The sequence below is a fragment of the Anomaloglossus baeobatrachus genome, chromosome 11 (assembly GCF_048569485.1).
Source record: "Anomaloglossus baeobatrachus isolate aAnoBae1 chromosome 11, aAnoBae1.hap1, whole genome shotgun sequence".
Taxonomy (NCBI): domain Eukaryota; kingdom Metazoa; phylum Chordata; class Amphibia; order Anura; family Aromobatidae; genus Anomaloglossus; species Anomaloglossus baeobatrachus.
In genome coordinates this window covers 122,431,982-122,504,070 of record NC_134363.1, presented here as the reverse complement: position 1 = coordinate 122,504,070, position 72,089 = coordinate 122,431,982, and the positions used below count along the sequence as shown (strand labels likewise).

Sequence of the window (72,089 nt, the reverse complement as noted above, 5' to 3'; positions counted from 1 at the left end):
CCATCAGTGGGTGTAGCAAGACGGCTGCCACAGGAAGTTCCAGGCACCTGACTTCCGGGTGCAGCATCCATGTTGTGACTCCCTGGGTGTACTGGGAGTGTCTGGAACTACGTAGTAAACCAGGGATACTTTTAGTGCCTGTAAGTTTGCATTCCAGCATAGAAAGGAGAGATTTGATTAGCACCAGATATAATGACTTCTAAAAGAGAACAATGAGGCACCGCTAGAGAAAAACATTTAGTGATTTTACAAACAGCAACAGACAGTGAATGGGGTCTTTGTTCTCCAGTATACTCTCACTGGAGATTAATCTGAACTTCAATACATGGATTGCAGCCTGCCATCTAGTGGTAGTTCAACGATTTTACACAACTTTTTGCAATCTTTTATATTTTTTTCCGTTTTTTTTTGTAACTAGGGCGACAGCGTTCTCAGCTTTTACTAAAAACAACATATTTATCTTTTGAACAGAGTATACAGTGCTTAATTGGACCGGCCGTTTCAACGGAGTCCTTTCTCGCCTCGTCCGTGTTTGTAACACGCTGACAGTGACTCGCGTCTAATACGCAGGAGAATCCGCTAACTCCAGCACCCTTACCTCAACTAAAGTGAGTTCCTTTCCCGCCTCGTCTGCCACGCAGACAGTGACATGCGCCTGAACCGCAGGGGAATACGCTAAATCCACTTTAAGTTAACAGAACCCTTCCCGCCTCGTCTATTATCTATCCAATATTCAATATTCAACACTCAATATTTAATATTCAATATCTAATATTCAATATCTAACAAACAGTGGCTGTGTTATCCGCAACACAGGGGAATCGCTAGTTCTCATACTTCTGTTCAAAAACAAACAATTTAAAAAGACTGAAAAACGCATTAATTTCTCTCTAATCCAAACCAAAATAACACTTGTCAAAGGCTGCAGCCACCTCCTGTATATTACCCAACTGTCCCCTCCTCTCTCCTCACTCCAAAGAGCTGCGCTGTCTTGTCTCTGCCTGTTCACTCCTTGAACCCCCCCTTGCTTCTCAGATAAAAGACAGCAGGGACGTAGCTATGTAATGCGATCTCTGCTCTGTCTCAAGCAGCTGGTGGACATATGGCCCCCACCTTTTTGCTTCCTCTGAGTGTAAGAATGTAAGGATGTAGCTTCTTCTGTGGGCTTCTGCTCCCCCCTCTCGCATTCTTTGTTCTCAATAGAAAGACTGTCATGGATGTCCCTGGGCTCAACCAGACCCCCGCAGTCTGCCTCTTCGCTCTCAGTAAAGAAGAAAAAAAACTGCAGGCAGTGGGTGATTAACTTCCCCCCCTGCTTTCTTTGTGTAAGAGACTGCAGGCACAGCGCGTAATACAACTCCCGCTCTCTGTCCCCTCCATGAACAATAACAGACAATTAACTCTCCGAGAATCAAACAGAGAAATCACAAGCCTAATTAACCATACAGACACCCGGATACTTTAAAACCTACACCTAGCCCCTATAGAAGCTGGGTCCTTCTAGCTCACCGGCGAGTGACAGTCACACCGTTAGGTCTCCGGTGCACTACCATTCTCCGGACTAGTGACCACCCACTTTCGCCAGGTGTCTCTCGATCCACAGGTAAAACAGCACACACAATGTATATGATGTTCTTACCGTGAAACGGAGGGCGATCAAATCCTCGATATCGAGCAACACCTGGATACTTGTGGAGTAGCCCCAGACGTCCGGAAAGTGGAAGCTCTGACTCACTCTTCTCGGTGGCCCCACACTTGGCGCGCCAACTGTCAAAGTCAGAATGACGATGATGATGAGACTCAAAGGATCTCTCGATATCCGGCTGCTGTTTCTAATTAAAAATGTCATGAGTGCACTTAGAGATTAAATAACTAGACAGCAAGTCAGTTAGATCTATCTCCATGACTGGCTCTTAACCAAGTGTGTTTTTTATTGTTTGAAAGAAACTCTAGACCGAGCAGTAAGGGGGTGTAAACAAAAGTTTTAGTCCAATCAAGTATCGCAGGGCAGGGCTTCATGACGTAGAGAGATCTACACATCCTTCTTGGATTGGTCGGTCCAGACTCCAGGAATTTTCCTTTGTCCATCTGTCTTGGGTGTAGAACAGGAAATAGCAGCCATCTTCAAGCTATACATATATATATATATATATATATCCTAGTATATACTGAGTCTAAGGAAAATACACTGAATATGCAATATACATATATACATGTTAGTAAGAAACAAAAGCATTCACAAATATGTGAGTTAGTTCACATCTACTGAACTATATAACTGAGTCTATGAAATGGCTGAATTAAGTATTTTTGGATACTCAATTCTTTATCCTCAACACTAGGACTACAACAAGTAGATGAGGCAGCATTGAAAACTATAGTACATTTGACATGATGAGGGACCAGATTTTTTTATTTACAACTGTGCCAGCCTGATGCTCCTCAACAATCAGAGATTAATTAGTTGAAAAGCCAATTTCAGTCATACCTGGACTGTGTCCTTTCTCTAGTACAGTGTTTCTCAACTCCAGTCCTCAAGACCCACCAACAGATCATGTTTTTATGTTTTCCTCAATATTAGACAGGGAATAATTCCATCACCTGTGCAAAATTAAGGAAATCCTAGAAACCTGATTGAGGAAAACCTGAAAACATGATCTGTTGGTGGGTCTTGAGGACTGGAGTTGAGAAACACTGCTCTAATAGATACCTTGAGTCCTGTTACCATGGACTTGTTAACCAGTGAGAAGAATTAGCCCAGTTTGCTATAGGTGTACTGTCATGTCCAGATTCCAGTGTATTGTTAAAAAGGGTATTCAGCACCGTTGGTGGCTTTTTCACACCCAAACGGATCAAGTTATCCTCCACCAGGGTGAAAAACCTTACATTTGTCAAAATGGATCAGTGCAGACTGTCATTGATCTCCGACTGTTGCCAATGAATATGTGACGCCCCTGAGGTAACCAGGTGTCACAAAAACATTTGTTGCAGGACACTTGCACGTATGAGACACTTGGTGGTGATCCCACATTGAGATACCAACGAGACCTCCATGAGTTATTGAAAAGGGGCAATAATTTAGGTGTATTATCTGAGAAATGAATGGAGGAATTGTATGTGGATTTTCCTATTAGACCCATATTCCATTCTCTCCCCAAGGCTCACAAGAATATTTTTCCACCGCCAATGAGACCCATTGTGGCTGGCATAGGTAGCCTTGGGGAGAGATTGAGTATGTGGTTGGATTCACTCCTTCAACCCCTGATTGTGGATACCCCAAGTTATTTATGAGATACTAAACACGTGATTTCTTCATTGGATGGTTTGCAGACTGGGGATAATTTATTGTTGATAACGTGTGATATAGTGGCCTTGTATTCTTCAATGATTCACCATGTTGTTATTGATTGTTTGCAGTCTTTGCTGGTTAAGTATAGTAATTTTGAACATACTTTTTGTGAATTTGTGTGCTCCGCTACTGAATATTTGCTTAGTCGAAATTATTTCAGTTATGATGGTCTATTTTATAGACAGAGCCTTGGAGCACCAATGGGAGCTAGTTTCTCCCCAGTTATCGCTAATATCTATATGTTCCTTTGGGAGGAAAAATCTATTTTTTCAATGGAAAATCCATTAAAAACAAAGATCAAATGGTATGGGATATTTTTGGATGATATTTTAATTATCTGGGAAGGGACGAAGGAGAATGTGTCTGTTTTTCAGAATTACATCAACCATAATACCATGAATCTCAGGTTTATTATGAATATTCAGGAATCCCAAATCGATTTTTTAGATATTACTTTAAAAAGAAAGGAGAATAACCAGTTGGAAATTGCCCCCTTCAGAAAGGAAATTTCTTGTAATAATATTCTGAGGTTTGACTCCTGTCATCAAAGCCATACTATCAGAAATATCCCCATAGGAGAATGAACTAGAATTAAACGAAATACTAATAATCCAGAGACGTGGCAAATTGAAAAACAAAAAACAATTCAGAGATTGAGAGAAAGAAAATATCCAGAATGGGCATTAATTAGGGCCGATAGAGTTGTGGAACAGAAAAATAGAGAGGATTTATTAAAAGAAAAACCGAAGGGGAGGGGAAGTAAGGAGAATAAATGTTATAATGACAAAAATAAAACAATTTCATTTGTTACCACTTATAGTCCCCAATTTAACAATATTAAAAACATCATAAATAAATATATCCCCGTTCTACGAGTATATGATTCAGAACCACTAAAAAAGATATTACAGGATCGAATTAGATTTATAGCTCGTAAGGCTCTTACCCTAAAAAATAGTCTGTCACCTTCCTATTTTTCATCTGATTGTAATGCAAAAAAGGATAATTGGTTACAAACTAAAGGCTTTTATCGATGCGGTCATAACATTTGTACATGTTGTAGTGTGGCAAGTCCATCAAAAATTTTTGAATCATTTGTTACATCTAAAATATATCCCATTACTCGTTACAGCAATTGCAATAGTACTAATGTTGTTTATTTGATCTCATGTACAAGCTGTCGGGTTCAGTATGTGGGATGCACGTTGGGTGCGTTAAAAATTCGAATCCGCAGACATTTGTCTGACGCTAGGAATAAATTAAACTTTAAATGTTCAGTGGCTTCGAAACATTTTTCGGAGGTACATCAGGGTGATCTTACCTACTGTTCCATTCAGGGTATAGAAAGAGTTAACCCCCCGAGGAGAGGGGGAGATCTCAGGAGACTATTTTTGGGCCAAGAAACAGGATGGATTCATTTGCTTAATACAAGATCACCCAATGAATATCAGACATGATATGAATTCTTTTTATAATTGACTATGTTTAGTTAATTGTTTTAATGTTAATTGTTTGACAATACCTGAGGGGTGATAAGCGTAAAATTGTAATTCTATGTGTCAGTGGCAGTTTGTGGTGGGTGGAATCAATTCCCTGCCTTCATTCCTGGTGCAGGTGTAGGTGTTGCAATTAGATTATAAGATGCCTGGATTAGTTGTTTAGTTACACACATCGAGGAAGGACGCATGTCCGAAACATGTCTGTGTGTACACAGACTTCAGGCATCCCGGGGATGATTGTGTCATGAGTTTGTTTTTATCCTTCATGCACCAGTGATTGTACATCTTTTTAAAAGAATTTTGGAATAAAATTGATTTTAGAAGAGCGAACGCTGGAGAATTTTTCCTTATATCACAAAAACAAGGTAACAGCTCGGGTCCAGCATGACTGTGCCAGTCACAACACACACACTAGCGCACCAGGACATTTATACTCACTGTACCCGGCTGGGATCCTCACCTAGCCAGATGACAGGGCTGGGCATTGTTAGATGACAGGCAGCCAACTGGAAGGAAGAGACCAGACCTGGGGGAGGAGAAAGTGACCTGGGGAATGTGGCTAGTGAGCAGTCAGAGAAAGGAAGTGAAAGAGGAAGGTTGTGAGGAGAGAAGAGTTTAGGAGGAAGTAGTAAATTGGAGAGGAGTAGTAAGAGAGGTATCAAGACAGACCACAGACTCTTGAGAGACATTGAAAGGAGAAAAGAATCCACAAAGACCTGAGTTTGAAAGAACAGCCACTCAGAGGAGGAAAGTAGCTGGAGAGCGAAAGAGCAAGCTCCAAGGACAGAGGGATCCTGTGGGGTGGACATCCAGGGCTTACAGTACTTTGCACGCCACAGGGTGCAGATCCCAGCACAGACCAGGACTTCAAGCCATCCGGAAACTCTGCCAGGCGGGTGGGTTTCCAAGACTCATGTGCCACCACTAACGTCCGAGGCATCAGCAGCAAAGAGGGGACTGGGAGAAATTCCCTTAAATAGTCCAAGCTGCCTGTGGCAGGACCCAGACACCAGGAGGACCTCCAAGTGCTCCACGCCAGGGAGGACCCACATACACCAGAGTGCATCGGAGGTAGAGTGGCACCAGGTTGCTTGGCACAGCCATCAGGGATACAGGCGCACCTGGGATCCAGTATGTCCCCAGGGCGTGAAGCCAGTAAGTAAAGACAATTAAACTGCACTCTCTGTCTGGACTGCTTCATTGCGCTGCGCCTCCACGTTAACCCTTCACCTACCGCTGGGGAAAAGCCCTGCTCCCGGAGGGCTCCACCATCCATGCTGCCCCATCTATCATCCCCAGTGGGAACCCGCATCGGCGGCCCTACTATCCCTGGCCACAAACCACGAGTGGCGTAGTCAGACTTTATTTTTATTTTCCATTTTAATTTAAAACTGTTCGACGGTGCCCCCGAGTCCGGGACCCCTCAAGCCTCGGACCGCCCGACTGCCCCGGGGCGTGACAAATAGATTGGCTGTAAAATCTGCTTGCCGCTTCATTGTCTGTCTTCTACATTCATCTATTGCCGATGACCAATGCTCAGCATGGTGTCTACTCCTGGTCCATCATACCATCTATATTCTAGTGCTACTGCCATGGCTGACTCTACTGACCTTAAACTGCCAGACAACTACTGACCTGACACTAAACAGTCATGACAGCCACACATCTCCTGGTGGCATACTGTGTTTTTTTAGTGCAACACTATACTGCTTGCAGGGCTGCCATTGGCCCTACACTCCCTTTCATTTTGTTGCCTGCTCCTACACTGTCAGGATCTCCTTGCCTGCCTTTATTCCATATGGATTTTGCTTCTGACTATTCCCCTACATAGCCATGCCAGGCACACATACATTTCAAAGTTGCACGCCATGTTTTATAGTACTAGAGTTTTCTGCTGCTGCTAGGGTAGCCATTGCTGGACCTACACTCATTGCTTGACCCATAATATTTTAAAATCTTGCTTTCGCTGCAGCCACTGCTGCTCGTTGCCTGCACACATCTCCTGCGCCTTTCCAATGTGATGTACAGTACTTTTTTCAGTGTACACAAATATAAATCAGCTCCAAAAATATAGATATTTTTTTTGACCAGCTTCTTAACAAGCCATTACTTCTTTTTGAAAACAGCAAGTCTATTCCTGCTTCCTAAAAAAAGGATAATTTTTGGACAGCTTGATAAAATGTTATTGTGATTGTTAAATCATTTGATAATACCAAAAAGGATGCAGACCATTAAAAAGGAATAATTTGTGTACACACACACACTTGAAGAGCAATTCGTTTTTCACTATCAAAACAGCTAACCTGTTTCTGCTCACTTAATAAAGTCAAACAGTAATTTTTGGACAGTTTGTGAAAAAGCAATTGCTTTCTTATTAATCAAGGAACAAAGCTCTTAATATTCTCCAAACAGGAAGCATTTTTTTGCACCATACCATGTGAAAAATCCACAGCTTCTTTCTTTTGCTCAGTGTGCAAACACCAGTAAAGCCTGCTTTACATGTTACGATTCTGCATACGATATCGTATGCGATTGTAACCGCCCCCATCGTATGTAAGGCATGTTCAATTTTGTTGAATGTGCCACACAGACGATTCACCCCCATCACACGTACTTACCCGTCCATACGACCTCAATGTGGGCGGCGAACGTCCTGGAGTGGGAGGGACGTTCGGCGTCACATCGACGTCACGCGGCAGCCGGCCAATAGAAGCGGAGGGGCGGAGATGAGCGGGACGTAAACATCCCGCCCACCTCTTTCCTTCCGCATAGCCGGCTGGAGCCGCGGGAGGCAGGTAAGATCTGTTTAATGTTCTCGGGGTGTCACACACTGCGATGTGTGCTGCCTCGGGAACATTGAACAACCCGACGTGCAATTCGTCAGGATTCAACGGCGTGTATGCGATGAACGTTTTAACGTTCAATCGAAATCGCACGTACCTGTCACACACTACAATGTACCTTACGATGCCGGAAGTGCGTCACTTAAGTAGCTTATTTGAGTAGCTTATTAAGTTTGCAGTGCAGTGTGTTGTTTAATAGGCTTTTGCTTGACACTGCCTACCATCCTTTTTCCCTTCGCCAGATAGGTTGAGTATGGTTTGACAATTCTAAGATTATGTTTCCATTGAAGGCTAGAAAGATGTTTAATACAGTCTTAGGCCTCTGCCACATTCACGTGAAATTCACGCACGTGCCGAGAAACACGTATTTCCCCTGCGTGTTGCGTGCAGGTAAGTACGTGTCTCTGGTACGTGCGGGCCACGTGTGTTCTACGTGTGCTATCCGCGATAGCACACGTAGAACCGGTAATTATCATACTCACCTGGTCCTTCCTGCTGTCCGCGCTGCTGTCCGTGGTGCTGATCCTCGGTCTCCAGCCCTCCCGTCTCCCGCTGCTGCTGCTGCCAGGCAGTGAAGTGAATATTCTATGAGATTAATGAGCGGCGGTCGGCAGCAAGAGGCAGCAGCGGCAGAGACAGGAGGGCAGGAGAAGGTGAGTTAATGTTTTTTTTTTTTTTCACTGACACGTGTGTTTTCTCCGGCGCGTGTCACACGGGACCGCATCCACACTACACCCGTGTAGTACGGGTGCGGGCCGTGTGTTACACCTGTGCTGCCGGAGAAAAAACGGCCATGTCAGCGCTTTGAAAAACGCACACACGTACAAACGCACACACGTACATACGGACACACGTTCCGTGTGGTTTTACGTGTGTGTGCCTGCTACCATAGGGTAGCATTGCTGTACGTGTCTCCGCGCCGCCGGTACGTGTAAAAAATGACAAACACGTGCTGGCGGCACGGATGTGTGGCGGAGGCCTTAGGAGACCTAAGAGTGTTTTCTGAGCAATTTTAAGTTGAGCAGCACTCGAGATTTGTGTTGAATCTATTCATCACTATTCTAATTCTTTGGAAAAATTTGTCGAGGCTGGCTAATCTGAATTTGTAAAGATTCGATCATCTCTACAAATAATCATTTTTTTCTGTTTGCAGAAACATTCATTTACACATGGCCCTTTGTATGAGCTGCCCACTTTTCTTAATAACCTACAGACATTAGATGCTGATGAAGTATGGATGTATTCATGTGATATAAGTTTTAACTGGATACCTCCTATATAAAATATGGGTATAGGTATGCCAGCCCAATAAATGTTTTAGCCTCTGTCAAGTACATAGTGGGACCTATGGATACAGTGTTATATATTTATATATATATACTAGAAGGTGGCCCGATTCTACGCATCGGGTATTCTAGAATTTACGTATTGTGTAGTTCATGTATGATTTTTGTTATATATATATATATATAGATGTTGTTGTGTGTAGTTACCAAGTGTTTGTGTAGGGCGCTGTACATGTTCTGGGTGTTGTCTGGGTGTGATGGGGGGTGAGAGCGGTGTTGTTTGTGTGTTGCGTTGTTTGTGGAGCGCTGTGTGTCTGTAGCGTTGTGTGTGTGTTGCGCAGTTTGTGTGTGTGTGGTGTGTTTTGGGGGGAGGTATGTTTTGTGCAATGTGCGTGTTGTGCGGTATGTGCGTATATTTGTGTGTGCAGCGTTGTCTGTGTGTGTGGGTGTCTGTGTAGGGCAGTTGTTTGTGGTTCCCAGTGTGTGTGTGTGGTGTGGTGTGTTGTGCAGTGCGCGTGTGTGTGTGTGTGTTGGGGGGAGGTGTGCACTTCCCATCGTGCTCCATCCCCCATGCAGCGCACTCCCCATCGTGCTCCATCCCGTATGCTGCGCACCCCCCATCGTGCTCCATCTCCCATCCTGCGCACTCCCAAACGTGCTCCATCCGCCATGCTGCGCACTCCCAAACGTGCTCCATCCGCCATGCTGCGCACTCCCCATCGTGCTCCATCCCCCATGCTGCGCAGTCCCAAACGTGCTCCATCCGCCATGCTGCGCACTCCCCATCGTGCTCCATCTCCCATGCTGCGCACTCCCAAACGTGCTCCATCCGCCATGCTGCGCACTCCCAAACGTGGTCCATCCGCCATGCTGCGCACTCCCAAACGTGCTCCATCCGCCATACTCCGCACTCCCCATCGTGCTGCATCCTCCATGCTGCGCACTCCCAAACGTGCTCCATCCGCCATACTCCGCACTCCCCATCGTGCTGCATCCCCCATGCTGCGCACTCCCAAACGTGCTCCATCCGCCATGCTGCGCATTTCCAAACGTGCTCCATCCGCCATGCTGCGCACTCCCAAACGTGCTCCATCCGCCATGCTGCGCACTCCCAAACGTGCTCCATCCACCATGCTGCGCACTCCCAAACGTGCTCCATCCGCCATGCTGCGCACTCCCAAACGTGCTCCATCCGCCATGCTGCGCACTCCCAAAGGTGCTCCATCCGCCATGCTACGCCAGCATCAGCCTCTCTACCTGCAGCATCAGCCTCTCTCCTCCCAGCATCAGCCTCTCTGTCCCCAGCATCAGCCTCTCTGTCCCCAGCATCAGCCTCTCTGTCCCCAGCATCAGCCTCTCTGTCCCCAGCATCAGCCTCTCTGTCTCCAGCATCAGCCTCTCTGTCCCCAGCATCAGCCTCTCTGTCCCCAGCATCAGCCTCTCTGTCCCCAGCATCAGCTTCTCTGTCCCCAGCATCAGCCTCTCTGTCTCCAGCATCAGCCTCTCTGTCCCCAGCATCAGCCTCTCTGTCCCCAGCATCAGCTTCTCTGTCCCCAGCATCAGCCTCTCTGTCTCCAGCATCAGCCTCTCTGTCCCCAGCATCAGCCTCCCGCAGCATCAGCCTCTCTGTCCCCAGCATCAGCTTCTCTGTCCCCAGCATCAGCCTCTCTGTCCCCAGCATCAGCTTCTCTGTCCTCAGCATCAGCTTCTCTGTCCCCAGCATCAGCCTCTCCGTGTCCAGCATCAGCCTCCCCATCCCAGCCTTCCCCAGGATCAGCCTCTGTCCTCTCAGCCTCCTCCAGCACGCCGTGCTCCTCTGCCGACACTCACAGATCCGATCGCATACACTCACACACACCCACACACACCCACCCGATCGCATACACTCACACACACCCGATCGCATACACTCACACACACCCGATCGCATACACTCACACACACCCGATCGCATACACTCACACACACCCACACACCCCCACCCGATCGCATACACTCACACCCACCCGATCGCATACACTCACACACACCCGATCGCATACACCCACACACCCCCACTCGATCGCATACACTCTACACTCACACACACCCGATCGCATACACTCACACACAAAGACACACACACTGACGATATTGCACATACGCGCTGATACTCACAACATCCGGGGATATCACATGCTTCTGGCCATGTGATCCCCCGGCAGGTCCTGGAAGCTCACAACAGCACAGTATCGCCGCCGAGAAGCAAGCGATATCCCAGGATGTTGTGAGTATTTGGATGTGATGTGATGTGTGTGTGAGGGTGAGTGTGATCTGATTTGTGTGTGTATGTGTGTGTGTGTGTGCTGTTATGTGTGTGTATGTTCCGCAGCTGCAGGACCTTGATGTGTGGATGCGATGTGATGTGTGTGTGATGTGTGTGTGAGAGTGAGTGTGAGCCGGTGTACACTGGTAACTATGATACACATCGGGTAACTAAGGGACCTTAGTTACCCGATGTTTATAATGGTTACCAGCTTTCACGGCCTCCGTCAAGATCCCAGCATCGCAAGGTTATGTCTGGCGCTGCTGGGATCCTGACGGAGCCGGTGTAGAAGCAAGCGATATCCCAGCATGTTGTGATGTGTGAGGTGTGTGTGAGAGTGAGTGTGAGAGTGAGTGTGATCTGATGTGTGTGTGTACTCACCTGGGAATCGGAGCTCCGTGTCAGTTGGGCCAGAGCGAGCGTGCATTGCGTGAGGGGGGCGGGGCCTGCAGAGAGCCGGGGCGAGAGGCCAATCCGTGTGGGGGGGCGGGGCCATGGCGAGCCCAGCGGCCAATCAGCTTTGTGTCACCGTAAGGACACAATTTCGGAGCATGACAGACAGACAGACAGACAGACAGACAGAATAAGGCAATTATATATATAGATATATATATATATATATATATATATATATATACCCAGAAATTTTCACTGCAAATTATGTGTATACAGTGTAACACTTGACTGAAGGATCGGACTACATATAGTTTTCTTTTTTGTAATCAGGAATCCACATAAACCTATATACCGCATTTTTTTGTTTTTAAGACATTGGATTATAAAATGCACCCCAAATTCAGAGCAAAAAAAGGTGAAAAAAATGGGGTCCGTTTTATAATCTGGTGGTGTCTTACCGGAGGGGGCAGCAGCGGTGGTGGAGTGGAGTCACAGGAGGCAGAAGCAGTGGGTGTTCCAGAAACTGTAGGCTGTGCTGGGGCTGCGGCAGAGGCTGGGGCTGCGGCAGAGGCTGGGGCTGCGGCAGAGGCTGGGGCTTGGGCAGTTGTGCTGGTGCTGGGGCGGTGACGACTGGAGGCAGTGAGGATTTCAAAGAAATGGCCCCCGGAGTCAGCACAGATTGAGTTCTCGTGCTAGTGGCAGCCCATTGCAGCAGCAATAGTTTTCATCAAGGTGAATGTCTACTTTATTTCTTCTACTTTCAGTTCACCCGCTGTGTATGTCCTAATCTAATGTATAATGTTCTTCTGTCAACTCTACTGTCTTGTCAATTAAGTAATTCATGTTATGATTTAAGTTGTGCTGCTGTGATACCATAATTTCCCACGGGATCAATAAAGTGTATCGTATCGTATCAGTGGCAAGCTGAGATCTCAAGCAAGCGCCACCTCCGGGTGCCATTTTCTTTAAGTCCGCTGCTGGGAGATCAATGGGGTGGAGGCGGTGCGTGCACAGATGAGAGCTTGAGCCGAGAGCTCCACTGCACATGCACCGACACCAAGTGGCATTATTTGAAGTCCTCACCGCCTGCTTCGCAGAGCCAGTCCAGCTGCAGGAGACCCCACACAGCCGCCCCAGCACCAGCCGCCGGAGACCCAGCACAGCCGTCCCAGCACCAGTCGCCGGAGATCCTGCACCAGCCGCTGGAGACCCCACCCAGCCTCCGCAGCCTCAGTCGAGCCACCACATCCCCTGCACAGCTGCCGCAGCATTCCTCTTGCGACCCCCTCTCCACCACCCCGGTAAGATACATTCAGATTAGAAGATGCACCCATCACTTTCCTCCCAAATGTTTTGTAGGAAAATTGCATCTTATATTCCTAAAAATACGGTATACGATAAATACATGAAGAAAATTTACAGCTAAAATAATTTACATTATTTTTTGTTCTATTTGTATTTAAACTAAAAAATAATTACAAGTAGATTTTCATCTTTATGCACTCTTATGCAGTTTGTATTTACTACATATGTTACCATTAAAACACTATTTTGAGTGGATTTATATTTTCAGTTTATTTTATCTCTTTGACTTTGTTGAATGTCAGAATTTATCAGTATACTATAATCCATATACATTGGCCCGATCCATCAAGGCCAGTTATTTTCTCACTAGGCTTGATGAGGGGGAGTGGGATGCTCCTGATTCATAAAGTGTCGTTGGACACTTCAGAAATCTTATACCAGTCCCTGTCTGGAGAAAGAATTCTGGAGTAAAGAATGTCCCAGTCATAATTTAGACATGCCATGGCCACTTCATCTTCAGATCAACGTGTTCTAATCTCTAATTCACTTCTATAGATTCTTGTGTACATTGCGAAGGGAGGACCATCACTCTAAAAGACCATTTTGCTGCTTTTTAGGTGGTAGACATGATAAAGTTTTTTTGGGATAAAACATAAGTGCTACTGTGATTTTTAGACTAATAAGTAATTTAGCTGTTTTGATCTTGTAGTTTTTTTATTTATTCATCTGAACAGACACATTTATTGGCATCTGAAGAACTTTTTTCAAGGCTCTCTTCACTTCTTTATTTCTCAGGCTGTATATCAGAGGATTCAATAAAGGAGGGACAATACTATATAGAAGAGATGACACGCGGACAACGATGAAGGAATCTCCAGAAATAGGTCCATTGTAGTTTAACATAGAAGTTAAGTAGAATACACTAACAACTATGAGATGTGAAGAACATGTGGAGAAGACCTTCTGTCTTCCTTCAGAAGAGCGGATTTTTATGATAGTAGCAATGATATGTATGTAGGAATTTATCACAAGAAGGAAAGGAGACATCCCAAGAAATACGGTTACCACATGTAACAACACTAGGCTGCTCTGAATGTCGCTACAAGCTGCTTCCAACATTGGAAGGACATCACAGAAGAAATGATTGATCTGATGATTTCCACAAAAAGTCAGCTTGAAGGTCATCAAAGTGTGAAACACAGCATTCAACAATCCACAAATACAGCATCCAGCAACGAAGCCTGAGCAAAATTTCCTATTCATAACTGCATTATAACGAAGAGGATTACATATGGCTACATATCGGTCATAAGCCATCGCAGCCAGGAGAAGACACTCAGATCCGCCGAAACAGACAAAGAAATAGAGCTGTATGAAGCATCTATAGAAGGATATTCTCCTGTTACCTGTTACAGCATTGACTAGCATAGCTGGGAGGGTAACCGTAGAGTAACAGACATCTAATAAGGATAAACCACTCAAGAAGAAATACATTGGCATCTTGAGATGGCTATCCACCTGGATGATGCTAAATACAGCAAAATTCCCAATAATGGTTATGGTGTAGGTCACTCCAATTAAAAATGAGAAAACTATGTGTCCTTCTGAAAATCCTAGGAGAATGAAATCATCCAAAGAATTATTATTACCCGTAGCCATTGGGTCAATCATCTCAAACCTGTGGAAAATTACAATCAGTTGGTTAGAAGCCACATGCAATTGGGTGGGGTCAATAGTAGCTGTGTATTCCTGGCCACAAAAAGTAGTCAAGTATCGGCGAATGGGGAAAAATATTGAACAATAACCCTTAGGCAGATTTTCCTATTTATTGAACTAGTGATCTATTGCTACTTCAACTTTTAGAACCCAAGTTCATCAATAAAGAATTTTTGGTCATCTATTTTAGTAACAAAAAAAAAAAAGAAAATTTTATTAGGTGGCATCAGGTTTGTCAAAATTAAGTCTTTACATACATTAGGCAAGGATCTCCTCAAAAGTCTTCATTTACCATCCATGCTGTATAGTTCTGTACAATTCTTATATTATACCTCTATGTGCCTCCCAGCTAATATTGAGGCATTGCTGATATGAAAAACCATAGGTTGGTATAAAGTGACTATGATTCCAAACTAATACCAACTACTTGTGCTGTAATTAAAGTTTCTCCTTTTGTAGTAAACATTTTTTGTGCTTGGAAATTTTCACCACATCCGTCCTTGGACTTGAGGTGTATGAAAAAGCAAAAAATAAGTAAATGCATTAAAAATACTTTAATTAAACAAAACATTTTCTTTGTGCAACTTGCTTCATAAAGTGGGAGGTTTAATTGTATTGTTTTATGTTATATTTGATAAAGTTAATAAAAAAAGTCAGTTATTTCTAGCTGGATTTTTGCAAATGTTTTAACCAAGTAGGAAAAAAAAATATATAAAAAAAAATGTATATTTCACTGAGGCATTTTATCAATGACATTTACTTTACCTCTGTTGTTTCTTCCTTAAATTATTTTTTGATAGTTGATGCTTTTTCCCATATGAATAGGTAAAACAAATAGGGGAAATCCATTTTAAGCAAAATTACTATTTTTATTTTCAATGAAATATGACTGATTCTGGTAGACTGTGTTTTCTGCTTATAAAGCTTTCTCTTATGTGAATTTTGCTATATTTAACGAGTTACAAAATAGCTCATGGAGCGACTCATTGGGGAGTTACGTAGACGACATCCAGAGAGACTCCATGTCCCAAAGAAGCCAGAAATCATTAAGATCAATTATTTCTATAACACAGGTCTACTTTTATATTAATTGGTTTAATATATGTCTGAAATTAGGGAATAGATGTTTACATCAATTAAAATAAAATACATTTTACAACCTCTATTTACATTGTCTTTAAATGGGTCATTATGATGGGGCAATCCATTAAAAAAATTAAATAGAATTCTGTATTATTAGCTATTGTACCATAAGCATATTGGCATGTTAAGGGGTTTCCCTAGCTTGGTTTCTCTTTCTATCAACCAGTTTAGAGAATTGCATTGGTAGACTCAAGCCATCCATATTTCTTGTGTACTGGTTGCAGCATGGAAAATTCTATATTTTTGCAATTCCCCCTGAACTTCTTAGAAAAATCAAGAAGAATATAGAGTGTGACTGATGACACTATTTTTAAAATAACTTGGATTAAATAGAATGTCATTTTTGGGGAGGGGGGCAGATGTGGTGAAAAAGGGAGTGTAGACATGATATAGCTTAGTTGTAACACCAAATGCCTCTATAGGCTTGTGCCTTGTGAAATATAGCATGTACAATGTAAATACCCATTGGCAAAATGTTTTTCAGTTTAACAGTATACTGCTGTATTAGGCGGTGTAGCTGCAAACCAGCCAGAGTGCCCAAGATGACCTTTATCCACTTCCAAACTACAGGGCAAATAAAGCAAGTGGCATGGTCTCATGAATAAAACGTTCTTTTAAATCTTATGGAAGGCTAGGTGACATTGGACTGCTTACCTGGGAGAGCAGAGTAATCTTTGGCTTCTTCAGCATGTGGACTCTGCAGCAGCTGGTTACAGGCTTTACTTCTGGTTGTGTGATACACAACCCAATAAAGTGAGGACATTTCCTTTTTATTTTTAATCCTTGTTACTGGGTAAGACCCTATTGCGCTCTTTTCCCTCCAGCATTTTACACTGCAGGTAGACACAAACTTTACTATATCTCTATGCAACCTAGGCCACCAAAACCGAAGAGAAATAAGGTCACAGGTTGCTTTAATACCTGGGTGTCCTGCTAGGACTGCACTATGATGGTCCTTCAAGATTTTGAGGTGCAACAGCAATGGAGCAAACAATTTATCTGAGGAACAAGAAGCAGGGGTGTTCTCCTGAGCCTCTAGAACCTCACCCTCAAGCTCAGACCCAGACCATAGCCTACTGTAAAATATGAGTGGAATCATCCAAGCTCCCTCCCCCAGGAAAACTCTGGGACAAAGTGTCAGCTTTGACATTTTTCACCCCAGGGCAATAGGTAACCACAAAACTAAACATGAAAAAAACCAAGGACCACCTAGCTTGTCTAGGGTTAAAATGCTTAGCCAACTCGAGGTACATCAGGTTCTTATGATCAGTATTGACAGTGACAGGGTGAATTGCCCCATCCAAAAAGTGGCGCCATTCCTCAAATGCCAGTTTAATAGCCAACAGTTCCGTATTGCCTATGTCATACTTTTTTCAGCCGATGACAATTTCCTGGAAAAAAAGCACATGGATGCCACTTACTGGAAGACGGACCTTATGACAACACTGCACCAACCCCCACTTCAGACATCAACCTCAACAATAAATGGTTGTGAGACATCAGGTTGAATGAGCACAGGTGCTGTTGCAAACCATCTCTTCAGGGAAGACAAAGTCTGGCGGGCGAGATCGGACCATTTAGAGAAATCTGTACCTTTCTTAGTCGTATCCGTGAGGGGTTTGACAACAGATGAGAAGTTTCGGATAAACTTCCTGTAATAGTTGGCAAACCCCAGAATGCATTGCAGTGGTTTCAGATTTTTGGGGGAATCCAACTCCAGAACAGCACGGACCTTGACTGGATCCATCCGGAAACCAGCAGATGACACCAAGAACCCTAAAAATTGTACCTCCTGCATAGCGAACACACGTTTATCAAGCTTGGCACACAGTTTGTAAAACCTACCTGACATGTACCTGATGTGTCTTCATGTTGGACAAATAAACCAAAATAACATCCAAATTTATAACCACAAATCTTCCCACCAGATGATGAAAAATGTCATTGACAAAATGTTGGAAAATGGCGGGAGCATTTGTTAAACCAAAATGCCTGACCAGGTTTTCGTAATGCCCTTCAGGCGTGTTAAAGGCCATTTTACACTCATCCCCTTCTCTGATCCTAATCAGATTAGAAGCCCCCTTGAGATCCAACTTGGAGAACCATTTGTTCCCAACAATCTAATTTAATAAATCAGGGATGAGTGTAAGGGGATCAGGGTCACAAATGGTGATTTGTTTTAACTCACAAAAGTCTAAACAAGGATGTAAACCTCCATTTCTTTTAACAAAAAAAAACAGCTGCCACTGGAGAAGAGGAGGGTCAGATATGTCCTATAGTAAGTCTTTCCGTGATATAATCCTTCATAGCTTGTTTTTCCTGACCAGAAAGATTATACAGCCTAGTCTTGGGAAGCTTTCCCCAGAGATTAAGTTAACTGGGCAATCATACGCACGATGGTGAGGCAGATCCTGGTACCCCTTTTCTTAGAATACATCCTCAAAATCAGACAAAAGGAGGGTACTACTTTAGTGGAGACAGAGTAGATAATTGTATTTAGGCAATTATTTTTGCAGAAATCACTCCATCTGACCATCTCTCTAGACTGCTAGTCCACCATTGGATTATTCATAACCAACCAGGGATGGCCCAAAATGATGGGAGTGGGGAGACCTTCCAAGACATAACATGAAAGGAGCTCCTTGTGAAAACCCTCAATGCATAGATCTATATTATGCACCATTTACGTAAAACTACCCCGACCAAAATTCAATGGTAAATATGAGGATGGACTTAGCCAGAGTATTTCAGGAGAGGCCATGGGACCATATAAACCAAGAGTCCATCATATTGGCTCCCACCCCACTATCCAAAAATACAGAGATGGTCTCAGTTTTGTTGCCTATGACAACCTCAGCAGGTAGAATAAATGGAGACACACACACGGAGGATATATACACCCAGCTTGAAATCCTCTACACTGTCACGCTGTACAAAGGGCTGGAAAGATGTAGTAAAGCATATTCCCCACTAGGTGGCAGCAGAGTAAAGAAGGAGAGTCAAAGTAACACTGTAACAGAAAGGAGACTTAAGTACAGCAGAGTACATTCAGCAGGAAGTTCACAGGTGAACCACCAGGGGGCAATAGAGTAGTCAAGCAGTCAGTGTCAAGCTGGGAAGTCAAGACACTGCTGAGGGAGGATCAAGATCAGGAAAGAAAACAGAATCGAGGTTGGTGCAGAGGGAAACACAAAGGACACAGGGAACAGAAGACAAGACCGGAGGGTGAGGGGACACAAACACGGGAAGGAGGATGAACTAGGATGGGTAAACAACTAACAGGAATGGGAAGTCAGGGACTGGGACAGACAGACAAATGGGGGAGGGTACAGGTCAGGGCACAGTAACAAGGAATCAGATCAAACAGAACTATCACCAGAGCCAGTCATAAGCTGCAGAGCAAAACTATAATCAACACTGGAACACTGGTGCAGGAACCAGATATAGGGTCTCCTAAAACCAGAATGAGGCCGATGGAAGTTAACCCCTAACATGACCAGGTCTGGTCTGGGAAACTCTGGAGCAGGATAATACCGGTCCTGGATCATGACACACACAACCTGGAGTCAGAAGTTTTCCGATTATTTATTTTGTTTAGGACGCGATGGACAGGCCCCGGCAGGCTTCCCAGGACCCATAGAAGCAGTGTGAAACAGACGTCATCTTCCAGAGTGCCAACATCTGGTCTCGGACCCGCTCACCTTTTATGCATCTATAATAAAATAAGGACTTTTATACAACAGCGTGTGCCACAATTCTAGCTTCTTTTACGTTCATCTTGGCTGGACTAGTTCCCTTCTGGTGAGCACATCTACACAAAGCCTTTGTGGTTATTGGTTTTCTTGTTAAGTCCCAATAAAATGCCACCTATGACCACAGAAAAAACACACCCGTGACTTGCGGTGTACCGCACGGGATCCAGACTGAGAGGAAGCCCCACTAACTGAATGGGTTCCACAGAACTTATGGGAAAGACTTCAGCCTTAGGCATCACTTCATGGGGTGGAGTCACAACTGGTCTTTCACTGAGGCGTCTAACAATACATATGGCCAGAGCCATGGCGACCTCTAATGTATCCGGTGTATTATATAACACCAATGCATTCTTGAGCCTTTCTGACAGACTCTGGCAAAAATAGCTCCTAAGGGAAAGGTCATTCCACCTTGTGTCAATAGCCCATCTCCGGAATTCAGAGCAGAATTCCGCCATTGGCCAGTCTCCCTGCTGGAGCTTGCATAGCTGAGACTCAGTAAGAGAAAAACCATCAGGGTCGTTATAGACGAGACCTAGGGAAGCAAAAAACTCCTCAACCAACCGAAGCAACAGGGAATCGGTCGGTAGAGAAAATGCCCAAGACTGGGAGTTTCTCTGAAGGAGGGATAAAACCATTCCCACTCATTGCTCCTTACTCTCGGAAGAGTGTGGGCAGAGCATAAAGTATAGCTTGAAGGTCTCTTGAAAAACAAAACATTTACCTGTCCTCACGAAAATCTATCAGGGAACACCACCTTGGGTTCAGATATATTATAACTTTTAAGCAGACATGTGGCCCACTGCGATAGTTGCATAACCCTGGATCACAGGTCTGCCAGACTAAGGGGCAACCTGCTCTGTGAGGGCCTCAAGGTGAGCCTGTGATAATTTCATGCACGTGACTAGCAGGGTTTACCTAGTGCCTGGTAAACACCCAGAAGATGTTACCACACACAGGGAACACATGGGTCACGATACAATGGAGGCCCCTTCCACTTTGGACAGCGGTGAGGGAACACCTCCTGACCTCACCTCAAGATGACTCCTGAGCTCCCTAGCGTCCCTATACAGGTTCATGCAACCTTTCGGTGAGCCGGATACCTTAGGCCCTCAACTAGTCCTCCACTCATCCTGTCTTGTACGTAAGCCGACGAGATCACTAGACTTACCACTACAACACAGAAACACAAGAGAAGTAATACAAAGAGGGGAAATAGACATGCAAAGAACAAACACTCCAGGCAGCTTCAGTGCAGCAAACATCACTGCTGCACCCAATACAGCAGGCTCCTTCCAAAGTGGCCCACATAGAAATGAGGATTCAGTTTCTATCACAGGCATCACCTGATTAGATCACATGACTTAAATAGGGAAGGGGAGTGATCCCAAAGACCCACACCTGAGTATTGGCAGCTACAGCAGGCAACCAGGCAGGAAAGGGTGCTTAACCCCTACAGCACCACAAGCAAGGAAATGTTATCAAATAACAGTAGTGAACCTGCCAGCAGCATGAACCTGTGACCTTCTGACACCCGATTAATTTGGGGTCTCCCCCGAGTGAGATACACTCATGACAGAAGTTGGTTATTTCCAGCTGTCTGTCATGCCTCAGGATTTGATCCAGTGCTGTGTGGTTGGCTTCCTTTCTTGCTGAGCCACAGCCTGGTCAGTCCTTGTCAAACTGCTGATGGTCTTTTTCCTTTTAATTTTACATATAGTGGTCATCACCTGTTTTCTATTTACCATTATATCTGTTCAATCATATCCTGGGTGGTGTTATTTATTGCTCTCCTATTCCAGCCATTCGCTACTGGTTATATTCATTACTAAGTGCATTCTACTAAATAGTACCAGCCCTGCCTCAAGGGATTAATCAGTTGACAGAAACCACTTCATATTAGCTCTGTATTTTCTCTTTGGTCTAACCTGCGCCTATGTCGCGGGCGGAGAAGGGCGCTGCGCTCACCACGCTCGGGTCCGGCTCTGCTGCTGCTCGGTGGCTCGAGCAGTGGGCCGGATCCGGGGACTCAAGCGGCACTCCTCGCCTGTGAGTGAAAGGGGGGGGTTAGTGTGGTTTTGGGGATTTGGTCCGTGACGCCACCCATGATTTGTGGTGAGGTTGGGGCACCACCGCTGCTGTTGACGGGGATCCCGGGAGCGATGGCAGGGAGCAGCTGGGATGTTTCTCTCCCCTCCGTGGGTAGGGAGGTTGGTGGTCCCGGGGCCCGGTGAGGTGACGGGGAGGCAGGGTTGGCAAGGTGCAGGGTCGCTTGGGCTGCGCAGCGCGGTGCCGGACGGCACTGTAGTACTCACTCAGCCACAAATGGATGCAAAGTCTCTGGTAAAACAAACGGCTGTATGGACGGGTCCCGCAGCCGGCTGCTGTGGTTTCTCCCGTACGGTTGGTGGTGGCTGCCTTTCCCTGCACCTTTTGTGTATCTTCGGTCCCGATGGCTTCCCACCGGTAACCCGCTCCCCAGTGTGTATATGGGCCGGAGGAGCCCTTTTGCCCGCAGGCTCTGGCCCTGGGAACTCTAGCTGTGGCGGTAGCTGTATTTCCCTTGTGCTGGTTGGACGGTTGCCTTCAATCGGGTCTTGGCTGTTTGGAAACCCCTGGGGTTCCGGTCACTAACGGATTTGACCTGTATAACGGCGACTCCGAGCCTGGTCGGGGTCTGCAGGCCCTGCCGGTTTGTGCTGGCTTCACTTCGCTCCCCGGTTCGGTACCGGCGGGCCACCGCCCATCCCCGGTCCTACAGTTCCGCGTTGATCTGCCTCTCCTGCAGACGGCCACCATCGTCTGCCAACCTTGCTCAAGGTGCCCGGGCCACGTACCCGGACATAGTCAGTTTGCTCCACTACTACCACTTCCCTAACTGCTCTCGAGCTCTGACCGAGCTGAACTTCACTAACTTCCTTTCCCGCCTCCAGGACTGTGAACTCCTGAGTGGGTGGGGCCAACCACCTTGCTCCACCCCACCTGGTGTGGACATCAGCCCCTGGAGGGGGGCAACAAGGATTTGTGTCTGACTGATGTGCCTATCTCGGGGTGGGGGTGTCGTGTTGTAGTCCCTGTGACGACCTGGCTAGTCCAGGGCACCACATTCCCCCTTGGTTAAATGCAGACCGTCCACGGGCTGCCCGTCCATCACCGGTTTTATTTTTAACTGAAAAAGGTAAAAACATATGAAAACATTCAACAAAAGCATGTTTATGAATCTTACCTTAACGGGAGGCACGGTACTTTAACGTTACAAACACATTTTTATTAATAACGGTCGGCTTCCGCTCTCCCACCCAAACAACCTGGCCCTGATACTGCCCCTAAGAAGTGGGCAGCACCCCTTGACCCCAGTCCAGATCCAGGCTGCCCGAGTGGGAACGGGTACGATGTCTCGTACCCTACTGTCACTTCAGGGGACCTCACGTCCATGGGGGACCCCTGACCCCCGGAGGATTGCCACCGGTTGTGGTAGTGGCGGGCCTGGGCCATCACTTCCCTCCAGGCCCATCCTCCAAATCAGCCTCTCCGGAGGCGGCAACGGAATTACGCCCAACATATTTACATTTCCACTAGTTTGTGGGTGCCCTGCTAGTTCTCAGGCATGTTCATAAGCAGTTTCTTATGCAACGGTACAAAGGGTCCCTACGGGGACTACTTGCCGGCAACGGCCGGGTCAATCACAGTCGACAATCAGGTAAACTTCGGTTTGATTACTTTTCATTTAACAGGTTAACGGTGCTGGTGGTCCCAACGGGGACAACGGTGCAACGGAGGGACCGCTGCCTTACTTTAGGTCCACAACGCAGGCCGGATGAGGGGGCTGGGCCAGTTCTTGGGCCTCCTGGCCTTCTCTCAACTTGGTATCCAGGGCAAACCAGCCCCTCTCTCCACAGTGCCGCGTGTACGTGACTAAGTCGCCTGGGAGCAAGTTGTGGCCCGGGTGGCCCTCTGGCAGATGGGCATTAACGTCCCGGCGGGCCACAAACACTTCGGCCTCCAAGCCCGGCTCAAAAATAAATCCATACGTCGACGGATATCAAACCTTCTTACTTGCCCCTCATGGATCGGGCCCCGTACCCGAAAGGTGGCTCTGCGGAGGCTCTCCTTTTCCTGTATGCAGGGCCGTATTTGCCACTAGGCACCCGTGGTCCCGTGCCTAGGGCGGCACGTTGCGGGGGGCGGCACTTTCTGGCAGCAAAAAAAAAAAAAAAAAATTTATATAAATTTTTTTTTTTTTTTTTTTTTTTTTTTTACATCCCCGCCCCCCGTCCCTCCCTCCGCTACACTCGGCTGTGTTCGGGGGGGGGGGGGGGTGAGAGGGAGGGGAGGCGCACTTCTGTCTATTTAAATACATGGCGGGCGCCAGGCATGGTGAGCTGATTAACCCCGGAAGTTCCATCGCCTGCACTTTCGGGGTCAGAGGCGCGCGGGGCGCGACAATCAGCTGACTGCCCCATGCTGCAGCGTCCAATGCTGCAGACGACACACGCCACGGAGGAGGACGCGTCTGAAGCTGGAGCCAGCCAGAAGAAGAGCCAGCCAGAGCAGGGCGGCGGGCACCGGAGCAGGTAAGGCAGAGGCAGAGCCTAGAATGTATGGGCTCCTTACAGGTTAGTTGATGATCGTTGCGATGCCTCTTTTTGTCCACTATAATCATGCAAGGGGAGGCTGGGGGGAAAGAGGCTGAGGCTGAGGGAGGCTGGGAAGAGAGAGGCTGGGCAGAGAAAGAGGCTGAGGCTGGGGGGAGGCTGGGAAGAGAGAGAGAGGCTGAGGCTGGGAAGAGAGAGAGGCTTAGGCTGGGGGGAGGCTGGGAAGAGAGAGAGGCTGAGGCTGGGGGGAGGCTGGGAAGAGAGGTTGAGTCTGGGGGGAGAGAGGCTGAGGCTGGGGGGAGGCTGGGAAGAGAGGCTGAGTCTGGGGGGAGAGAGGCTGAGGCTGGGGGAGAGGGAGGCTGGGGGGAAAGAGATGCTGAGGCTGGGGGGAGAGAGAGGCTGAGGCTGGGGGGAGAGAGAGGCTGGGGGGAGAGAGAGGCTGAGGCTGGGGGGAGAGAGGCTGAGGCTGGGGGGAGAGAGAGGCTAAGGCTGGGGGGGAGGCTGGGGGGAGAGAGGCTGAGGCTGGGGGGAGAGAGAGGCTCAAGCTGGGGGGGAGGCTGGGGGGAGAGAGGCTGAGGCTGGGGGGAGAGAGAGGCTGAAGCTGGGGGGGAGGCTGGGGGGAGAGGCTGAGAGGAGAGAGGCTGATGCTGGGGGAGGCTGGGGGGAGAGGGAGGCTGGGGGGAGAGAGAGGCTGAGGCTGGGGGGGAGGCTGGTGGGGGAGAGAGGCTGAGGCTGGGGGGAGAGAGAGGCTGAGGCTGGGGGGAGGCTGGGTAGAGAGAGAGAGGCTGAGGCTGGGGAGGAGAGAGGCAGATGCTGGGGGAGGCTGGGAGGAGAGAGACTGATTCTGGGGGAGGCTGATGCTGATGCTGGGGGAGGCTGGGAGGGGGAGGGTTGGAGGAGGGAAGCTGATGCTGAGGGAGACTTGGAGGAGGGAGGCTAATGCTGGGGGAGGCTGGGAGGAGGGAGGCTAATGCTGGGGGAGGCTAGGAGGAGGGAGGCTGATGCTGGGGGAGGCTGGGAGGAGGGAGGCTGATGCTGGGGGAGGTTGGGAGGAGGGAGGCTGATGTTGGGGGAGGTTGGGAGGAGGGAGGCTGATGCTGGGGGAGGTTGGGAGGAGGGAGGCTGATGCTGAGGGAGGCTGGGAGGAGGGAGGCTGATGCTGGGGGAGGCTGGGAGGAGGGAGGCTGAGGCTGGGGGAGGCTGGGAGGAGGGAGGCTGAGGCTGGGGGAGGCTGATGCTGGGGGAGGCTGGGAGGAGGGAGGCTGATGCTGAGGGAGGCTGATGCTGGGGGAGGCTGGGAGGGGGAGGGTGAGGCTTGGAGGAGGAAAGCTGAGGGAGGAGGGAGGCTGATGCTGGGGGAGGCTAGGAGGAGGGAGGCTGATGCTGGGGGAGGCTAGGAGGAGGGAGGCTGATGCTGGGAGGAGGGAGGCTGATGCTGGGGGAGGCTAGGAGGAGGGAGGCTGATGCTGGGAGGAGGGAGGCTGATGCTGGGGGAGGCTGGGAGGAGGGAGGCTGATGCTGGGGGAGGTTGGGAGGAGGGAGGCTGATGCTGGGGTAGGTTGGGAGGAGGGAGGCTGATGCTGGGGGAGGTTGGGAGGAGGGAGGCTGATGCTGAGGGAGGCTGGGAGGAGGGAGGCTGATGCTGAGGGAGGCTGATGCTGGGGGAGGCTGGGAGGAGGCAGGCTGAGGCTGGGGGAGGCTGGGAGGAGGGAGGCTGAGGCTGGCTGATGCTGGGGGAGGCTGGGAGGAGGGAGGCTGATGCTGAGGGAGGCTGGGAGGGGGAGGGGGAGGCTTGGAGGAGGGAAGCTGAGGGAGGAGGGAGGCTGATGCTGGGAGGAGGGAGGCTGATGCTGGGGGAGGCTAGGAGGAGGGAGGCTGATGCTGGGAGGAGGGAGGCTGATGCTGGGGGAGGCTAGGAGGAGGGAGGCTGATGCTGGGAGGAGGGAGGCTGATGCTGGGGGAGGCTAGGAGGAGGGAGGCTGATGCTGGGAGGAGGGAGGCTGATGCTGGGGGAGGCTGGGAGGAGGGAGGCTGATGCTGAGGGAGGCTGATGCTGAGGGAGGCTGATGCTGGGGGAGGCTGGGAGGAGGGAGGCTGATGCTGGGGGAGCCTGGGAGGAGGGAGGCTGATGCTGGGGGAGTCTGGAAAGAGGGAGGCTGATGCTGGGGGAGGCTGGGAAGAGGGAGGCTGTCGCTGGGGGAGGCTGGGAAGAGGGAGGCTGATGCTGGGGGAGGCTGGGAGGAGGGAGGCTGATGCTGGGGGAGGCTGGGAGGAGGGAAGCTGATGCTGGGGGAGGCTGGGAAGAGGGAGGCTGATGCTGGGGGAGGCTGGGAAGAGGGAGGCTGATGCTGGGGGAGGCTGGGAGGAGGGAGGCTGATGCTGGGGGAGGCTGGGAGGAGAGAGGCTGATGCTGGAGGAGGCTCATGCTGGGGGAGGCTGGGAGGAGAGAGGCTGATGCTGGAGGAGGCTCATGCTGGGGGAAGATGGGAGGAGAGAGGCTGATGCTGGGGTAAGCTGGGAGCAGGGAGGCTGATGCTGAGGGAGGCTGGGGGGACAGAGGCTGATGCTGAGGGAGGCTGAGGGAGGAGGGAGGCTGATGCTGGGAGGAGGGAAGCTGATGCTGGGGGAGGCTGGGAGGAGGGAGGCTGATGCTGAGGGAGGCTGGGAGGAGAAAGGCTGATGCTGGGGGAGGCTGATGCTGAGGGAGGCTGATGCTGGGGGAGGCTGGGAGGGGGAGGGTGAGGCTTGGAGGAGGGAAGCTGAGGGAGGAGGGAGGCTGATGCTGGGAGGAGGGAGGCTGATGCTGGGGGAGGCTAGGAGGAGGGAGGCTGATGCTGGGATGAGGGAGGCTGATGCTGGGGGAGGCTAGGAGGAGGGAGGCTGATGCTGGGAGGAGGGAGGCTGATGCTGGGGGAGGCTGATGCTGAGGGAGGCTGATGCTGAGGGAGGCTGATGATGGGGGAGGCTGGGAGGAGGGAGGCTGATGCTGGGGGAGCCTGGGAGGAGGGAGGCTGATGCTGGGGGAGGCTGGGAGGAGGGAGGCTGGGAGGAGGGAGGCTGAGGCTGGGGGAGGCTGGGAGGAGGGAGGCTGAGGCTGGGGGAGGCTGGGAGGAGGGAGGCTGGGGGAGGCTGGGAGGAGGGAGGCTGAGGCTGGGGGAGGCTGGGAGGGGGAGGCTTGGAGGAGGGAGGCTGATGAGGAGGGAGGCTGATGAGGAGGGAGGCTGGGAGAAGGGAGGCTGATGCTGGGGGAGGCTGGGAGGAGGGAGGCTGATGCTGTGGGAGGCTGGGAGGAGAAAGGCTGATGCTGGGGAAGGCTGGGAGGCTGATGCTGGGGGAGGCTGGGAGGCTGATGCTGGGGGAGGCTGGGAGGCTGATGCTGGGGGAGGCTGGGAGGAGGATGGGGGAGGCTAGGAGGAGGGTAGCTGATGCTGTGGGAGGCTGGGAAGAGGGTGGCTGATGCTGGGGGAGGCTGGGAAGAGGGAGGCTGATGCTGGGGGAGGCTGGGAAGAGGGTGGCTGATGCTGGGGGAGGCTGGGAAGAGGGAGGCTGATGCTGGGGGAGGCTGGGAAGAGGGAGGCTGATGCTGGGAAGAGGGAGGCTGATGCTGGGGGAGGCTGGGAGGAGGGAGGCTGATACTGGGGGAAGCTGGGAGCAGGGAGGCTGATGCTGGGGGAGGCTGGGAGGAGAGAGGCTGATGCTGGGGGAGGCTGGGAGGGGGAGGAGGGAGGCTGATGCTCTGGGAGGCTGATGCTGAGGGAGGCTTGGAGGAGGGGGGCTGGGAGGAGGGAGGCTGATGCTGGGGGAGGCTGGGAGGAGGGAGGCTGATGCTGGGGGAGGCTGGGAGGAAGAAGGCTGATGCTGGGGGGAAGCTGGGAGCAGGGAGGCTGATGCTGGGGGAGGCTGGGAGGAGAGAGGCTGATGCTGGAGGAGGCTCATGCTGGGGGAGGCTGGGAGGAGAGGCTGATGCTGGAGGAGGCTCATGCTGGGGGAGGATGGGAGGAGAGAGGCTGATGCTGGGGTAAGCTGGGACCAGGGAGGCTGATGCTGAGGGAGGCTGGGGGGAGAGAGGCTGATGCTGGGGGGAGAGAGGCTGATGCTGGGGGAGAGGCTGCTGCTGGAGGCAGGGGGAGAGAGGCTGCTGCTGGGGGAATGGAAGAGAGGGGCCAATGCTAGAGACAGATGACAAGGGTTAAGGGATAGAGCAATGACAATATCGATGGGGGGGGAGTGTAAGGACTCAGAATAAGAGGGGGGCAGTATTGGGAGCTCATTATGGAGAAGGGGCAGCATGTGTGGGCTCAGTATGGAGTGGAACAATGTAGGGGAGTCAATATCAAGAGTGGGGTAGTGTGTGTGTGTGTGTGTGTGTGTGTGTGTCTCAGCATTAGCGCTAGTGTGGTGGTCTTAGTATGATGAGTGGGGCAGCATGGAGATGTCATTATGGAAAAGAGGAAGGCAGCATTAGGAGCTCATGGAGAGGGGCAGCATGCACGGGACACTGTGAGGAGGGGGGCAGCATGCATGGGACATTGTGAGGAGGGGGCAGCATGCATGGGACACTGTGAGGAGGGGGCAGCATGCATGGGACACTGTGAGGAGGGGGGCAGCATGCATGGGACACTGTGAGGAGGGGGCAGCATGCATGGGACATTGTGAGGAGGAGGCAGCATACATGGGACATTGTGAGGAGGGGGCAGCATGCATGGGACATTGTGAGGAGGGGGGCAGCATGCATGGGACATTGTGAGGAGGGGGCAGCATGCATGGGACATTGTGAGGAGGAGGCAGCATACATGGGACATTGTGAGGAGGGGGCAGCATGCATGGGACATTGTGAGGAGGGGGCAGCATGCATGGGACATTGTGAGGAGGGGGGCAGCATGCATGGGACATTGTGAGGAGGGGGCAGCATGCATGGGACATTGTGAGGAGGGGGCAGCATGCATGGGACATTGTGAGGAGGGGGCAGCATGCATGGGACACTGTGAGGAGGGGGCAGCATGCATGGGACACTGTGAGGAGGGGGCAGCATGCATGGGACATTGTGAGGAGGGGGCAGCATGCATGGGACACTGTGAGGAGGGGGCAGCATGCATGGGACACTGTGAGGAGGGGGCAGCATGCATGGGACATTGTGAGGAGGGGGCAGCATGCATGGGACATTGTGAGGAGGGGACAGCATGCATGGGACATTGTGAGGAGGGGGCAGCATGCATGGGACACTGTGAGGAGGGGGGCAGCATGCATGGGACACTGTGAGGAGGGGGCAGCATGCATGGGACACTGTGAGGAGGGGGCAGCATGCATGGGACATTGTGAGGAGGGGGCAGCATGCATGGGATATTGTGAGGAGGGGACAGCATGCATGGGACATTGGGAGGAGGGGGCAGCATGCATGGGATATTGTGAGGAGGGGGAAGCATGCATGGGACACTGTGAGGAGGCAGCATGCATGGGACATTGTGAGGAGGGGACAGCATGCATGGGACATTGTGAGGAGGGGGCAGCATGCATGGGACATTGTGAGGAGGGGGAAGCATGCATGGGACACTGTGAGGAGGGGGCAGCATGCATGGGACATTGTGAGGAGGGGGCAGCATGCATGGGACATTGTGAGGAGGGGGCAGCATGCATGGGACACTGTGAGGAGGGGGCAGCATGCATGGGACACTGTGAGGAGGGGACAGCATGCATGGGACATTGTGAGGAGGGGGCAGCATGCATGGGACATTGTGAGGAGGGGGCAGCATGATGTGAGGACAATGTGCAGATCATATTTCATAATTGAGGAAGGTGTAGTGGGTATAATTTATAAGGGAGGGCAGTGTGTAGTTTATTAGGGGCAGTGTGACAGTCACAGTATATAAGTGGGGACGGTGTGGTGGGAATATTTTATACTCATGCTATGTTTTGATGTGCCTGTGGTGATCCCCATTGGGGGGGGTTAGTGCCCTTCGTTTCTCATTGATACTTTTTCAAGTGTTTTACAGAGTAGATCTGCCTTAACCCCTTCAGCCCCCGGGCACTTTCCGTTTTTGCGTTTTTGTTTTTTGCTCCTTTTCTTCCGAGACCCGTAACTTTTTTATTATTCCGTCAATCTTGCCATATGAGGGCTTGTTTTTTGCAGGACGAGTTGTACTTTTAAATGAAAGCATAAGTTTTACCATATATTGTACTGGAAAACAGCAAAAAAATTCCAAGTGTGGAAAAACTGCAAAAAAAGTGTGATCGTACAATAGTTTTTGGGATATTTTATTCACTGTGTTCACTATATGGTAAAACTGATGTATCTATGTGATGCCTCAGGTCGGTGCTAGTTTGTAGACACCAAACATGTATCTAAGGGGTTAAAAAAAATTCACAAGTTTGTCCAATAAAAGTGGCGCATGTTTTGCGCCATTTTCCGAAACATGTAGCGTTCTTATTTTTTGTGATCTGAGGCTCAGTGATGGCTTATTTTTTGCGTCTCGAGCTGACGTTTATAATGGTACCATTTTTGCGCAGATGCTACGTTTTGATCGCCTGTTATTGCATTTTGCGTAAAACTTGCGGCAACCAAAAAACGCAATTTTGGCGTTTGGAATTTTTTTGCCACTACGCCGTTTACCAATCAGATTAATTGATTTTATATTTTGATAGATTGGGCATTTCTGAACGCGGCGATACCAAATATGTGTATATTTATTTATTTTTTAACCCTTTAATTTTCAATGGGGGTAAAGGGGGGTGATTTGAACTTTTAGGTTTTTTTTTTTTATTTATTTTTTTAAAACTTTTTTTTTTTTATTTTACTAGTCCCCCTAGGGGGCTATAGCAATCAGCAATCCGATCGTTGATCGCTATCTGCTGATCACAGCAATACAGCTGTAATCAGCAGATTCAGTCACTTTGGTTTTCCCTCTGCTCTCGGCCGAGGAAAAATGAAAGTGAAACATCATAGCAGCAGGCGTCATCACATGACCCTGTGCTACGATGGCAACCACCGATAGTCACGTGATAACACACGTGACTTCCGGTGGGGGCGGCGGTAAGTAACAAACATGGCCGCGCGCATTTAAATCTTGCTGCCAGACTTTGGCAGCAAGATTTAAGGGGTTAATGGCCGCGGGTGGAAGCGATTCCACCCGCGGCTAGCAGGCACACATGTCAGCTGTTGAAAACAGCTGATATGTGTGCCGATCCACGCCGCCTGCCCGCGGCAGGGGGCGGGGCTTAACGGGACACGATCCTGGACGGATAGATCCGTCCAAGGTCGTGAAGGGGTTAAACAGATGTCGTGTGCGAAAACTCAGTTTTACGTTGTCACTAAGGGGTGCGACCACTTAAAGTGCCTAGGGCAGCACAAAGGCAAAATACAGCCCTGCCTGTATGGTGCGGGCTATCAGCTCAGCCTTTCGCTTCTCCCTCTCCGCAATCTCTCGGCCCAGCGGGGTCGGTTCCCTGTCCCAGTAAAGGGCTGCTGCTTGTCCCTGCGTGCGGGTTGGGCCCCGCGGGATTTCCACTACACTGCCCACTACTGGCGCCCTCAGTGGAAGATCCCGCGGTGACATGGCCTGGGGTGCTGCCTTGCAGCAACGACCCGGCGCAGCCTCGGCCGAGGCGTGGGGGATGATTACAGGGGTCCTCTCCCGCCTGACCTCCGCCTCCTCCTGCACGGGACGGATCACCGGAGCCGGAACGGGATTAGGCACAGTCACTTCTGGTGCCACGGGTACATCTTCGCCGACAGGTGACGCCTTCGGGAGCTTCCAGGGAAGTGGCTCGGGGCGGCTGCGGGCTTCAGCTGCAGGCCGGTCCGCTAGGGCGTACGGGCAGGGTTCCACTACCGGTAGTAGGGGTAGCAGGCCTAGTGGCGGGGCGGCAGCAGCCAACACGGATAGCGGGGGAGGCAGCAGGGTGAGCGGGCGCAGACCGGGCCCCTCAGCCGCGACGACCGATCCTGTAGGAGCACAGCGGCGTGGGTCGCTTACCCGCTCCTCCAGGTCTTCCTCCACCTCGCGTCTCCGTATGGCCGCCCCCACGTCCGCCATGTCGGCCTCCCACTCCTCCAGGAGGAGCTGCATTCAGACCTGCAGGCGGCTGCTCAGCTGAACGGTCCGGACCTCCACCCACGCTGCGGTACAGGCGCGGGCTCGGGGACTGCAGTGTTACCGGACGGACGGTGCATACTGGCAGCGGTATCTTCCAGGAAACAAAATATGGCCGCAGAGTCCTGGCGTCCCTGCTTTTATAGCCGCGGTTTACATGCGGCCGGACACCATCCGTCCCCCCCTTGGTCTTTTCTCAGCACCTCCTCTTCAGGGGCGGGGCTTCGGCTTTCGCGCCTCCACTGCTCGAGAAGACGCTCGAGCGGGAAAATCTTCGCGCCCAAGATGGCGGATTCAGAAATGTTTCGTCCGGACACCACTGGCGGGACACAAGGCTCACCTCTACCAGCCGGTAGAACGGTAAGATCCTGTTCGTGACGCCAAGTTGTCGCGGGCGGGGAGGGCGCTGCGCTCACCACGCTCGGGTCCGGAGCTGCTGCTGCTCGGTGGCTCGAGCAGTGGGCCAGATCCGGGGACTCGAGCGGCGCTCCTCGCCCGTGAGTGAAAGGGGGGGTTAGTGTGGTTTGCGGGATTTGGTCCGTGACGCCACCCACGGTTTGTGGTGAGGTTGGGGCACCACCGCTGCTGTTGACGGGGATCCCGGGAGTGATGGCAGGGAGCAGCTGGGATGTTTCTCTCCCCTCCGTGGGTAGGGAGGTTGGTGGTCCCGGGGCCCTGTGAGGTGACGGGGAGGCAGGGTTGGCAAGGTGCAGGGTCGCTTGGGCTGCACAGTGCGGTGCCGGACGGCACGGTAGTACTCACTCAGCGACAAATGGATGCAAAGTCTCTGGTAAAACAAACGGCTGGATGGACGGGTCCCGCAGCCGGCTGCTGTGGTTTCTCCCGGACGGTTGGTGGTGGCTGTCTTTCCCTGCATGTTTTGTGTATCTTCGGTCCCGATGGCTTCCCAGCGGTAACCCACTCCCCAGTGTGTATATGGGCTGGAGGAGCCCTTTTGCCCGCAGGCTCTGGCCCTGGGAACTCTAGCTGTGGCGGTAGCTGTATTTCCCTTGTGCTGGTTGGACGGTTGCCTTCAATCAGGTCTTGGCTGTTTGGAAACCCCTGGGGTTCTGGTCACTAACGGATTTGACCTGTTTAACGGCGACTCCAAGCCTGGTGGAGGTCCGCAGGCCCTGCCGGTTTGTGCTGGCTTCACTTCGCTCCCCGGTTCGGTACCAGCGGGCCACCGCCCGTCCCCGGTCCTACGGTTCCGCGTTGATCTGCCTCTCCTGCAGACGGCCACCACCGTCTGCCAACCTTGCTCTCAGTGCCCGGGCCACGTACCCGGACAGAGTCAGTTTGCTCCTCTACTACCACTTCCCTAACTGCTCTTGAGCTCTGCCCGAGCTGAACTTCACTAACTTCCTTTCCCGCCTCCAGTACTCTGAACTCCTCAGTGGGTGGGGCCAACCGCCTGGCTCCACCCCACCTGGTGTGGACATCAGCCCCTGGAGGGGGGCAACAAGGATTTGCGTCTGACTGATGTGCCTATCTCGGGGTGGGGGTGTCATGTTGTAGTCCCTGTGATGACCTGGCTAGTCCAGGGCGCCACACCTATATTCTGTTTTATTGTTAGGTTTGTGACAGCTTATCCTTCTTTGCACTTATCTTTCCTCCTGTTTCCACTTGTGCTCATATTTTGTGTTTCGTCTCCTTGGTTCCCAATCTATCTCTACACACTCTCCCTATCGTGGTTGTAGTGCATAGCAACCTTCCAACTCTGGTTCTGTAGGAGGCACGTGATACAACCCAACGACAGTTCAGGAACCTAAGTCCGAGTTGTGGTTTTCTAGTTGTGTGGCTAAATATAAGAGAAAAGCCTCTGCAGGTACCATTGGGGGCTGTGTAGCTAGGGATACTTAGTATATACAGGAACCAAGAGGGTAGGTGTAGCAGTTGAGAGATAGGTTTTTCTCCCTATTTACCTGTGTTGGAATACGTGCAAGCATAACATTATAGCCAGCCCATCCCATTGTGTGTGCTGAGGTGTCATCATGGACCTGTGTATGCTTTGGTCGCATGAATTGTAACTTTGTCCCTTGAGGTTGCTGACTAGAGATGAGCCACCCCCCTAGCGTTCGAGTTTGGTTTGGTTCGTCGAACGGAGGCTCACTTCAGGTGCTACATGGAGAGGACATGGATCGCTCCCTGTCATCTTCATGTAGCAGAGCTGACAGTGTCGTGTGGATTACTTTGGACCTGGATTGTTGTTTGGGGATTAATAAAAAGGTAAATGAGGTGTTTTTTTGTCTTTTATTCCAAATAAAGGATTTCTCCTTGTGTGTGTTTCTTTACTTTCACTTACAGTTTAATAATGGAAGGTATCTTAGGGAGACGCCTGGCATGATTAACTCCTTATTACCCAGATTGCCACCGCACCAGGGCAATTCGGGATGAGCTGGGTAGAGTCCCGGGACTGCCACATCTAATGGATGCGGCAATTCCGGGCGGCTGCCTGCTGATATTGTTAGGGTGGTGGGCTCCCCATAATGTGGCGCTCTCCATCCTGACAATACCAGCCTCCAGCCATGTGGCTTTATCCTAGCTGGTATCAAATATGGGGGGAACCACATTTTTCTTTTTTTTATTATTATTATTATTTATTTATTTTACTGCACGATATAGAGCCGTCCGCCGGCGGCTGTGATTGGTTGCAGTGAGACAGCTGTCACTCATCGTGGGGGCGTGTCTGACTGCAACCAATCATCGGCGCTGGTGGGCGGGGAAAGCATGGAATAACTAATTGAATAATGAAGCGGCAGCCATTTTCAAAAGAGGAAATGCCGCTAGAGATTTGTGACAGCTGTGCAGCGAGACGCCCGTGATCAGTGAGTAGGAAAGAGAGAGGGATTGTGCTGGGGACACAGGGCGCATGCAGATACGAAAGGTGCGCACATACTTACTGTGAAAAGCCACGCTTTTGGTGCTCGAACCGTTCTCGAACGTAACTTGAACTGCCAAACTTTTAGCAAATCGTTCGAGGTCGTTGAACGATTCGAACACCCCCCAAAATCACTCGAACATGAAATTGGCGAACCTCGAACCTTAAACATCGCTGACATCAAGTGTCTACTAGCTAATTTTAATGGCATGGAGAAACCCAAGGTAAAGTTACCAGACTGCTTATAGGGGAATAGAAGTAAGTTCATCATTTTTCTGCATCTTCTTGAGCTGAGAGTCAGCAAGTAGACATTATTTTGCCCTTGCTCTGTTGTGATCCATAGGCCTGGCCATTGTCATTGCCTGAGGACTCTCCAGCATTTTCCTGTGTGGAGACATTTTTCTCAGTTATTGGCCTCATTTATTATGACCCCTAAGATCCGCAAGCTGATTCAGAGAGGTCTAAAGGCCGCTTTACACGCTGCGATATCGGTACCGATATCGCTAGCGTGGGTACCCGCCCCCATCTGTTGTGCGACACGGGCAAATCGCTGCCCGTGCCACACAATATCGCCCAGACCCGTCACACTACTTACCTGCCCGGCGACGTCGCTGTGACCGGCGAACCGCCTCCTTTCTAAGGGGGCGATTCGTTTAGCGTCACAGCGATGTCACTGAACCGCCGCCCAATAGAAGTGGAGGGGCGGAGATGAGTGGGACGTAACATCCCGCCCACCTCCTTCCTTCCGCATAGCGGCCGGGAGGCAGGTAAGGAGAGGTTCCTCGCTCCTGCGGTGTCACACGGAGTGATGTGTGCTGCCGCAGGAGCGAGGAACAACTTCGTTACTGCTGCAGTAACAATAATTGAGAATGAACCCCCATGTCACCGATGAGCGATTTTGCACATTTTTGCGATGATGCAAAATCGCTCATAGGTGTCACACGCAACGGCATCGCTAATGTGGCCAGATGTGTGTCACGAATTCCGTGACCCCAACGACTTCGCATTAGCCCCCGAACATTATCGCTACGGCAGCTTCACATGCACTCACCTGACCTGCGACCTTGCTCTGGCCGGCGACCCGCCTCCTTATTAAGGGGGCAGGTCGTGCGGCATCACTGCGACGTCACACAGCAGGCGGCCAATTGGAGCGGAGGGGCGGAGATGAGCGGAATGTAAACATCCCGCCCACCTTCTTCCTTCCACATAGCCGACGGGAGCCGCGGTGACGCCGGTAGGAGATGTTCCTCGCTCCTGCGACTTCACACACAGCGTTGTGTGCTGCTGCAGGAGCGAGGAACAACATCGGACCATCGTGTCAGCGTAATTATGGAATTCGCCGACGCTACACCGATGATACGATTACGACGCTTTTGCGATCGTTAATCGTATCATCTAGGATTTACACACTACTATATCGCCTGTGACGCCGGATGTGCGTCACTTTCAATTTGACCCCACCGACATCGCACCTGCGATGTCGTAGTGTGCAAAGCCCGCCTTAGACTGAGTACTACTGCTTTCAGTTCAGACATTGGGCAATTGGGGCCTTCTGGAATGACTCTGCTCTACGGCGTCAGTTCTGTCAGGTACTGTTGGATCTGATTAGGGACATGATGGTTTACAATGCCGGCCCACTGTCCTTGGAGGAAGCTATTTCACTGGCTGTTCATCTGAGTGACAGGTTACTTGGTGCCAGTTCATACTGATGAAACTATGCAAATAGGGGTAACTAAGCTTGAAGCATTTGCTTAGTTTTGTTTATGTTGCGGTGGTTATGGTCATGTCATTATTCAATGTTTCAAATACATTAAAAATTTTCAGAGGAAAAAGGAGGAGACTATTGGTTGTGATGCAGATTCTAGAAGTCTGAGATTGCCTTTTTTATAGGTGCCCAGATTTTTAGAATGTTAAGACTGATGTATTGTCTCCTAATATTGAAGAACCAGTTAGGGTTCCAGGTGGAGGGGTGGTACTGGGAACTCTGAGATTTACTTTCGGACAGCACATCCAGAACGCTCATAAGGACACTACTGTAGAGAGAATGTACATATCTGGAAAGTCTGTACTAGGACTGATACCCCTCTTTGAGTCTCAGTGGGTTTTCTCTCACCTAGCAAGGCTCTGTCTCCACCTGGTATTCTTTTGACCAGTGACCAACCCAAAACAAGGTTGACACTGCAAGAAAGTTCTTGTCCTCAGTGCGTGAGGTGGAGCAAGTGCTGAATTCCGGGTTTGTCAGGTGCCATTCTCAGTACCTTGTTCAGCAGAAGGGCCATGGTCATGATGATGACTCCTGGGTGTGTTTGGGAGGGCTTCATGCAGATCGCTCAGTGTGCGAATATGTTACACCCTGGACACCCAGGGGTCACAGGTCACTACATACACCACATACACCCCCACCCCAGTAAGGTACCATCAGCAACCAAAGACCTGATTGCCTCCCTCAGAGTCAGACAGGCACACCAGGTGGGCGGAGCCAGGTGGATAGACACGCCCCCCGAGGAGTCTGCTGGTTTGAGGCAAGATACACAAGGAGAGATAGAGTTTTGAGTTTGGAGAGAGAGGAGTGAGAGGAGTGCAGTTCTGTGAGGGGCCTGAGTTGGAGCCTAGGACCCCTGATCAGTCAGGCAGGCAGATGGTAGTGGCTGCCTGCAGGTGACCGGGAATACGACCGGTGGAACCGTAAGGGACCGGGACAGGGTAGTGGCCCGCCGGAACCGAACCGGGGAGCCAACTGGATACCGGAGCACCAGGCAGGCTACTCAGACCCCGAACTAGGCTATAAGCCACCACCATAGTCAAATCAACTGATTGCGGTCTGGACCTCAGGGGTTCATTCCCACCTAAGTCCCGATTGAAGGCAACAGCCCAACCCGTCCGGATAGGAGCCACCGCCAAAGGCCAGAGATCCAAAGGGCCAGCGTCTGCGGGCAAACGGGCTCCTATGACACTTATACGCCAGGGAGCGGACTACCAGTGCCCAGGCACAGTAGGCAAGATACATACACAGGTGCAGGAGAAAGGTGGATATTGCCAACCAGACTGGAGAAGCTGCAGCCGGCTGCGGGCCCCATTCATCACCCCATTTGGTTTACCAGTGCCTCCAGTATCAGTGCCTCCAGTTTACCAGTGTCTTGTATCAGAGTGAGTACACCAGTGCCCTCGGGCACCGCACCGTGCTGCACCGCAACACTGCGCTCTGCACCTCGGCCCTCGCCAACAGGGCCCCGTGACCAACATCCCCTACCCACGGAGGGGTCAACACCTAGCTGCGCCACTACACCGCTCCCGGGAGTCCCCGTAGCTTCACTGCAGCGGTGGTGTCCACAATCACCACAACCCGTGGGTGGCGTCACGAACAATCATCCCAAAAACAAATATCCGCATCCCCCATGCGTAGCGCCAACCCCCATTGCAGAGCAACATGAACCCGGGTCCGTGAGAGGCTCGAGCCACCACCCGTAGAACGCGAGCACGTATCCGAGCGGCTCGGCGGCCGCAGCTGAGGCCACGGGGCGGTACACATCGACTCTTCTGGCATCACGAACAGGATAGAACCAGTCTACTTACCGGTAGAAGTGCACCTTGTGGTTCCTGTGAGCAGCGTCCCGCTGAAAAATCTGAAGATCCGCCATCTTGGACGCTAAAGTTTCCCGCTCGAGTCGTCTTCCCCAAGCAGTGAAGGCGTGAAAGTGAAGCCCCGCCCCCAAAGAGAGAAGTGCTGTAGAAAAACCAAGGGGGGCGGTCGAAGAGCTGGCCTCATGTGATCCCGGGGATAAGAAGCAGGGACACCAGGACTCTGCACCCGTCTTGTTCCAGGACCCTGAAGGTGTAGCGCCATGTCCACCCCGTCCGAGCAGCCCGAATCCCCGGAGCCCGCGCCACGGCGTGGCTGGAGGTCCAGACGATGCTGCTGTGTCGCCGCAACCAAGCTGTAATGCGCCGCCTGATGGATCGATGGATAGCCGAGGTGGAGGAGCTGGTCGCGGTCGCGCGGTTGTATGAGGTGGAGACCATTCTTGCGGAGCGGGTAGGTGACCCACGCCCCTATGTCCTCAAGGGACCGGCCGCTGCGGTTGATGGACCCGGTCTGCCCCCGGCCCCTGTGTGGTCTTCCCCGTTGCCCGCACCGGCCGCTATAGCTCCCCCACCCGCCCGCTGGTATCTCCACCTGCAGCGGAGGCCGCGGTCCTGGCCCGAGAGGATCCAGGTGCCCCTGGGAGCGTTGGCCCAGAAGAGGGCATAGCAGCGCCCGTGGAGGATGAGGAAGCGACCGACCAGGAGGTGCCGGTGGAGATCCCCCGTGCGACAGCTGGCGGTGACCCGCCTGCCACCGAGGGGACGTTGGCCCCGGTTATGATGGAGATGAAACCCGCTCGTAGTGAGACCCGCGAGTCTTGGATGCCCGTGCGGGCCAAGAGCGTAAGGAGGGCGTATATGGGTGCCCAGCTGGACGTCCGAGCCTCCCCGCCACCTTCTCATGATGAAGAGTAAGGCAGTGGACTCCCGTTGTTAAAAAGGACAGTCCCCGTTGGGACCGACAGTGTTTTATGGTAGCACGTTGGCTTCTGAAGTGCCCGTCCCTGTTGGGACTGATGTTGTCCCCTTTTTCCCCAAAGTTAAGGCTGAGAACTAGCAAGCCACCCAATAACTATTGGGCTTGTAAATATTGCCCCAATTACCCTTCCCGCAACTGCCAGTCTCCGGAGAGGCTGGTTGGAGGAGGGACCCGCAGCAGAGCAGGCTGGGGTCCGGTCACCATCAGAACCGGTGACCATCCTCCGGGTCAGGGGTCCCCTTGGACATGGGGCCTCTGAGTGACTGCCGGACACCGTACCCGTTCCCGCTTGGGTAGCCTGGCCAGGTTCCTGTTTCCGGACTGGGGAAAAGGGGTGCTTCCCATTTAATAGGGGCAGCATCAAGGTCTAGGTTGCTTGGGTGGGAAAGTGGAAGGACATGGACCCGTTCCCCGTATGTTTAATAAAAATGTTCCTGTTTGAAACAGTTCAAGTAATGTGCCTCCCGTAAGGGAAGAAATGAAAAATGCTTTTTGAATGTTTTTCAATTGTTTGTTTATTTTACAGAAAAATAAAAACCGGTGATGGACGGGCAGCCCGCGGACGGACTGCATTAAACCAAGGGGGAATGTGATGCCCTGGACACCCAGGGGTCACAGGTCACTACATACACCACATACACCCCCACCCCAGTAAGGTACCATCAGCAACCAAAGACCTGATTGCCTCCCTCAGAGTCAGACAGGCACACCAGGTGGGCGGAGTCAGGCGGATAGACACGCCCCCCCGAGGAGTCTGCTGGTCTGAGGCAGGATACACAAGGAGAGATAGAGTTTTGAGTTTGGAGAGAGAGGAGTGAGAGGAGTGCAGTTCTGTGAGGGGCCTGGGTTGGAGCCTAGGACGCCTGATCAGTCAGGCAGGCAGACGGTAGTGGCCACTTGCAGGAGACCGGGAATACGACCGGTGGAACCGTAAGGGACCGGGACAGGGTAGTGGACCGCCGGAACCGAATCGGGGAGCCAACTGGATACCGGAGCACCAGGCAGGCTACTCAGACCCCGAACTAGGCTATAAGCCACCACCATAGTCAAATCAACTGATTGCGGTCTAGACCTCAGGGGTTAATTCCCACCTAAGTCCCGATTGAAGGCAACAGCCCAACCCGTCCGGATAGGAGCCACCGCCAAAGGCTAGAGATCCAAAGGGCCAGCGTCTGCGGGCAAACGGGCTCCTATGACACTTATACGCTGGGGAGCGGATTGCCTGTGCCCAGGCACAGTAGTCAAGATACATAGGTGCAGGAGAAAGGCGGACATTGCCAACCAGACTGGAGAAGCTGCAGCCGGCTGCGGGCCCCGTTCATCACCCCGTTTGGTTTACCAGTGCCTCCAGTGTCTTGTATCAGAGTGAGTACACCAGTGCCCTCAGGCACCGCACCGCGCTGCACTGCAACACTGCGCCCTGCACCCCAGCCCTCGCCAACCGGGCCCCGGGACCAACATCCTCTACCCACGGAGAGGTCAACACCTAGCTGCACCACTACACCGCTCCCGGGAGTCCCCGTACCTTCACCGCAGCGGTGGTGTCCACAATCACCACAACCCGTGGGTGGCGTCACGAACAATCATCCCAAAACCAAATACCCGCATCCCCCGTGCGTAGCGCCAACCCCCCTTGCAGAGCAACGTAACCCCCAGGTCCATGAGAGGCTCGAGCCACCACCCGTAGAACGCCAGCACGGATCCGAGCGGCTCGGCGGCCGCAGGGCGGTACAAATACATCAGCAGTATCAGATGGTGGGGACTGCTGAGGGTCCAGTGGGGCCTAAAAGAAAGGGATATATTGTCCTTCCTTGAAATTTGATCCTGTGACCTTGGGCTGTGTGGTGGGCTACCATGTCAGTCCCTGGCCAAGCGCTTCTCTACTTACCTTTATCTTTACTTTACTTGCTGTTCCCATGGTGTGTGGTCATCACCTGTTTTCTATCGTTCATTACATCTGCCCAATCACATCACGGGTGTGGTTATTTATGCTTTCCTATGTCAGCCATTCGCTGCTGATTATTTTCATTACTAAATGTATGTTATTAAGGAGTACCAGCCCTGCCTCATGGGATTAACCTGTTGACATAAACCAGTTTGTATTAGCTCCATGTTTTTTCTTTGGTCTAACCTCCATCTATCTTCTGTTTATTGTTAGGTTTGCAGGAAGTTATCCTTGTTTTCATTTATCTTTTCTTCTGTTTACCCTTGCGCTTATATTTTGTTTCCTCTTTTTTGTTCCCAGTCTATCTCTACATACTATCCCTATCGTGGTTATAGTGCTTAGCAACCTTATACCTCTGGTTCCTTCTGAGGCATGTGAAACAACCCAACGGCCATTCAGGAAGCCTGGTCTGGGTTGTGGCTCTCTGTTGTGTGGCCAGGGATATTCCAGCTTGTGCAGGTATCGTTAGGAGCTATGCAGCTAGGCATATGTGCCGCCCCCATGTCAGCAGCCGGGCTGCTCGGATCCAAATCCGCGGTGGCTTGAGGGGTCTCCGGACCTGGGGGTCAAGCGGCCACTCAAATGAAGGGGGTATTTACAGGGGATTGTGTTAGAGTTCGTGACGCCACCCGTGTTATGTGGTCATTTAGAGTACCACCGCTGCAGTTGGGAGTACCCGGGGGTGATGGAATGGGGCTGCCAGGTGTTAGAACCCTCCACGGGTAGGGGGGATGCCCCGGGACTTGGTGATGGTGTTCGGGGAGTGCCGTGGGGAGTGAAGGGGTCACTTGCATACTCACTAAGTCCATTAAGCTGACACCGACAACTGGATAAACCAAAGTTCTGGACACCGCTGCCACTGAGGTGAGTTAGTTCGGGTCCCGTGCCCAATAGTGCTGCCTGGTCATCCATGACCTGCCTCCTGGCACTAAGTTTACTTCTCTGTTGGTCCCGGTAGTATGGAACTTTCCGGGTCCCGCTTCCCACTATGGCTAAGTGTGGGAGCTTGCTCTCAGGGTTCACGCTTGGAATTTCTTGGACCGTTTTAGTGGAAAGTCCTATCCCCCTCATTGCACTAGTACCCCGATTTTGGAGCAGGTGGAGACCGGATCTTGAAGGCTCCGTTTTCGTCGGGTAAATTGTCAGGTTGCCTGAAGCTACTCCCTGACCTAGGGTCCACGTACCCCGTTGTGCCCTGGTCCCAGCCCGGTGATAGTGCAAGGCCACCGGCTGTCCTCCTCGACAGTTCTGTGCCCCTTGCCACGATCCCCTATGACCGGGAGTCAAGCTCCTCTAGGCCCAGACCACCGTCTGCTACCTAGACAGTTTCCTAGGAGCCCGGCTCCTGACCTCCTCTCTCCTTCACTTCCAACACACTTCTCTCTCTCCTGACACTCCTGACCTCCCCTAACCAACCCCCCAAGTGGGCGACCCTATTCCACTCAGGCCGTCCACTGGTGTATCTGGTGGGCGTGGTGCAGAGTATACCTAGGATTTAATTAGCTGATGTAGGCAACACCATGTAGTTGGGGATCTATAACCAGGAGGTGGATATTGCATAGGAGGGCAGATTGTGCAATACCCTGTGACGACCTGATAGTCCAGGAGCGTCACAGATACTTAGGGGTACTTTGCACGTTTCGACATCGCTACTGCGATATCGTCGGGGTCAAATCGAAAGTGACGCACATCCGGCGCCGGTAACGACGTTGCAACGTGTAAAGCATAGATGCGCCGATAAACGATCACAAAAGCGGCGTAAATCGGTGATCTGTGTAGTGTCGGACATTTTCATAATGTCGCACCAATAGAAGATACAATGTTGTTCCTCGTTCCTGCGGCAGCACACATCGCTGTGTGTGAAGCCGCAGGAGTGAGGAACATCTCCTTACCTGCCTCCACCGTCTATGCGGAAAGAAGGAGGTGGGCGGGATGTTTACGTCCTGCTCATCTCCGCCCCTCCACTTCTATTCGCCGCCTGCTGTGTGACATCGCTGTGACGCCGCACGACCCGCCCCCTTAGGAAGGAGGCGGGTCGCCGGCAAGAGCAACGTCGCAGGGCAGGTAAGTGCGTTTGAAGCTGTCGTAGCGATAATGTTCGCTACGGCAGCTATCACAAGATATCGCATGTGCGACAGGGGCGGGTACTATCGCGCTCGGCATCTCTACCATCGGCTAGCGATGTCACAGTGTGCAAAGTACCCCTTAGTCTTTACTGGAACCAGGAGTGAGGTGTGACAGTTGAGAAATAGGATTTTCTCCCCATTTACCTGTGTTGAAACACATGCAAGAATAACTGTCTCACAGACAATGAATGGTTGAGATAAGTGTTCAGAAGGTCATTCTTTTGGTTATGAAACCATATTCTTAGGATCAAACGGATTCAAATGTATAGTCCAACAGCAATCAGAAAAATTATCCTAGGTATGGAGATAACTTTTTTTTGGAATAACCCTTTCAATGGAATCGGTCAGCATTTTTTTTCTAGCTCATCTGAGAGCAGCATGATGTAGAAAAATAGACTCTGAATCCAATGATGTATCACTTAGATTACTGGGTGCATCAGTTCTGACACAATCAGAGCTAGTAGATTTAGCAATGCAGCAAAGCTCAAAAAGCTCTCCCCACCTACACCAGGTTCTGTATATAAAAAGGCTATAGACAAAGACGTACTAACCAGTGGGGGAGGGGCGTGGTTAGACTGAAGTAGTCCTGCAATTTTAATCCAAGGTAATAAAACTTTCACAATAACTAAACCACACCATGCAGGGCAATAAATGACACATCTTTGAACTCTGTATAGCAGCATCTATCTCCTTCTGTTTTCAGATTACGTAGCTAAAACCTGTTGACAGATTCCCTTTAATGGAATTTGCCTCTATAATCATAATAATGTACACTACACTAATTAATTGTTTAAAGAACATATCAAAATTTTGAGGTGCTGAATTGCACCCCAAGTGAGAATCTCCATCTCCAGTTTGTTGGCTTGTCTATGCTTCAACCTCCAGTAGCCAGACGCGCATAGACGTGCTAACCCACTATATCCTGCCACTGCAGGTCTCAAGTAATCCCCTTATTGTTCTATTGTTGCTCCCCTGAGGAATCCACGTTATTATGGTAGAAACACGTAGGGTAGGTTTATGTTATTTGGGTAATCTATTCCTTCGCTTGGGGGCTGCCCTTGTTAGGGTGGTAGTTTTGCATGGGCACGACAGGGTATAATTCTATAGTACCTGTTCTGCAGCTTCCATCCGGAGGACTCTGATGGAAAATATCAGCTACATACTGGGGAAGATCAAACCTTTTTATCTATATGTATTTGTAAATTGTATTGTGCTTTTTGCACCTTTTTGCACTAGTTTGGTTATTTATGCTCCTGCATAATTTTAAATGATTTAATAAAAAGGTATATTTATTCCTAATTGCTCATATTTCAATTGAATTGTAAGGAATACCTGTTTTTCCATCTGGTTTTATACTAGTGGAGATTGGCTTTATACTGAAAGTGTTGGCACCCTTAAAATTTTTCCAGAAAATGAAGTATTTCTCATAGAAAATGATTACAATTACACGTTTAGTTAAGCACATGTTTATTTCCTCTGTGTGTATTAGAACAACACAAAAAAAAACAGAGAATAGAAGGTAAATTGGGCAAAATTTTACACAGAACCACAAAAAATTGTTGGTTCCCTCAACTTAATATTTGGTTGCACGCCCTTTGGAATATGCAGTATAACTGCAATCAATTCCTATAGCCATCAAAAAGCTTCTTACTCCTCTCAACTGGAATTATGGACCATTCTTTTTTTGTGAACTGCTCTAGGTCTTTCATATTTGAAGGGTGACATCTCCCAATAGCAATTTTAAGATCTCCCTACAGGTGTTCAATGGGATTCAGCTTGAATTTCTTTGGAACATGATTAGGGCTGCTTATCCACCATTCAGACTACCCTGTGCTGTAACCTTTCATCAAATTTTCTCTGTCATTCATGCTCAAGGAGATTAGCAACAGTGTTAATGGGTGGTAAGCTTCTTGATTATGTTGTGCACCATGGACAAAGGAACATCAATATCTCTGGAGATGGATTTGTAACCTTGATATTGTTGATATTTTTCAACAATTTTCAGTTCTCAAGTCCTCCAGATAGTTCTCTATTCTTCTGTTACCTATGCTTAGTGTGGCTCACACAGACACACAATAGAAAGATTGAGTCAACTTCTCCCTTTTTATCAGGTTTCAGGTGTAATTTTCTTATTGCCCACATCTGTTACTTGCCACAGGTAAAATTGAACGAGCATCACATGCTTGGAACAAAGTTGTTTACCCACAAGTTTGGAAAGGTGCGACCAATTTTGTCCATCCCATTTTGGGAGTTTTGTGTGAAATTATGTCAAATTTACCTTTTTTTTTTCTCAGTTTATTTGTGTTGATCCAACACACACAAAGAAAATGTACATGTGTGTAAGAAAACATGTGTAATTGTAATAATGCTCTGGGAGTAATACTTGATTTTCTGGAGCAATTTTAAAGGTGTCATGACTGTACTCAGTACTTTGTGTCGGTATATCACATAAAGTCCAAATACAATATATTTAAGTTTGTGGTGTAATGTGGAAAATTTCATGAGAGTATGAATACTTTTTCAAGGCACTGTATCTAAATATTATCAAACACATAAAGACAGTTTTTAAGGTTTCATAACCGTGGCTTTTGGTTCGAAATTCAATTCAAAACTTAGAAAGTATACTGATAAATTGTAGACTCCTCTGGAGAGAGCTAGCGACTTCGATATCTGTAAAGCATTGCCTAAGTAAAACAAATATTTTGAAACATTTGAATTAAAATATGTTTGTTAGAAAAATATCTAATTTCCCTATAACTAAATCCCTGTTTCATGCTCGAACCCTGAGGCCCGGCATTAGACGTAGCAAAGTATATCAATTTTGTCAAATACTAATTCTAAGCCAGGTTTTCTGCTTTCATCTACACTATCATCACCACTTCCACTGACAGTCATGTTCCAGTGAGTGCTTTTGTCAAGGCTTTCTTCACCTCTTTGTTTCTCAAACAGTAAATAATAGGATTTAACAATGGGGGCAGTATACCATAGAGAACAGATGAAACTTGGACAATGATGAAATGGTCTCCTGAACTTGGACCATTGTAGCTAAAAATACCTGTAGTATAGAAGATTGTGACAACTGTGAGGTGTGAAGAACATGTGGAGAAGACCTTCTGTCTTCCTTCCGAGGAGTGAATTTTCACAATAGTGGAAATTATATGTATATAAGAATTCATTACGAGTAGAAAAGGAAACATCCCTAGAAATATAGTGACCACATGTAACAAAACTTGGCTGCCCTGGATGTCACTACAAGCTGCTCCCAGCATTGGAAGGACATCACAGAAAAAATGGTTGATATGATGATTCCCACAAAAAGTCAGCTTCAAGGTCATTGAGGTGTGAAACACAGCATTCAATAATCCACAGACACAGCATCCAGCAACGAAGCCTGAGCAAAATGTCCTATTCATAACAATATTATAACGAAGAGGGTTACATATGGCTACATATCGGTCATAAGCCATCGCAGCCAGGAGAAGACACTCAGATCCCCCAAAACAGACAAAGAAATAAAGCTGTGTGAAGCATCTATGGAAGGATATCCTCCTGTTACCTGTTACAGCATTGAATAGCATTGCCGGGAGGGTGACTGAAGAGTAAAAGACGTCTAATAAGGATAAACAACTCAAGAAAAAATACATTGGTGTCTGAAGATGACTGTCCACCTGGATGATGCTAAATACAGAGAAATTTCCAAACATTATTGTTATGTAAACTGTAGCAATAAATAATGTACAACTGATTCGTACTTCCAAAAATCCAAGCAGAATAAATTCATTAGACAACGTGTTATTTTCTGCTTCCATCCAGTTCATCTACCAAGACCTGAAGAAAGAAAATGGAGATTCCATAAACGATTTTTGACGTTTTTGCGATTGTTGATCGTCGCTCCTAGGTGTCTCACGCTGCGATGTCGCTAACGACGCCAGATGTGCGTCATTAACGACGTGACCCCGACGATATATCATTAGCGATGTCGCAGCGTGTAAAGCACCCTATATTACGGAGTGTCAAGAAGGAAAGCTCAAACATGGAAAAACAAAGATATTGATTACTGCCAGGTACAACCGAGACACATTTAAGATCAACAACAACAAACTGGAAGTTGTAGAGGACTTCAACCTACTCAGATCAATGAACACTCAAGATATAGCCATGACTCTGGAAGTCACTAGGAGAATCACTATGGGCAAATCAACAAAGAAATCACTGGACAAGGTCCTCAAATCAAGGAATATTTCTCTGGTTATAAAAACCCGACTCATACATAGTCTGGTCTTTTGTGTAATCACATATGGATGTGAAACCTGGAAGATAAAGGAACAAGACAGAAGAAAAATCAACACCTTCAAAATGTGATGCTGGAGAAGGATGTTATCAATACCATGGATCTCAAGAAGAACAAACAAATTAATTTTGGAACAAATCAAGCCAAACATGTCACCAAAGCAAGAATCATCAAGCTCCGACTTGCCTAATTTGGACATATCATACAAAGAGATCAGTTACTTGAGAAGGACATTGTGGTTGGAAGAATACAAGGAACAAGGTGAAGAGGAAGACTAACAACCTGATGGTTTGATACTATTAAGATGACAGCAGAGAAGACCCTAGTGGACCTATCTAGGCTGCACAAGATCGATCTTCCCACAGAGTATTCATCCATCAAGTCGCATGTCTCAAGACTGAGATGAAGGCCATTAAAAAAACAAACAAATTTACCATAGAGAAATATAAAATGGCCATATGCTTCATGGTGTGCAATAGAGTCCAGTGTCTATTGACTAAAAAGAACTGTAGGAAATTTGTTTATGTAAGGAAGCTCTAACAAACTGATAGAAAACAGCAGACTGGATTTGACTCCAGACTATTGCATTTTCACTAAATAGAAATTTAAAATAGTTTGGACAGAACTGAAAAACAGCCTAGACTTCTGCCATATCACCAATACACATCACAATGCAATCTTATTAGATGGGAGCCTAAACTAACAGACTTAACTGTCCTGGGCCTAGACCAACAACTTTGCTCAGCCAAGTTTGTGTGGTAGATGGGCTCACACAATTTTATCAAAATATCAAGTAAGCACTTCAATTTTATAAATATAGTCCAAAGAGAGAAGGAGGTGAAGGGTTTAACCACCACGCTGCCGTATGATGTATCAGACTGGAAACATCTTTGGAAAATATGGTGATTTATTTCTACATGTTTCGGAGCAATAGGTCCTTCTTCAGGATAAAATCACAGATGTACGAGTTACAAACATAATCAGTGATCTTGAATATCTTAGCACACGCTGAATGCAGGTCTATATACTTGCATCTTAATTAAAGCATTCATATCAGCTTCCATCTGTACATGAACCAAGCCCTACTTGCGTAATGGATAAGGCACTGGCCTCCTAAGCCAGGGATTGTGGGTTTGAGTCCTATCTAGGTTGGAGGTAGTTTCTCCCCTTTACAGACACTATAACAACTTTTAGTACACACAACATGATTGTTTATAAATAATTTAGTGACAAAATGTAGAATTAGTGGAGGAAGGTTGAACTAGATGAACCTATGTCTTATTTCAACCTACTGTAACTATGAATTTAATTTTAGCAGGACGTATTTGTCAATTTGTTGGGTATTTTTTGGAAAGCCTACATAAACAGAGATGCTGACTGTTCACACAAAACAAACACAGACTACCTACATAATTATAGACCAGACTTCGAAGACATAGACATCCGAGGTCAAACTCTAAAGAAATATTAGACCCGCGTCAACTCTCCAATCAATTCTAAACACTAACTGGTCTTCCTGAAGACTTACTCCAGATAAACTTTTCTAAAGAAATTCCAGACCCTGACCTCATTAATTTGTTTAGATTCTATAGCCGATCGTCTGTTATCCTCTTTACTTTAATTTACCTCCACAGATAATATATGGATGCTGTCCATATTATAAGAAGATTGTATGCGGTAGTGCTGGGATCAAAGAGGACAACAGGAACACAGTGAGTATATTGCCAGGACTGAGAGCACCTGCCCATTCGTGGAAATGGAGCATATATATAGTACTATTTTAGTACATTTTTCATCCTAGAGTATAATTATAAATAATTCTTGACATAATTTGCTCATGTTTTGATACTATCGTATGCAACGCCGGCGTTGTATGGCTTGTCTCACCCTCCCCACCGCTTGTACCCTCATGTTTCCCCTGCAATAAAGACGGAGTGATATGGTGATCATCTGGAGTGCGACTTTCTTTCTCCTTTGGATTTATCTTGGTCTTCACCGCAAGTCTGCACCATGATCCCCTCCATGGCTCAGCAGGGCTCAAGTAGCTGAACGTGTAGTAACACGCGGAGTAGGTGGTGCACCGGGACTCTTACCTCTTTCATATATATATATATATATATATTATACATATATACAGTATATATATATATATATATATATATATACAGTATATAATGTATCTGGGCTTTAACTACTACCATTCTCAGTTGAGAAGGAGTAACGCCTTTCCATCTTATTCTCTCTTTTTTAGCTACAGAAAAGAACTTAGACAGAATATGAGAGGTACAACTGGATCCTTACTAAAGCATATTGGAACCACTGTATAAGAAGTTCATAAGATGAATATATTTATACAATATGGTGCCTTGCATTAAAGAATGTCTTTATGAACAGAGATTGGTCGATATGAATGTATACATGATAAAATGAGAACCGAGCGTACATGATGTTCTTTGAAAGATTACTTAATTAAAAACCTCAAATGCCCAGCATTGAAAGGAAAAATACCTCGAAACCAAGAAACCCAGACTCTAGAAAAGGGGAATATAGTCGGTCACCCTAATGCTTTTTCACCTCTTGATAAACTATTGCACTAGAATGAGATTTGAAAGACATATTCTGACATCATTCAAACTAACTTGATTCTTAGAATCCTGGGTCATTATTTTAAGAGGAAGTCTATTCAAAAAGGGCTTTATAATTGTCACGGGTGTGTCATGGGTGACAGTCATGTGGTTTCTGGCCATAGAAGGTCACAGCGTTTGGCTGCGTACAATGCTCCCTGACTTTCTATTGTTCCTGCTGTCAGTATTCATTGGTATAGGTAGCTTTCCTGCTAAATTAATCTCTCCCTCTTTTGGACCCAGCAGGAGCTCGCCTTCCACGCAGCTGCTGATTATCAGTATTATCTTGGTGCTTAAATACCCCTTCATTCCTTGGATTAGTGCTGGTGATATTATTCAGTTCATTTAAACCCTGGGTGCAAGCAGGTGGGTTGTACTCATCTGTGGTTTCGTTGCTGAAAACATTGCTGGACTTCTACCTGAGTCATCTCTGGAAAAATAGTTCATGCATTTTCCCCCTGTGTGTTCTTATGTCTTCTATAGTGTTTAGTGGAGTTGATGAAGAGCTCATCCCATCCATTCCCTATTTAGGGCCCAGCACAAGGGATACCTACGGTCAGGTATCTGGCTTGGCGCATATGTTTGGAACCTATCTAGGGTGGTGAGGGATCTCAGGGATCAGCAGTAGGCTTGGTCACCATCTTCCCTTTCCGTAGACATAGGATTTCCTTTCCCTTTCGACGTTCGCTTGGTACTTCCCCATACCTAGCGTGACATTAATATGTTCTCAGCACAAGAGACACGATTGCATGGGTATAGTCCATGTTCCCTATCACTCATGTCCAGAATGAGAAAAGCAGATTGAGTCATCTAAACCCATTGGCACTTCCCAGAAACCTGGGGATTTTGATTTATATCTAAGGCTAAAAAAAATACTTACTGTGTGTGCAATAAATATCTAATAATATGAGACAGTGCAAATACAACACAGTGCAAATATATTATTCCACATTTGTGGTCATGTTCCTCCTGAAGATAAATGTTAAATATTTCAGACGGTAGAATTTTGTTGTTAATTTTTAATACCAGTAATTAATGAACCTTGTTCTTTATAGATGAGATCATAGAAACTCACCAAGGAGATAAAGACAGGAAACAGACTCTCAGGCGGGCAACGCAACTCATGGATTTATTCATTGGGGCTTCGAAATTCTCAGAAGGTTTTTTTATTTTATTAACTTAATGGCTTAGGGAACTATTAGTTGAAAACAAATCTTTATCATAATTTCATAGTTTCTAGCAGGTGATAGAGTAGTCTGCTTTGTATTACATAGGGAACGGTTGTAATCAGAGAGAACATGATTCACATACAAAAGTCAGGTGGAAATACAAGGGGAGCCTTCAAACTTTATCATGTTACTTAAAGGGAACCTTTCACTAGATTTGGTGACTATAAGCTGCAGCCACCACCAGGGGGCTCTTATATATAGTATTCTAACATGCTGTATATAAGAGTCCAGGCTGCTGTGTAGAACGTAAAAATGACTTCATAATACTCACCTACGAGGTGGTGTGGTGTAGACTGGTATGATCGGCGTCTCCGTTATCCGGTACCGGCGCCTCCTCTTTTGGCCATCTTTGTCCTCCTTCTTTTGAAGCTAGTGTGAATAACACATCCTACGTCATCCACACTAGCCGGCATTGAGGTCCCGTGCAGGCGCACTACAGATCAAAGTATTGTAGCGCGGGACCTCAATGCCGGCAAGTGTGGATGACGTAGGACACATCATGCACCAAGGCTTCAGAAGAAAGAGGACAAATATGGCCGAAAGAGGAGGCGCAGATACGGGAGAACGAAGACACCCATCCGACCAGTCTTCATCGCACCACCGCATAGGTGAGTATTATAAAGTGATTTTTACGTTCTACACAGCAACCTGGGCTCTTATATAGAGTATGTTACAATGCAGTATGGCCGTAGCTTATAGTCATCATATCTGGTGACAGGTTCCCTTCTAGCTTATTTAAGAAAGCTGTAGCTAATTTCATAATGTGCAAGTGCAAGTGTGATGCACTGGACCAGCCAGATAGTCACTGATAGAGCCCTGCACCACACCAGTCCCCTCCCTAGGTAACACCAGCCAACCACATTAAACCCTAGTCACCCCCCTCAGAGCTGGATAGACACACCAGGGGGCGGAGCCAGGCAGTTGGACACACCCACCGAGGAGTCTCAGACAGCCTGGGGCGGGAAAGTTCAGATCAGTTTTAGTGTTGAGCAGAAGTGGAGGTCAGGCCTGTGTGTGACAGGCCTGAAGTAAACTGAACCAGTGCCAGGGTAGGAGCCCTGGTACTGCTGGCCAGGAGGCATACTGAGGCCTCTGTCTGCAGGAGTTCCTTGTCCAGGGCGCCACACATGCACGGGACTGGTGAGTGTGTATGACGTAGGACGCGTCATGCACACAGGCTTCAGAAGGAGGACAAAGATGGCCGAAACAGGAGGCGCCTGCACCGAAGGATGAAGACGCCCATTTGAGCCACATCCACCGCAGCGACCGGTTTAGGTGAGTATCATAAAGTGTTTTTTATGTTCTACACAGCGGTCTGGGCTCTTATATACAGTACTAGAAGGTGGCCCGATTCTAATGCATCAGGTATTCTAGAATTTATTGTGTAGTTAATGTATGATTTTTGTTATATATATATATATATATATATATATATATATATATATATATATATATAGATGTTGTTGTGTGTAGTTGCCAAATGTTTGTGTAGGGCGCTGTAAATGTTCTGGGTGTTGTCTGGGTGTGGGGGGGTGTGAGAGTGATGTTTGTGTGTTGCATTGTTTGTGTTGCATTGTTTATGGAGCGCTGTGTGTCTGCAGCGTTGTGTGTGTGTGGTGCTGTGTGTGTTGCGCGGTTTGTTTGGGGCATTTATATTTCTTATAACCATATAGATTATCTCTGACGAAGGCCTGTGTGTTAAGGCCGAAACGTTAGAATTAAATTCTTTTGACCTTTGTACCAATAAAAACAAGCAAATTGATTTTCAAGCATCATTTTGTCTCAGACTTTCATCTTTGAGTGTGCCCAAGTTAACCTTTTTATATACTGTGACATTTTTCCTCGGTGCACCTATTATGCCTATAGTGAGCCAGACTCTATTATTTGATATAATAGGAGGAGTAGTCCTGGGGGGAGAGGAGTCTATTAGGAGGAGTAGTCCTGGGGGGAGGAGTCTAATAGGAGGAGAAGTCCTGGGGGGAGGAGTCTAATAGGAAGAGTAGTCCTGGGGGGAGAGGAGTCTAATAGGAGGAGTAGTCCTGGGGGGAGGAGTCTAATAGGAGGAGTAGTCCTGGGGAGAGAGGAGTATAATAGGAGGAGTAGTCCTGGGGGGTGAGGAGTATAATAGGAGGAGTAGTCCTGGGGGGAGGTGTCTAATAGGTGGAGTAGTCCTGGGGGGAGGTGTCTAATAGGTGGAGTAGTCCTGGGGGGAGGTGTGGCGGGGGGGCATGGCCGAGCGGTCAAAGTGTGCAGGGGGCGTGGCCGAGAGGGCAAAGTGTGCGGGGGGCGTGGCCGAGAGGGCAAAGTGTGCGGGGGGCATGGGCGAGCAGGGAAAGTGTGGGGGACGTGGCCGAGCGGGCAAAGTGTGCGGGGGCCGTGACCGGGTCGAGCCAAGCAGCCAATGTGCGCGGAGGGCGGGGCCGGGCCGAGCCGAGCGGCCAATGCATGCGGGGGGCGGGGCCGAGCCGAGCGGCCAATGTGACGGTTGTCACTGTAATGACGTCATTTTGGAGCAAGACAGACAGACAGAATAAGGCAATTACATATATAGATGTTATAATGCTGTAAATAAGAGTCCACTGGTGGTGGCTGCAGCTTATAGGGCAAAAAACTGGTGACAGGTTCCCTTTAAGTGTCTTGACATTTCAAGTTTCATCAATGCTCTCAGATGATTTATTGCCATCCAAGGTCCCATTAAACAAAGCATCGCTGGAAAGGAGGATTATATGGTACCTGTTTTCAGTCATCAGCTACTGAAGACTCTCACCCCTGCTTTAGTCAGCTGTTTTTCAAAGACTCATAACAAGCTGCATTAGCACATGTTGTTTATACACTGATCAGCCACATGTATGCATATGGTCACACGGTGTTTGGCGCTAAACTCGCTGAGAGTCATGGTGGCATCAGATGCTGTTCAGACTGCAGACTCTAAAACTCCACACTATGCTTTCTCTGGTGCTTCTGAGAGGCACAGACAGGCTCGGGCATTGATCAGCTGTGTGCTAATTAGTGTATGGGCTAGCAGCAGTTAATTTCTGCTAGCCTGCGGATTACCTTTTGGATCACATGTAGCGGGAGACCTTTCACAGTTATTCCCTGACTTTTTGAGATGGAGGAGTCTGTCTTCCCGTGCTGACTGTAGCTTTTGTTAAACCGGTTCATGTGCTATTGTGTTCCAGTAAGTGGTGACCTGCTGTGTGTTACTTGGTGTGCTGAGGAATTCCCACTGTCATCTGGTTATTTCCTCCAAGCTCTTTATTTTTTTTTTTTTCCGTTGATGTTTGATAACTCTATATGAGTGTACTGTGTGATAGAGTTTTAGTTTCCCCTGTTTGTCCATATCTATAAGTTCTACCATTTCTGTCCTGGCTCCCCCCTGGGGTGGGGGAGGGGGGTATTAGATCATGGCTGGCCAGGAGCAGGGCAAGGAAGGCATCCCAGACATCATCACCATTAGACATTTCTCTAGGAGAAGGGACCCCTAGCGTGAGGACCAGTCTAGGAGCCCCGATCCCCTGTTATCCCTTCACACCCTTGACACATACGTATTTCTGTGTTGCCTTTATACATGTCCTGATTCTTTGTTATTTCATTGCTTTTAGTTTCAGCGAATATATTTACTAAATGTTCAATAAACTACATAGACTTCAGGATATGGTGCCTTCTTATTGGATTACAGTAGATTGGTTTGGCTGCATGTCAGACTACGCACACACCTCACAGTACCGTGTAATGAGGACAGAACATTGTGATTCTTCAATTTCCATAACAAAGAAAAAATGTAATAAAAAGCATTCACAATGTCATATCCACACTAAAATAGAATCAATACATTTTGAACTTGCTATATAAAAACACACATTTCCAGCAACACAAAAAATGAAACATTACAGGTCTCGAAAAATGGCGAGCACAAGTAAAAGCATTTTTACAAATTTCTATTTCTTCTTTATTGAAAAATAAGCAATGAAGTAAAAATATGGTAACAAGTTAATTCTAACTGCAGGCATGTCCAAACCAGTAAAGATGGCTGAAATGAGACAAAGTTATATGAAGAGTTAAATTATAAGGGATCAGTAGAAATAGAAAAAGGCGACCACATGGTGACAAGAGAAAAGATCTAGGGGTAAGATGGGGATCCCCTTAGGATGGGTATGTGGTGGAAAGAATGTGTTTTGGTAGCAAATTTTGTGCTTTCTTTATCCATGGAGTCCTTATTTAAGGAAAAGTTGAATTGTGTGTGTTTACAGGCAAGAAAGTACTTTGACGTGATGAAACAATTGTGTATTTTAATAAACCATTTTGAATTGGTAGGGGGTGTTGATTGTTTCCAAAATAGAGGGATCAAATGTTTGCAATTCCTATCAGAAGTGCAAGAAGATCATGTTTTTGCAGTTTAAAGGGAATCTGTCAACTGTTTTGTGAGGTCATCTGAGAGCAGCATAATGTAGACAAAGAGGCCTTTAATCCAGTGATATATCACTTGGTTTACTGAGTGAGGTAGTTCTGACCCAATCAAAGTTCAAAATTTTTAGATTTAGCAATGCAGCAGAGCTGAAAAAGCTGCCCCCACCCACAACAGGCTCTCTCTATAGACAGTGAGAAGCTGCTAAACACAGCAAGGGGGTTGTCCGAGTACCCATGTGCCCACTGGTCACACCAGCATACCCCCCAACTTTTAAAGAAGGAAAAGAGGGACAAAGTTTGCGGCGCGCTCAGCACGGCGCGGCAAATTTTTAGGCCACGCCCAATAACCACACCCATTTCACAGTCACGCCCATATCCACTCCCCATCCACACCCATTCAGCATGGACACGCAGGCAGCCGGCGGGCCTCCAGCATGGACTCGCAGGCAGCCGGCGGGCCTCCAGCATGGACTCGCAGGCAGCCGGCGGGCCTCCAGCATGGACTCGCAGGCAGCCGGCGGACCTCCAGCATGGACACGCAGGCAGCCGGCGGGCCTCCAGCATGGACACGCAGGCAGCCGGAGGGCCTTCAGCATGGACACGCAGGCAGCCGGCGGGCCTCTGTGTCGCCCTGGGCAAGCCAGGGGACACAGATAACAACACCACTACACCCCACACTCCAGGTAGGCACACCTGCTAACCAGAAATCCTTGTTGCCTCCCTCCAGGAGTCTGTGATGCACACCAGGGGGTGGGCCAGGCGGTTGGCTCCGCCCACCAAGGAGCTCACAACTCTGGAGGCAGGAAGTAAACCAGGCAGAACTGTCAGGGACATGAAAGAGTGAACAGCAGATAGCCCCAGGCAGGGGAAGAGTGAAGTCCAGTGAAGGGCTAGAGTAAACAACAAGAAGTGAAAGTGAAGGAAAGGAAAGTGGAACAGGAGGAAAGCAAGAAGTGGTGACAGAGCCTGAGAGCCCAGCTGTGTGTAGGGCTAGAACAGCAAGGTCAGCGACGGCGGTGACTGTCCGGAGTGGGACAGTTCGGAAGTTCCTGGAAGGACCCCGTTGGCTGTGTGCCCGGTGGTCTGGAGCAGTGTTCCGAAGGACAGTCAGCACCAGGGCAGGGGCCTCTCGGACCCCGGCAAGGCTAGGAGTCGCCCAATTTGCCGAATCCGTCAGCGAAGGGGACGCAGATCCCCCAGCAACAAAGTCCCGATTGACGGCAACAGCCCGACCATTAACGGGGAGACACCGCCACCGCCAAGGCACCAGTTTCCCCAGGGCCAGCGCCTGCGGGCAAAGTGTAGAGCTCCTCCGGCCCAGATTGCAGTCGGGGAGCGGGTAACCGGAGGGAATCCACCGATACCAACAGACCACACAGGTGCAAGGAAGAGAGACGTCACCGTCACCTACCGGGAGTGCAGGTGCAGCCGTCTGTGGGACCGTCCTACCAGCCGTTGGTTTACCGTACAAACTGTGTCCGTGTCAGGCTGAGTGAGTACCATAGTGCCGCAAGGCACAGCGCTGCCCCCATGTCCCTGCGCCCTCCAGGCCCTACACTTCACATTTCTTCACCGGGCCCCGGGAACACCAACCCCTACCCACGGAGGGGCAACACAACACCTGGCTGCTCCCATCACCATCCCCGGGACCCTCATACTTAGCAGCGGTGGTGCCATCACCACAACCGTGGGTGGCGTCACGAACTATAATCCCAACAAACACCCCCTTTTCACTCACGGGCGAGGAGTGTCGCTCGAGACACCCCGGGATCCGGACCGCAGCTCGAGCCACCAGGAGCAACTGCCGGACCCGAGCAGAAGGGGTGAGCGCGGTGTGCTGACACCCTCCTCCCTGCCCGCGACAACATGGCGTCACGAACAGGATCTTACCGCTCTGCCGTCAGGTAGAGGTGCGCCTTGTGACCGCCGGAGATATCCGGCAGAAAAATTTCAGAAGCCGCCATCTTTGGCGCGAAAAGTTCCCGCTCGAGCGTCTTCTCGAGCAGTAGAAGCGCGAAGGCCAAAACCCCGCCCCGAGAGAGGAGGGGCCGGAAAGAGCTAAGGGGGACGGAAACAAGATGTCTGCGCCCGACGGAGCCGCTGGAGGAGCGGTGGTCGCAGCCGCAGCGGCACCCGCGGATGGGAATGGGCCTGCCCAGGTCCCGGCCGTACTGGCGGGAGGTGCCGCGGCCCCGGCGCTTGCTCAGGTCATGCCGTTTTCCTTGCCCTATGCGCCCGGAGCTGCCTGGCTACCGCAGTATGACGGGAAACCGGATGCCCTACAGGCCTTCCGGAAAAAGCTTAACCCGTTGCTAGAGCTGTACCCCCTGACTGATAAGCAACATGCAGCGATAGTGCTAGGCCAGTTAACCGGTGCGGCGGAGCAGGAAGCGGAGACCTGGGCCGAGGGGGACCGGCTCTCTGTAGCCACCATCTTCGAGAAGCTACAGACTGCCTTCGAGACCCGGACAGAAGCTGAGCTGAGGATGCAGTTTTACCAGTGCCGGCAGCGAGCTGGGGATAGCATTCGGGACTATGCTCTACGTCTGCAGACCGCCCTCCGCACGCTGAAGCGGGTGAACTCTATTAATGAGGCGGATAGCAACAAGATGTTAGTGGAGCAATTTGCGCAGGGGATGAGGTCCCCTGAGGATCGTAAACAACTCCGGCTGTGGGCCCTGGAACACCCTGATGTGGACTTTGCCGTGTTAAAGGAGCGGGCTATTAAAGCACTACAGCCCCCAGCTGCTGAAATTCTGGAGCCCGTCCCGTGGCCCGTCGAAACAGCTCCCGTTGTGGCGGCCCCAGCCAAACCAACCTCCTTACTACCTGCAGCCTCGAGCAGTACAGTGGAAGAACTGGCAGCCCAGGTCCGTCGCCTGGACGGAGACCTTGCCAAAATCCTTGCTGCACTACAACCTCTGACCAGACCTCAACCCCCAGCACAGATACAGCTTGCTGACAGTCCCGAGGATGTTCCCTGGATGCAGCGGAGAAGCACTACCAACCCGCGGAGCAGACTTCCAATCTGCTACAAGTGCCGTAAGCCGGGCCATGTTTACCGACAGTGCCCGTTAAACGAGCAACCCCTGGGGCCCCGGGCCAATCCTCAGGAGTAGAACACCGTGGCCCCCCGGACTGGCGAGACCGATATGTCGGGGCCCGCCCTATCATCCCTGTGGCTGTGGACGGCATACCCGTGATGGCTCTCCTGGACACTGGATCACAGGTAACTACCATACCGTATACCTTGTACCAGCAGTATTGGGCCACAGACGAGCTGGCGCCTCCAGACCCTAGTATAAATTTGATTGCCGCTAATGGACTTCCATTGACCCAGGTGGGGTATAAAGAAGTGGCTATGACAGTGGGGCAAGCTGAACTGCAACATCAGGGCATGATTGTGATCATGAATGAACCCAGTGATCATAACCCGAAAATAGTGCTGGGAACCAATGTGATGGAACACTGCATGGCTGATGTGTTGAACCTTTTGCAACGGCTAGCCGCCACGGCGGCGGGGAGCCGGCAGAGGGCTGTGCAGCGTGAGATCCGCGCCCTGATGTACCGCCAGCATGTAAGCTCAACCGGAGGGGAGATTGGTGGAGTGCGAGTGATGGATGTTGCTCCATTGACTGTGCCCCCTAGGAGTGAGATGATGATCTGGTGTAGGGCAGCAGTAGGGCCTCAGGGGCGTGACTACCCTGCGATGATGGAACCCATGCCTTCCGAGCACTGGCCCACTGTAGTGGCCGCCCGAGGGGTGGTAGATGTGAAGAAAGGGAGAGTGCCTGTGAGAGTGTTGAACTGTGGGGAGGAAGAAGTCAGGCTCCCCCGGTATGCCACCATTGCCAAACTGCTCACCCTAGACCCTCACACTATCCAGGAAGCCCGTCCATCCACACTCCCACCTACCACCAGCACTTCCCCACCCCAGGGGGACACCAAGGAGTGGCACCAACAGCTACATGTGGGCACTGATGATACCCCTACACATCACAGGGCAGGGGTACACAGGGTAGTGCAGGAGTACGAACAAGTTTTCAGTAAGCACCCCCTAGACTTTGGGCAGATCAAGGGGGTCCAACACCACATTCCCACGGGTGAACATCCCCCTATCAAAGAGAGATATAGACCTATTCCCCCTGCACATTACCAGTGTGCCAAAGATATGTTGAAGAATATGAAGGAGGCAGGGGTTATTCGGGACAGTTGTAGTCCCTGGGCCGCTCCGTTGGTACTGGTCAAGAAGAAAGATGGTACCATGCGGATGTGTGTGGACTACCGGAAGATCAACCAGATAACCCATAAAGATGCCTATCCCTTGCCTCGTATCGAAGAATCTTTGGCTGCACTGAGAACTGCAAACTACTTCTCGACCCTTGACCTCACCAGCGGATACTGGCAAGTGGCCGTGGCCCCCGAGGACCGGGAGAAGACCGCCTTCACCACCCCGATGGGGCTCTGCGAATTCAATAGCATGCCGTTTGGGCTGTGCAATGCCCCCGGGACCTTCCAACGGCTGATGGAGTGCTGTTTGGGACATTTAAACTTCGAGACCGTCCTGCTGTATTTGGATGATGTGATTGTTTATTCCCAGACGTATGAAGCCCATCTGGAGCACCTGGCCGAGGTGTTCGCGTCCCTTGCCAAGTTCGGGATGAAGTTGAAGCCCTCGAAGTGCCATCTGCTGAAACCCAGGGTACAGTATCTAGGACATGTGGTGAGTGCGGATGGTGTTGCCCCCGACCCTGAGAAGATCACTGCCATCCAGAGCTGGCCGAGACCAACCACAGTGAGGGAAGTAAGGCAGTTCCTGGGCCTGGTGGGGTACTATCGGCGTTTTATAAAGGGGTACACGAAGATGGCTGCCCCCATGCAAGATCTCCTCGTGGGACAGACCAAAGGTGGTAGACCCATTGTAGCCCCACTGTTGTGGGAGGACCAGCATGAAGAGTCCTTTGGCCAGTTGAAAGCGGCCTTGACCGGAGAAGAGGTCTTGGCGTACCCCGACTATGGGCGCCCGTTCATTCTCCACACGGACGCCAGTAACGTGGGGCTAGGAGCGGTCTTGTCCCAGCTCCAGGATGGAAAGGAGAAGGTGATTGCCTACGCCAGCCGGAAACTCCGGCCGACCGAAAGGAACCCTGAGAACTATAGCTCCTTCAAGCTCGAGCTATTGGCGTTGGTGTGGGCTATCACCGAGCGGTTTCGCCACTACCTGGCGGCAGCAAAATTCACCGCGTTTACGGACAACAATCCGTTAACTCACCTGAACACGGCCAAGTTGGGCGCGCTGGAGCAGCGGTGGGTAGCTCGGTTAGCCAACTATGATTTCACCATAAAGTACCGAGCTGGTCGTGTCAACATCAATGCAGATGCACTCTCCCGGATGCCCCATTTGTCAGAAGAGGGGTGTGAGGACGACGACCTCGAGGAGATTGAGTTACCTGCGTTTCACCAGCCGCCTACTGAGAGGATACAGGTATGTCAGCAAAGGGTGGATCTGGACCCGCGGCCCAGTCAAGAGTGGCAGGACGCCCAGGACCAAGCGCCGGCTGTCCGCCTTGTCAAGACTCTGGTGGAACAAGGCGCCATGGGAATGGACCCCAGCGCTCCAGCCGAAGCCCAACGCTTGTGGAAAGAACGGAAACGGCTTTACCTACACCAAGGGAGGCTGTACCGTGAGCTGATCAACCCGAAGACCCATGGGAAAATATGCCAGTTAATCGTTCCTCAGGCTGATGTCGCTACTGTACTGCGGGCATACCATGATGGTGCTGGCCACTTCGGGTGGAAGAAGCTGGAGATGCTGTTGAGGGAGCGGTTCTATTGGAGTGGGATGCGTGAATCGGTGGAAGCCTGGTGTCGAGAGTGCGGTCCTTGTACGCTGAGGAGAAAGGACGAGACTAGCCAGAGGGCGCCGTTACATCCCATCGTCACCCATCAGCCGCTGGAACTGGTCGCCCTAGACCATGTTAAGCTCACCCCTAGCCGAAGTGGGTACACCTACGCATTGACCATGGTAGACCACTACTCAAGGTTTATGGTGGTAGTCCCTGTCAAGGACCTGACTGGTCGAACTGCTGCTCGTGCGTTCCAGGCTTATTTCTGCCGACCTCATGGGTACCCCGAGAAGGTGCTGACTGACCAGGGCCCGGCTTTTGAAGCAGAGGTGTTTCACGAATTCTGCCAGTTGTACGGCTGCAAGAAGATCCGGACCACTCCGTACCACGCCCAAACCAACGGCATGTGCGAGAAAATGAATCACTTGGTCCTGGGGCTCCTCAAGACGCTACCGCTGGAAGAACGGAACATGTGGCCGGAAAAGTTACCCGACTTGGTCGACATGTACAATAACATCCAAACCAGCTCGACGAAGTGTACCCCAGCGTATTTGATGAGGGCTCGGCCTGGCCGCCTGCCGGTGGATCTGGAGATGGGGTTGGAAGCCCCGGAAGCACTCCCTTCAACAGCAGAGTGGGAAAGTCAGAGGAGGGCCCAGTACCGGCAAATCCAGGAGTATGTGGAGAAGAACCTCAGTCGAAGTCGAGAACAGCAAGAGCACCGGTTCAACCAGAAGGCGCCTGCAGGTCCTTTCCAGCCAGGAGATGTGGTGCTGAAACGGAAGAGAAAAGCCCACAAACTGGATGACCAGTGGGAGCAAGTCCCTTACGTCATACAACCCACTGAGTGGGACAATGGGAAGACCTACCTGATCAGTCGTGACCAAGGGGACACCCTGGCCACAGTTTCTCGAGACCATCTAAAGAAATGCCCCCCAGCGCTGAAGGCAGAGGCCGAAGTACCGGTTCCTCCACCAGTGGAAAAGGCAGCAGAGGTAATCCACACTGTAATGGGTGACTTCCCAGCAAACTGGCCTACACAGAACGGCGCGGTGATACTTCCAGTGATACTGTTCCCACAACCCGTGGATGAAGAAGTAGTGGAAGCGGTCAACCGTGAGCCAAAACTAGTGCCAGTGCCCAGGGATGAACCTGTACCCAGCTCCCCTGCACCTCCGCCTGCCCCACACTGTAGCAGGGAGGAGGAACCGATTGTTCCCTCTACCCCACTGTCTAGTACCACTGACACCGGGCCCCGAAGGTCCACCCGTTCCAACCTAGGTAGACCCCCACTTAGGTACAGGGAGACCGTTCTATGAATGAAAAGGGTCCGCGAATGTAAAAGAGTGTTGTTTGAAAAAGTTTGAAAGTTTTTGAAAGTTCTGCAATGATGAAAGATGATTACCCGAGTTTGTTACCTGATTTGCTGCAGTGATTTGCAACCGGCAGGAGCCGGCACCGTTGTCCCCGTGGGGACCGTTAAAGGTTTAAAATGCATGGGAACTATCCATGGACAAGCCCGTGAACTCTGCAGGGCAACCACAAACGTTAGTGGCTTGTAAATATGTTGGGTACCGTTACCGTTTCCGCAATGCCGCCTCCGGAGAGGCAGGTTGGAGGGAGGGCCCTGAGCAGAGCAGGCCAGGGCCCAGCCACCAAAGGGACCGGTGGCTACCCTCTGGAGGGAAGGACAGATCCCGCTCGGGTGACTTGTGCTGGACTGTGGGTCAAGGGGTGCTGCCTGGGTTTTAGGGGCAGCATCAGGGCCAGGTTGCTTGGGTGGGAGAGAGCGGAAACCGTGACCGTACACCGTTGCAACGTTTAAAGAAAAATGTGCCTCCCGTTTTGGGAAGAGTTGATTAAAAATGTTATTTATGTTTGATTAACCCTTGTTATCCCCTTTTACAGAAAAATAAAACCGGTGTAGGACGGCAGCCCGCGGACGGTCTGCATTTTGCTAAGGGGGAATGTGTCGCCCTGGGCAAGCCAGGGGACACAGATAACAACACCACTACACCCCACACTCCAGGTAGGCACACCTGCTAACCAGAAATCCTTGTTGCCTCCCTCCAGGAGTCTGTGATGCACACCAGGGGGTGGGCCAGGCGGTTGGCTCCGCCCACCAAGGAGCTCACAACTCTGGAGGCAGGAAGTAAACCAGGCAGAACTGTCAGGGACATGAAAGAGTGAACAGCAGATAGCCCCGGGCAGGGGAAGAGTGAAGTCCAGTGAAGGGCTAGAGTAAACAACAAGAAGTGAAAGTGAAGGAAAGGAAAGTGGAACAGGAGGAAAGCAAGAAGTGGTGACAGAGCCTGAGAGCCCAGCTGTGTGTAGGGCTAGAACAGCAAGGTCAGCGACGGCGGTGACTGTCCGGAGTGGGACAGTTCGGAAGTTCCTGGAAGGACCCCGTTGGCTGTGTGCCCGGTGGTCTGGAGCAGTGTTCCGAAGGACAGTCAGCACCAGGGCAGGGGCCTCTCGGACCCCGGCAAGGCTAGGAGTCGCCCAATTTGCCGAATCCGTCAGCGAAGGGGACGCAGATCCCCCAGCAACAAAGTCCCGATTGACGGCAACAGCCCGACCATTAACGGGGAGACACCGCCACCGCCAAGGCACCAGTTTCCCCAGGGCCAGCGCCTGCGGGCAAAGTGTAGAGCTCCTCCGGCCCAGATTGCAGTCGGGGAGCGGGTAACCGGAGGGAATCCACCGATACCAACAGACCACACAGGTGCAAGGAAGAGAGACGTCACCGTCACCTACCGGGAGTGCAGGTGCAGCCGTCTGTGGGACCGTCCTACCAGCCGTTGGTTTACCGTACAAACTGTGTCCGTGTCAGGCTGAGTGAGTACCATAGTGCCGCAAGGCACAGCGCTGCCCCCGCGTCCCTGCGCCCTCCAGGCCCTACACTTCACATTTCTTCACCGGGCCCCGGGAACACCAACCCCTACCCACGGAGGGGCAACACAACACCTGGCTGCTCCCATCACCATCCCCGGGACCCTCATACTGAGCAGCGGTGGTGCCATCACCACAACCGTGGGTGGCGTCACGAACTATAATCCCAACAAACACCCCCTTTTCACTCACGGGCGAGGAGTGTCGCTCGAGACACCCCGGGATCCGGCCCGCAGCTCGAGCCACCAGGAGCAACTGCCGGACCCGAGCAGAAGGGGTGAGCGCGGTGTGCTGACACCCTCCTCCCCGCCCGCGACACCTCCAGCATGGACTCGCAGGCAGCCGGCGGGCCTCCAGCATGGACTCGCAGGCAGCCGGCGGGCCTCCAGCATGGACTCGCAGGCAGCCGGCGGGCCTCCAGCATGGACTCGCAGGCAGCCGGCGGGCCTCCAGCATGGACTCGCAGGCAGCCGGCGGGCCTCCAGCATGGACACGCAGGCAGCCGGCGGGCCTCCAGCATGGACACGCAGGCAGCCGGCGGGCCTCCAGCATGGACACGCAGGCAGCCGGCGGGCCTCCAGCATGGACACGCAGGCAGCCGGCGAGCCTCCAGCATGGACACGCAGGCAGCCGGCGGGCCTCCAGCACGGAGACGCAGGCAGCCACAGTGAGGCGGCGGGCCGCCCACACAGACAGGAGGCGGGCTGCCGCACAGAGAGGCGGCCAGCCGCCCGCACAGAGAGGCGGCGGGCCGCCCGCACAGAGAGGCGGCCGTCCACCGCAGAGACAGGCGGCCGTCCGCCCGCACAGAGAGGCGGCCGGCCGCCCGCACAATGAGGCGGCGGGCCGCCTGCACAGACAGGCGGCGGGGGGCGTCCTCACAGACAGCCGGCGGTCCGCCGCACAGAGAGGCGGCGGGCCGCCCGTACAGAGAGGCGGCCGTCCACCGCAGAGACAGGCGGCCATCCACCCGCACAGAGAGGCGGCCGGCTGCCCGCACAATGAGGCTCCGGTCGGGAGGGGAGGGGAGGAGAGGGGAATCAGCGCTGGGGAGATTCTACATACCTTAGCAGCAGCACAGAGCAGACAGAGACTAGTTTCGGGCAGCGCGCTCCTCTCTGTTATGCCACGTCACGTGTTAGGATGGTAGGAGGGAAAAGCAGGGAGGCGGGGAGAGAGTGGGTGGGCGGAGCCCGGGAGACGGCCGTCCCGCCCGTGGCAACGGGACAAACAATGCAAAGCGTGATAGTCCCGCTGTATCCGGGATGGTTGGGAGGTATGCACTCACTCTGCTCTGTCCTCCTGCACTCACTCTGCTCTGTCCTCCTGCACTCACTCTGCTCTGTCTTCCTGCACTCACTCTGCTCTGTCTTCCTGCACTCACTCTGCTCTGTCCTCCTGCACTCACTCTGCTCTGTCCTCCTGCACTTACTCTGCTCTGTCCTCCTGCACTCACTCTGCTCTGTCCTCTTGCACTCACTCTGCACTGTCCTCCTGCACTCACTCTGCTCTGTCCTCCTGCACTCACTCTGCTCTGTCCTCCTGCACTCACTCTGCACTGTCCTCCTGCACTCACTCTGCTCTGTCCTCCTGCACTCACTCTGCTCTGTCCTCCTGCACTCACTCTGCTCTGTCCTCCTGCACTCACTCTGCTCTGTCCTCCTGCACTCACTCTGCTCTGTCCTCCTGCACTCACTCTGCACTGTCCTCCTGCACTCACTCTGCTCTGTCCTCCTGCACTGACTCTGCTCTGTCCTCCTGCACTGACTCTGCTCTCTCTCTGCTGCTGCTCTTACCTCAGTTGCAGAACAAACAAAGCAGCCGCTGTGGAGAGCCGGTCACATGTGAGGATCCTGGGCAGAAGAGGCAGGCAAAGGGGGCGTGGCCAGCATAGAGCGAGCAGCAGGAGGGGACAAGGAAGACATCCCGAGGAGTGTATGTGTCCAGCATTTAGAGGGGGTGTGGACAACAGCAAGCGGCGTGCCCAGCAGCATAGATGCCATGGAAGGCATCCAGAGAGTGTGGCCTGCATCCGGAGGGGGCGTGGTCAGCAGAGTGCGGGGGCGTGGCAGCTGCCTCTCACTACAATGCGGGATTACGGAGCTCCCGGGCGTGAGAACGGGACTAGACTATAAAATCGGGGCTGTCCCGCTGTATCCGGGACGGTTGGGAGGTATGCACACCAGTGATAAGCTACTATGGCTTAAACAAACATAACAGGCAAACAACAACACACTTTGTGATAAGAGACGCTGTTACAAATCGGAGCAGCCGTAGCCGCAAGTAGCCTGCTGCGGTTCTTGCTACGCCCAGGCGCCGGCCGCCATTTTTGGCCATGCCTCGGGTCGTCCAGCTGGCTGCTTCTTCCTCCACGTCTAAGTGTGGAGAGGTGGCTAGGGTGCATGCGCTTGCCGATTTGCCCCAGCCAGAGCCTATGTCCAGTGTTTCGCCTGGTGAGCATGATCAGCCTGATAGTGCTATTTCTGAGCCTACATCCTGAGTTCAGGCTACTGATCATGCTCCCACACTTTGTGCAAAAAGCCTCTTTACTCAGGTACTTGAACTCCGTTCTGTGTCCAAGTCCTGTGTTGTGCCTTCTGAGCATGCTCAGGCTGATAGTCTCATTTCTCAGACAAAGTCTGAGGTTCAGGCTACTGAGCATGCTCAGGCACTTAGTGCATTGGAGGCTAAGTCTGGTAAGGACTTCACTGGGCATGTCTGTGAGGCGGCAGGCCCTGATAGGCTGGATAGCATCAGGTACCCTGATGATGTGGCCACTCCGGACTGCCTCGCGGAGGCCCACCACTATGACCTGGCACCCCACCAATGGTCATCAGATGATAACTGGTAGGGTGTTTGGGGCGGTGCTGTCATTGTGTCATCAGTGACATGGTGGTTCTGCATAGGCCGTTGGTGATGTCACTGATGATGTGGCACTCCGCTATTGACGCTGGAGGTGCCATTGTGGCTCTCCCTGAGTTTGGGGCAGACCCTAGGTCAGTGATGGCGAACCTATGGCACGCGTGCCACCAGGGGCACGCAGAGCCCATTCTGCTGGCATGTGTGCTGTCGCCTGATCCTGCAGTTTTGATCTGCTAGTGCAGTCGCGCCGGCAGATCAAAACTGTTGGAGCGGAGGAGACATTTCTCCTCGCTCTGACACTCCTCCTCCCCCAGGCTGCAGGTGTGTTGCCTAGGAGACGGAGGAGCATCAGTAAGCGGTGCCGGCGTAATGACGTCTTCTGGCCACGTGGGGATTGAGGACCCAGCGGCGCGCAGCGGGGGAGCGAGTGCAGGAAGGTGAGTTGTGTGTTGCTTTTTTTTTTTTTATACCGCGTGTGCGGCTGTGCCGGGGGGGGGGCGCAGTGCTAGCGTGGGAGAACGCACATGACAGCATGGGGTGGGGGTGGGATACCGCACATGACAGCATGGGGTGGGGGTATGATCCGCACATGACAGCATGGGGTGGGGGAGAACACACATGCCAGCGTGGGGTGGGGGTGGGAGAACGCACACTACAACATGGGGTGCGGGTGGGAGAACGCACATGACAGCATGGGGTGGGGGAGGGGGAACGCACATGACAGCATGGGGTGGGGGAGGGGGAACGCACATGACAGCATGGGGTGGGGGTGGGGGAACGCACATGACAGCAAGGGGTGAGAGAACGCACATGACAGCATGGGGTGGGGGAACGCACATGACAGCATGGGGTGGGGGAACGCACATGACAGCATGGGGTGGGGGTGGGAGAACGCACATGACAGCATGGGGTGGGGGAACGCACATGACAGCATGGGGTGAGGACATGCATGCCAGGGTGGGGAAACATGCATGCCAGGATGGGGAACAATGCATGCCAGGATGGAGGAAACATGCATGCCAGGATGGGGAACAATGCATGCCAGGATGGGGAACAATGCATGCCAGGATAGAGGAAACATGCATGCCAGGATGGGGAACAATGCATGCCAGGATGGAGGAAACATGCATGCCAGGATAGAGGAAACATGCATGGCAGGATGGGGAAACATGCATGCCAGGATGGAGGAAACATGCATGCCAGGATGGGGAAAACATGCATGTCAGGATGGAGAACAATGCATGCCAGGATGGAGGAAACATGCATGCCAGGATGGGTAACAATGCATGCCAGGATGGGGAACAATGCATGCCAGGATGGAGGAAACATGCATGCCAGGATGGGGAACAAATGCATGCCAGGATGGAGGAAACATGAATGCCAGGATGGAGGAAACATGCATGCCAGGATGGAGGAAGCATGCATGCCAGGATGGTGAAAACATACATGCTAGGATGGAGGAAACATGCATGCCAGGATGGGGAAAACATACATGCCAGGATGGGGAAAACATACATGCCAGGATGGAGGAAACATGCATGCCAGGATGGAGGAAACATGCATGACAGGATGGAGGAAACATGCATGTGTGGCACCCCAGGGTTCAGTTGCCACAAATATAGCTTTACCTGGGCAGGGAAGGATCTCCACATCAGGTAATCCCACATACAACATTTCCACTCCAAGCCTGGAGGGGGAGCTCTACAAGTCGAGTTCAGGTGAGGTCCCCTTTAAAGCCAGGTTTGGAGGCGGAGTCAGAGAGTTGACAGTTGGAGAAAAGGAGACTGTGCGAGCAGAGAGTGAGGGGAGACATCAAAATGGAGAGGGCAGTGCTTAGCCCGCACAAGTAACTGTGTGACCGCCTGAGGGATCAAGAGTGAGGCAAAAGAGGAGTGACCGGGGAGGTGGAGCCAGACCGGTTCATCCCCAAGGAACAACGCTGATTATCGGACACCGGCGTCCGAGATTGTGAGGGATCTATTCTGCCCAGCAATAAAGACCGGGGGCCAGGGAGACTGCAGATCTCCTGGCCGCAGCAGCACCTGAGGGCAAAGCCGCTACACAGAGCTTAGGGATCGCAGTGAGTACAGCAGTGCCCCTTAGAGAAGCTCCCGCCGCCTGCCATACAGGTGAAGACAGTGAGAGAGGGACAAGGTATAGCTACAGGCAGCCTAGTACCAAGGAGAAACATAGCGCAGCAGGGAGGCCACACAACTGACCTGGTGCAGAGATCCTGAACTGTTCCCAGATCACCAAAAACTGTAACATCAGAAACTGAACCCCTTTTTACCACCTGCAAGTAAAATCTGGTCAGAGTTAATGAATTGGTGTGATGCACTTTATTTCTTCATCTGAGGAGCCATAGGCTGCTGCACTAAAGTGACAGTTGAAAAGGCTGTGAAGAAAAACCGCCATATCTGTGTACTACTAAAACTGCCCTGGGGACCCCGCTTCACCTACGGGAAGCGTAAACAACTGGCTGCGTAACCATCAACCCAGAGGTCTGACCTGCAGCCCCAGTAACCATACTGGAACCGTAGGTGGCGTCACAAAATACTTTTATTTATTTATTTATTTATTTTCTTTATTATTTTTTTTATTTATTTTTTTTTATTATTATTATTTATTGACTTTCAGCGACCACCAGGGCCACGGAACCGGGCACAGGCCCCCGTGACATAATCCCATTAACCAACACCCGGAACCGAGTACCCCACGGCCCTGGGGCGGGTCAGCTTTTGGCGTCATGAACAGGATCTGGACAAGGCCCAGTAACCCTGGGTAACGTGTGCCTTGAAAACTGTTTAATAACTGAACTTTGCCGCCATTTTGAGCATTTGAAAAACTAACTGCGCCACAGTGAGGATGGAGATGCAAGGCGATGCTGATGCCGCTGGAGCAGCTGCAGCACCTGAAGCTGTAGCCCCGATAATGCCGCTTGCTCTGCCGTATGTCCCAGGGGCGGCATGGTTACCGCAATATGCTGGGCAGCCCAATACCCTAGCTGAATTTAGAGAAAAGATGTGCAATTTCCTGGATATATACTCTATGACTGACAAGCAAAAAGTGTCTGTTTTGCTGGGGCAACTGACGGGTGCAGCAGAGCGAGAGGTTAAATCCTGGCTGAATACAGATAAAAGGACAATAACCCAGATATTTGCTAATTTAAAAGCTGCTTTTGAAACTCGTACTGTAGCTGAGCTAAGAATGAGGTTTTACAACTGCAAACAAAGGCCACAGGATAGCATACGGGATTATGCATTGAACCTTCAGGAGGCGCTGCGGGCTGTAAAGCAGGTAGACCCTGAAAGTGCACGAGAGGAAGATAAAATGTTAATTGAACAGTTTCTTGAGGGGCTACATTCACCAATTCATCAAACACAGCTGCGTCTATGGGTCATGGAGCATCCGAGTCTAGACTTTGTAACTCTGAAGAACCGGGCCATTAGAGCACTGCAAGTCCCTGTAACTACAGACCCCGCACCTCAACCGCGGCAAGCCATCACCTCTCCCTCAGAGGTGGCGTCCCTTTCCTTAACTACAGCAGAAATCAATGGACAGGCTGTAATACCTGGTGCCTCTGATGACTTGCATTCCCAGGTACAGCAGCTGACAAAAGATTTGGCCATGCTCCTAAAGGCCATGCAACTCCAGCAGAAACCACAGTCGTCGGAGAGGATTCAGTTGGCTGACAGCCCTGAGGACATCCCGTGGATGCGAGGAAGGAGGAACCCACCGCCCAGAGGAAGACCCAACGACCGCTACGACTCGTCAGGACAACCTATCTGCCGCCGTTGTAACGAGGCGGGCCACTTTGCCAGGTCATGTCCTTTAAACCAGCGACTCCTGGGGCAGCGGGCCGGCCACCAGGAATAAAACAACCAGGCCCATCGAACTGGCGCGATAGATATGCGGGAGGACGAACATTCCTATCTATCGTGCTAGATGGCATTCCCACACTTGCTCTATTGGACACTGGCTCACAGGTGACGACGATCCCGCATATCCTTTACAAAAGATTTTAGGCCGATTCTGAGCTCACTCGCCCAGACCCAGACCTTACTATATATGCTGCTAATGGACAGCCGGTATCACAAGTAGGGTACAAGGAGGTGACGATAAAGGTGGGGAGGGAGGAGCTAAAGGGCC

At 50.6% G+C, this 72,089-nt stretch overlaps 2 protein-coding genes across 2 annotated transcripts; both read right to left on the bottom strand.

The window, feature by feature from the left end:
* Positions 1 to 13,697: 13,697 nt before the first annotated feature.
* Positions 13,698 to 17,589, bottom strand: LOC142255838 (olfactory receptor 5V1-like). Its single transcript, XM_075327286.1, has 2 exons — positions 17,375 to 17,589; positions 13,698 to 14,661 (listed from the first exon to the last, which is right to left on the bottom strand). Exons 1-2 carry the CDS (start codon positions 17,587 to 17,589, stop codon positions 13,698 to 13,700), a joined length of 1,179 nt encoding a protein of 392 aa, XP_075183401.1.
* A 29,091-nt stretch (positions 17,590 to 46,680) lies between these two features.
* On the bottom strand, positions 46,681 to 47,607 carry LOC142255837 (olfactory receptor 5V1-like). Its single transcript, XM_075327285.1, has one exon. The coding sequence runs from the start codon at positions 47,605 to 47,607 to the stop codon at positions 46,681 to 46,683; it is 927 nt and encodes a 308-aa protein (XP_075183400.1).
* Positions 47,608 to 72,089: the final 24,482 nt, after the last annotated feature.

Excerpts from the sequence above, each read along its gene's own strand:
- LOC142255838 (XM_075327286.1), bottom strand. The coding sequence starts at position 17,589 with ATGGATCCAGTCAAGGTCCGTGCTGTTCTGGAGTTGGATTCCCCCAAA. Across the intron at positions 14,662-17,374 it reads TTGTCTTCCCTGAAGAGATG|GTTTGAGATGATTGACCCAA; the intron begins GTTTGCAACAGC and ends AATTTTCCACAG.
- LOC142255837 (XM_075327285.1), bottom strand. The coding sequence starts at position 47,607 with ATGAACTGGATGGAAGCAGAAAATAACACGTTGTCTAATGAATTTATT.